Source organism: Leopardus geoffroyi, chromosome A1 (assembly GCF_018350155.1).
Source record: "Leopardus geoffroyi isolate Oge1 chromosome A1, O.geoffroyi_Oge1_pat1.0, whole genome shotgun sequence".
NCBI lineage: Eukaryota > Metazoa > Chordata > Mammalia > Carnivora > Felidae > Leopardus > Leopardus geoffroyi.
In genome coordinates, this window is record NC_059326.1 from 154,952,407 (window position 1) to 155,024,495 (window position 72,089).

Genomic DNA, 72,089 nt, shown 5'->3' on the forward strand with positions numbered 1-72,089 from the left:
AGATTTCAGCCTAAAGAAAATAGTACCATACACCAATTCACTGGCTGAAATGAAAGGGCTGGGCTGATATTACATTTCCTAAAATTATTCACCAAATGAAGTCCTCTATTATTTCTCTTCCCTTTCTCTATTTTCATTATTGAGAGCATGCACATCTTCTTCTTCCTTTTTTACTACAACAGGTATAATACTTCCTTTTATGTTCAATTTAATACTGACCTTTCTCTATGACTAACCCTACTCCACAGTGTCCTTTTAGAATTGAAGTATCACTTTTTATGTATGGTCTATACCACATTGATTCACACCAATATGTCTAGGAATATGCAAGAGCATTGTGGGTATATATGTATTTTGCATATTATTTAGATACATGCATATGTATATATATGTATACATATGTATATATATATGTATACATATATATATATATGCATGTGCCATCCCCACAAGAAAATGATATGCTTTATGCTAATGAGCACATTGCTTATAAAGCATGAAGCATTTTCGCAGAAAGAGTAGGAGCTGAGAAAAGTCTCCTACATTTGATTAAACTTTGATTCCACCATTCTACATCTGGCCTTTGAAATCTTTTGAGAACTTTGCTGCTTATTAAAATACACATGAGATTTAAGAGTGATAGGAATCAATAATTATCAATATCACATTTAAGCAAATCTGTGGTAATAAATGGAGTGAGAAATTGAACTAGTGTAGATTTTCCAGGTGATATAAGTACAGGTCCCAGGCGATATATTTTCTTCCCAATAATTCTTCCCCAGCACAAACCAAAATTATCGCCAATCATCACCCACTACCTATCACTACTATAACCAGCACAACCAAAGATGCTCGATTATTAAGTCTTTGGGCACTGAGGCCACATATTAATCATATCTCCATCCTTGAGCAAAGAGCACAGAGTGGTGCTCAAGAAATATCAGTTGGGGAATAAATGAAAATCTATATTGTTTTGCCTTCTTAAACTGATCCGGCTGTATCTGAGTCAGCACATCAGAGCTAGCATTGTAATTTCCATTTTTCCAGAAATTTTATCAGAAGTTGTGGGGTCATAATAATTACCTTGCCAAAGCTGTGAACATTACACAGGAAATCTCTTCCATGGTTCCGAGGCTACACAGCTCACTTTACTCATTCTTCTCAAGGGAAATTTAGCAAGAGGATATAGGTGGCTTTTCTTTTCAATCGTTGCTGTGGAAAAGATAAAACAATGCAATCATGAGTCACCTTCGTTTATGAAAATATTACATCAAGCCCAACTGGAACAAATGACCTTATTACTTAGAAAAAGAAGAGATGACTGTGACACACTGGAAAATGTGTGGGTCAAAATTTAAAAAAAAAAAAGGGAACATGCAAAATTTATAGTTTGTGGTAAAATATTAAGTCATTACAAAAATGCTCAGGATTACCAACAGTAAGTGGTTAGAAAATGGCCATAAGGTAGTTCAGAGAGTAAGACACTGTCATATGCTTCTTAAAATTTAGAACATCTTCTGAAATGTGGTAGCGTATATCTTACTTTGTGTTTAAGCTATATAAACATGTGGAATAGAGAATGCTATAGCTTGTGAGGCACGTTCTGATTATACAAAAATAAAGAGCCACTGAAATGAAAGGATACTTTTCATCCCTATTTCCAGTTCAAAACAAGAAGGTAACCTTCCATACCATCAGGTGGATTCTGGAAGATAATTATTTTGCATGCTCAGTTCAGGTTCTTAATTCCAACGCAGCAGGTTACTACAGGTTTTAGAGGAGAAAGGAGCCAAGATACATAAACTTTATTGTTATTGTTGCCCATTTGACAAGATACTGTCCCAAATGAATGGACATTGGCCATTCAGATGGAAAACAAAAGCCTGTTTATCAGCTGGTTAATTGCTCTCAGATATGAAATAAGATTCCCAGCAGTAAAGCTCCCTCACACTTCCATTCCTCACCTGAATTATAAGCTATCTGCGAACGGAACTGTTTCCAGCAACCAAGTGTTTATCAGGATGAAGCACATCTGCCACAGATGACTGCTGACCTTTCAACTTTGGTCAGCACTTTGGCAGCCGGCATAGTCATAGGAAAGGGGGATGGATGCAAGTTTCCTGGCATTCTCATTTTCATCTTCCCTTGTGTGGCTGAACTCTGAAATGAGGAGGTAACTAAGTCAAGCCAGCACACTGCAAATATCCCTTTCGCAAGATGAGTCTGGTGAATGCACTTACTTCCCATCACATTTTCTAGATTGGGGAGGACAGGGGTTTTTTGCAGTTAACTCATCTTATTAGTTTCTTTTATAACTTACTGTATTAGCTTATCACTGGGAAAGATTATTCATTGTATAATTCTTCAAAAGAATGGTTACTAATACTAATACAATACTTGACTGCTAGATCATCCAAAAATCACCACAGAGGCTCACCATAACAATGGAAAGAGATTTAAATATAGGGCTTTGTGGGGTGCCTGGGTGGCTCAGTTGGTTGAGCATCTGACTTCGGCTCAGGTCATGATCTCACAGTTCGTGGGTTCGAGCCCCCCATCGGGCTCTGTGCTGACAGCCTGTTTCCGATTCTGTGTCTCCCTCTCTCTCTGCCCCTCCCCCACTCACACTCTGTCTCTCTCTCTCCTTAAAAAATAAATAAACATTAAAAAATAATAAATAAATAAATAAATAAATAAATAAATAAATAAATATAGGGCTTTGTCTTTCCTCTGTGGAATTTTTGGACAAGCTGGATAATCAGTAAAGGGTAATTTTAAAAAGGTAAATGTAGGAACTCTTGCACTAGCAGAGAAGCCTTAACTCTGATAATAAACCACTATTAAAAATAATACCAATAACAACTAACTAAATCCCTTTAATAGATCCTGCACTGATAGTATTCTTATATCAATTTTCTGTTAACCTGTGGGTTTTCCCACTTTTGCATAACCTCAGTGCACATGGAACACAGGTCTTACAAGGTAGCCTTCTGGATGGGTCTGCTTACCTGGCTCTGACTTGTTTCAGCTACAGAATAATGACTGCATTCATGCGTACATGGAACCCAGGCATACAATTTTAATAAATATTAAATTATCTCTTCTTCCACCTGTCTCTTCCTTCCTATAAGCAAATACTTGGCCATCTACTGGCCAAGGCTTTAGTGGTCCTTTTAACAGATGATGCAGTATAAAGGCAATCCCCTGTGCTTCCAAAACTAATCATTGAATCAGAGGTTAGTAAAGAGATGGCTGCTCCCTAGTGACCCCTCAGTTTCCTTTTTGGAAATCCCCTCCCTTTCTTTGTGTGTGAATTCCATGCCACTCCCTCCCTTCTACAAAAGTGAGGGGAGTCCAATCATTCTTTTTCCTGGAACACCAGTAGACCAGGAGGTTCTATCTAACACCTTAATTCTGTCAATTAGATCTTCACTGCTAAGACATTGGGAGGAACTTGCATGACTCAAGAACAACTGTCCCCGTGATGACATTGTGACCACTTTATCTCAGCTGTTGGAAAGTTACTGTGGTAATCCTGTCCTTCCTGAGTTCTCTTGGATCACAGGCTGAAGCCTGGTCTACAAGCGTCCTGTTAATTGTGTGAGCCTCCAGCCTCACCTTCATATTCTTCCAATTAGTTCCCTTTCACTTTTGTTAACCAGAGTTGGTGTCTGTTACTTACAAGGAAGAACCATTACTGACATACAATGCATGTAATCATGAAAGACAGTTTATAAAGTAAGATAATAGACGTGATATTCGGGAATGGCATAGACAAAATCCCAATGTGTTTTAAGACAGGAAAGTGGCAGTGGCATCAGCTAATCAGGAACGGATAGTAGAGATAGTGACACAAGGTTTCAGCAGGTGTGGTCAGGTGGATGATAACCAGTGGGCAGGGGGAAGGGGCAAAATGTGCCTAAGGCACAATCAAGAGATAACTTAGATGAAATGGGGATTATCTCAGAGTATTCTTCCTGCCACAAACATTTCTTTAGTATTTTCTAGTGTGGGTGCTTGCTGGAACCCAGTGTTAAAGTCAGGTACCTGCCCCTGAGGAGCACAAAGTCCAGTCTCCCTTCAAGTAGAGAGGGACACTCTTGGAGTGGGCTAATAAAAGATTTTTGACTGCTGTCCCAAAGCTGTTCTCTGAGGAAGTAGTGTCTTCTCCAAAGTAAATCTTTGATGTCACCAAAGCATTATTTACAGGTGGAAAAGGGAAATAACTGCTAGATTTAAATAAATGCATTTAAAACTGTAATGAGCAGACGCTTGCAACCTTCAAGGGTAGCACTCCATGAAAATTGTGAGAATTTCTAGCTTCAATTGGTTTTCACTTTAACACTTGAAGTAAGTGTAAAAGCATTCATAAAAAAGATATATAACCTATATGTGAAGAAAAATTTAATTTTACCATTGTGATAGCTTTATATAGTTTTCTGAAAAATCCTTACTCATACGTCTGCTTCTTTCTGACAGATATTAGCCAGTTTTTATTATTTTTTTCTCTTCAGGACCCAGGTAAAGCAAAAGGGATTTCTATGGACCATCCTACTGTGAACACAGTTTATACCTTCTTTCTATATTTTGCTCTAATAATCAGTATTTACAATTTCGTTAAATGTAAAGAGCAACTTCCTACTTGGTAATCAAACCGAACCTTCCCACTGGAGGAACATGGGTGGCAAACAGCCATATGTACCGTAGTGGAACAGCTTCCCTATAGGGCACAGTTGAGGAGATACACGTGATTAATCATCTCATCTAGTACGAAGTGGGAATACCCACCACAGACTACCTGTGCACAATTCCAAGGGTTGCTGATGAAGAAAACTTCTCCACTTCACCCGAACTTGAAACAATTGTCAAGAGTGATGTTTTTTCATGGCTGGAATTACACAGTGATGGCCATCTGGATATAATATAATTTATTGAGTCAATCTTGTACAGTTCGCATTTAGGTTGATTCTATTTTAATGACCTGGATTATCTGACCATTTATTTTGGATAAATTCCAAGCAGTAGAATCGTTAGTATCTGTACATTTTCAAGGTTTTTGACCTATAGGGCATTTAATTTTTTTCCTTCAGAGAAATTATACCGATTTATACTCAACCAGCGCTGTGCGAGTCACTGCTCCATTGTCTTCCGAACTGCAGTCCTGGAGCGCAGGTGGAGGAAGAACACGGTTGCGTCATTCCAGTTGTTGCATGAATATCTAACCTGAGTTTCCATCCTCAGACAGAAAAGTGATAAAATTTAAATTGCTAGGTTTTCAAATCCCTCTTTCCCTATTTCTCAATATTTGTTATATTAAGATAAACATCTCCTTCGTAAGTTTTAAATGATATAAATTTTCGATTTATATTTTATTTCATTTTTCTATTTAATAAGCTTCACTAAAATATCACCACAGAGTTTCGCTTCCCAGTGTGAGTTTCTCCATTCAACACCTACCTATCTATCTATCTATCTATCTATCATCATCGTCATTTTTCTATTTATGCAAAGGGAAATTCAGAGTTTGGATATTTCCCACCTATACTCATCCTCACATCTGTGTCTGCTCATTTCATTTCTCTTCCAGAAAAGGCCCTTTCTCCTTTCCCAGACCTATTCTAAACCTCCTTCCCTTCAATCTAGAGTACAAGTCCCCGTGTCTGCCATGCCACTTCCCTGGCACCTGGCTCTCAGTAATTATTTGCTCAAATTCTCAGCCCTGACACTACATCATTATAAGCTACAGGATGAATATTGGCTAAAATACAGTGACTAATGCATTTAGGCTGAATAGATTTCAGAAGGAAAGCATTTATCACCTAATATTTAAGAATGACTGTCAGCTGGGTATTTTATCACTTGAACACCTTTCTCTTCATCATCAAAGAAACTAACAGTTTTCATAAGGATAAATAGCACAGAAAATAATCATCATATTCATAAAATAAGTGAACCATTCTTTCATGATGATGATAATCTACATAGATTTTTATATTTTTAAGACCCTGAGTTTTTTCCTTGAACTCTTAACCAGAAATTGTCAAGATAGGGCTGACCTATGGGTCACTATTTTTCAAAATAATTGGAATTCCTCAACTGTATAGTGGGTACCTTATTAAATATAAATGAAATGAAGAATTAAATATCTTCATTTTGAAAAGGCTCTAGTATGAAGTAGTTACTATTCACTACATAATTCTTTCTACTTTCTGACTATCATTAAGAAAAACTTTTCACACGGTTACTGAAGAGTAATCTTTAATTTTGGGTCATTTGAGCTCTCCCCGAGAAAAAACTAACTAACTAACTAAATAAATAAATAATAAACAAATAAGATAGAGATCTGTTCTTTTAACATGCACATATTTAATTTCATGTGTTAAAAGTTAAAAGTTGGCCTCTTGTTTCCTCTCACATTCAATCTTTGGCTCATATCAGTGTCCCACATAACTTCCATGCCCTAATAACCAAAAGCAATATTAGATTAATCTTGTATTCTAAAACAATTTTATCTGTGACTTTCAAGTTTCATAGCTATAAACCTATCGGTATCAATTATGACAGGAAGGTTTTTAAATGTATTGTTTACCTTAGGAGATTTTTCATGAAGACCATTATCAAAGGCAGTAGAAATATAATCACTATAAATAAAGACCATACAAAAATACTCTTCAGGTGTTGGATATAATCATTTCTGCTCAACCTTCTAGAATAAATATGCAAATGCTGCAGTTTAAGGTATACCTGCTATATGTAAAAAATGAAAACAGAATTCAACAATCTTGTTCACTTATTTGTGTAAACATAGATTTCATATGCAACTGAGGAAAACTCTCATATGATCAGTTTGTTAAATAGCCTACACATAGGTTGCTTGAAGACTGACTTGAAGTCTACATAAGACGAGTGTCTCCTGTCAAGTACTCTGCATTTCTGAACTTAAAAGTAAAACAAAAGATGGTTCATATTTCATTGTGAAATATACAGCATTCTTTCATGTTCAACCTTTTAAGATTTTTTTTTCCTTCATAGCAGGCAAAAGATAAAAGATGTAACAAGGAAATTAACTTTCTCCTGTTTTTCTTGTTTTATTTCACTTGCACTCTCTTCCTTCTCTCTTCATCTCTCTCTAAAGATTGGAAATGTGTAGTAACACCTGCTGGGGCGGTAACAGCAGTTGAGCTTTGCCTGAATAATGCCCTGTGAGTGCTTAGAGGGACACAGATCACTGTCTCCATACTCCTTCCGCTCATCGCATGGTTACACCTGGCATCAGAAGGTTGGCCACAATGAACTGTCTTCATGCCCACCATGGCAAGACCTCGAAACTTGGAGCTCTGGGCAGTGGTGTCCCTTCCGTAGCCCAGCGGAACTGAGAATAGAATCTTTGTCCTTCCACCACAGATGGTCAACCGACTGGAGTGTGCCAGTAATCTGAGAAGGAGGCCAAGCTTATTTTAATTACAAATTACCCCGTCACTTCACGTTTGTTATCTCTCTGTACCTGTAGTTCATGCAGCAGACAACTTAATACACTTTATTTAAATAATCATCAAAACCTTCTCTGTTTCGGCACTTTCCACCTTTCTCTGGAAAGCCTGCACGTTTGTAGGGATTTATAACTGCAAGTGCCTGAAGTCAAGTTTCAGTTCTAGCAAATGTGGGGTAGATGCGACTTTAAAACAAACTGATCAGACATTGGAACAACAAAGACTGGAGGATTAAGGCAGTCTCTGAAGATGAAAGTGTAAAGAGATCTTGGGGGAAAATCGCTTGAGAGAAGCCTTTTAAAAATCAAACAGAAAAACTCTCATCAGTGGGCTCCTGCTCCTTTTTTAGAATTTTAGCAACATGTGCAAGGGGTTTTATTTATCAAGTCAGATCTCCCATTCTTTAAATAAAAAAAAAAAAAAATTTTAAGTGAAAGCCAGGTTCATAACCCTTCAGCAGTTTCCCCAAAGTTACTTAGCACTATTGTCACTAGAAAAACATCTCATAATTTCAGAACATTTTCCAGCAAAAAATACACGGAACTGAAGAGAAACCCATGTGCCCATGTGGAAATACTTAGCTGCTTCTCCTATACTGAACTGTGCGCATTCACAGAGAACACATGACATATTTCCTTGTTATGTATACACTCTTTTTTGTTCAACAATGCCAAAAAGTGATAACTTGGAGACTGAGAATTATACTGACAGTCACCTGTCATTCATTGTCCTTTATTCTGACAACCTCAGGCATTCAGGCATGGATTTATGGGTTTTGCCCCCTTTTCCTTTATTTTTAAAGGAGTTGGGGGATGGGGGAGAATATCAGAGGATTCAGTTCTGAATAGACTTTTGTTTTGCTCTTTCTTTTACCTCTTGACTGTGTCAAATGCAGTGTGTCCCTCATGCAGTTTCTCTCTTTAGAGAGCCTCGGCTGGGCCAGCTAGTTAGTATTCAGAGACAAGGCAAAGAGGATAAAATTCTTCTCTCTGCTTGCTGAGACTGCAAATAAGCAATTAGACTAAAAGCAATGTATTAGAGAAAGAAGGCCATCGCAGACATCATTGTTGACTGGAACCTGCCAATATAACTTTAAAATTGTAAAAACTTCAGAGCAAGGAGAAATAGTCACTTAGAGGCACATAAGTTGGTTAAGACACTAAGTCCGTATTCGCTACAGACATTTCTGCTGTGTAATGTACTCTGTGAACTGTAAGGTTTTCCATTTAATCTTGTTTACTTATTGTAATGAGAAACAAATGGTTGAAATTAGCAATGGTGATAGAAAATTCAACCTTTTATAGTATTGCGTGTTATGAAAACATTTTCCAGATTGGCATGTTACTCCCATTTTCATTTGAGCACACTTTAAAGGACTGTAATGGAGGTCTGAAGGTTACAAACTGTTTTATGTCTAACCGAGTAATATCATAGATCTCTGCTGAAGAGTTAGATGAGAGGTTTAAAACAATATATGCCAGCCTTTTGCTAGGTATCAATGATAGCATATGAGGTAGTGCTTAAGAATCTTCTTCCTCCCTTTAATATAGAGATTGCATGCTGGGTTCTAGCGATTGATGCATTTCCTGTGCAAATGCTCAAATGCAGCTACTCTGTTAATTACATTGGGATTGCCTAATTCCATTTTGTCATAGACCAATCTCCAGTGAGCCTTCACGATTGTCCAAATGATGGGAGGTAGCAAGTAGACCTTCCTGATTCGATATATTTAATCCATCTCTTTTTCCTTTTTCCTCCCTCATCCTTCCAAACCACATTTCCCGAAAGTTGAGAAATGCTAGCCTGATGAATTTATTTTTACATTTTCTAAGCCAGGAAAAAGAAAGGAATCTGGATTATTGACATTCTTTACCGGAACTACAGTAGACTAGAGTTAGCAGAAAAAACTGCTAATCATCACAGTTTTCGTGTTGGAAGCAATTTGCCTATAATTAGTAAGTTGATAAATACCAACAAAATGGGTGCTAAAACGAACAACTCTTGTGCTGAGAGACATTTGACTCTACATTACACTTTGCATTTTTATATATGCAGCATTACATTTTGTTACAAAGAGCGACAACTTTAGTGGCAGCTGAAATGCTCTAATCTGTCTTCTGAAGGAAAGCAGACATACATCTTAATATAACGACTTCTTTTATAAAACGTATCTTTTTTGGAGGAGTAAGCAATGCAAGGATGAGGAAAGAAGTTGGTGTTTTATTTATTTTATATAAAATGGTAGCAGAAGACAGAAGACTTGTTTTGCTAGAAAATGAAATGCCATAGCATGGAAGATTAAACGGTACCATTGACTTCAGGTGTATTCTTCATTGGTAATACCAAATGCATACTTGTGTGTAGATATTTCTTTACTACATTTCATGTTAAATGATCATCGTATGAAATGTTTCAACCGCATTTAGAATCAAGCACATGGTCATTCTTGTTCGATCCAAACAAGGAAAAGTGTGTGGTGTACTAATATGTGAGACAAATGTTTAATTCAAATAAGCAAGACATGGCATATTATATCTTTAAAATCAAATATCTTTATATGTCTGAAATGTTTTAATAAAATGCTGGCTTTTCAAAGGTCTAAATCACAATAGGTATGTTATATGTAATGAATAAAAGAATATGATAGCTTTATCCGTGGTATGCTGAAATTCTGACTCGCATTGTTATCAGAAAACATAATACCACAAAATATTCAATCTATGTGATCTGATAGAACAAAAGAGATTATCCTAAACAAATTGTGAGGGTGTAAATTGAAAAAAAAAAATTTTCTTTATGTGAACGGGATTGGGAAAAAAACTACACCTTGTTAGTGCTTTTTAAAAGTCTGGTGTTTACTGGGGTGCCTGAGTGGCTCAGTTGGTTGAGCGTCCAACTTCGGCTCAGGTCATGATCTCATGGTTTGTGAGTTCGAGGCCCGAGAAGGGCTCTGTGCTGTCAGCTCGGAGCCTGGAGCCTGCTTCGGATTCTGTGTCTCCTTCTCTCTCTGTCCCTCCCCCACTTGTGCTGTCTCTCTCTCTCTCAAAAATAAATAAATGTAATAAAAATTTTAAAAATAAATAAATAATAAAAAAAAATAAAATAAAAGTCTGGTGTTTACAGACCTAATTTTAAGAGTATCCTTATCTACAGCTAATTAACTTGATTAGCACACGAGATTCTCTGAGATCTTGCAGAATCTTTATACTAACAGACCATGTGGTAAATGGATTGATTTCTAGTTATCAAGCATCTTCTAATATATCCCTTATATTCTTGCATTTAAATACATTTGACTAAGTTTGCTCCTCATTTCCTTTTAACAGTATACTTTTTGTACTCCTACATACTGAATGAGACAGTAAGAAATGACCACCGGCAAAACAAATACACGTTTTCCTTCCCCTCTTCAGAACATTCTATGGTGGGTGGTAAAATATTTAAGCCATTTCAAAGTCATGTGAACTATCCCAAATATGTCAGGAAAGAAGAGGCTGCAATTCATTATTTTTCTGCAATGAATCCACATGAAAGAAAATAATTTTAAAGGCCTAAGTAGCTTTGTTTTCATTTACAGTTCATGTCATTAATTTCACACCATGAGCATTTTGCTTATTTGAGGTACAGCATACCTTTGATCAGTAGCAGATTGATCATTATGCAATAAAAAGGCAGAGATTTTGAGGAACTGTGTATTGCAGTTATTTGTGAAGTACATGTTCCATCTCATTTATTATTATTGATATCATTATTACTTTTATTATCATTATTGTTTTCCTTCATATCCATCCCGGTTGAAGCCTGGGCTTGAATTCGTTGGGCACATATGGTTTTAATGATGATTTATTATACGATGGGCTCAAAATTAATTTTGCAAATGTAAATTTTTCATGGTATGTTATTGGATAAAAAAGGTAAATATTTTCATATTTAAATTTAACTTTATAACTTCTTTTTAAAAGCCTTTCTCTTACCTATTTTCCAAATTCAAGAGCAAGAGAGTTCGAGATTAAAGAGTGAAGCTATGCAGTTTGGATCTGGTTAATTTTGCTGCCATTTTCTCTTCACCAATATTATTTGATTCATTGTAGGTCCTCTTCCTTCCACATACGACTCCGTTTAAGAGACAGCAAGTGCTGTTTAGCCTATCTTGGTGGAGTATTTACTCCTTTCTAAAACAAAGTTACCTATAGTGAGCTGCAAGTGTCTTTCTTTGTGCTTGGTTTATTCCCAACCTTTTTTTGCCATTCAAAAACAATGCTGACACATGCATGAAATGACAAATAGCATTAGTGTAATAAAGGAGTTAAACCAAACCCAAAGCACGGTCATATATTAAATTGTTTTTAAAAATACTGACCTAAGCACCTCTATGAGATGTTATTAGTAAAATGTGAAGAAGAAGAAAAAAGACATTTGGAAGTGAGATGTGCTCTCCTTTGTCGCCTGTATAATTGCTGATTTGCCATCATGTTTGCTTGCGATGCCTTTGTCAGATATTATTTCATGTCTCTTTGTCAAAGGAGAGGTTTTGAAGCCTTTTTTCTGCATCTGGGCAACTGCTGTTCAGGGCTCAGACCAAGCCTCCCAGGGTTACAGCAATGTGTCCAAAAAGCTTTGGGTAAAAAAATCTTTTAAGCAGCCCCTCATTTCCACTCACCAGGCCAATGCATATGTTTTACCAAAAGAAAACTTCTAACATTTCCACATTGGCTTCAAACACCGTAAGTGCAACGCAGTGTCGAATTTTCATTAAGACCTAGTGTTGAATAATAACTTGCTCACCCCCCTACCGAAGGAACGCAATCGAATGCAACTGTTATGTCATCTTCCCTGGTAAGTGGTGATTTTCGAGAATTTGATGATTTATAAGGCTTTTCTAAAAATACTTCGCATTTGTAAGTAGATACTTCCCAACACATAGTAAGTCCATACAGAGTCAGATGGAGTCAAAAGAAGTTTCTTTTTCACCCATTTACTTCATCCTGGGGAGTTCAGCAAAAAAAAAAAAAAAAAAAAAAAAAAAAAAAAACGCTATGGTAAAGCTTTTCATATCAGCAAGCAAAAACAGGAAACGAAATAATTGTGGAATATACAATAATAGGACTATTTTCTGCACAAATCCAACTAGGAGGAGAACTATTCAATTAGGCCTCACGGTTACTTTTAATGAGGGTTGTTGTGGAATAAGTGGAAACATCTGTTACCATGAACCACCACAGTGGCTACACAAGAGAAAAACAGTTCTCTTTTCTATTGATTGGGACTGGTCTTCACGGAACATTCTTATTAGTATGCTTAGAACAACCATGCAAATCTCTAAACCAAATTAATTATTCTTGGCATTCCCAAGAGATAATCCCACGGTCATTTTTTACCAAAGTCAGGGAGCAGGGGAACCCTTTTTCTGTACATATTTTACTATGGTTAGTGATGCCTAATTGTCCTACTGTATGCTGCCTTATTTTACCAGCTACAGACTGAATTCATTCCCATTCTCTCCTTAAAAGTTTGAAACCCCCTAGTGACAGGAATATTAATGTGCCAACACTGTCATATCTATTTCAGCTCATACATATGCAATGTCTTTGTTTTCAAAGATTTATGTCAGACTTTGCTGAAGTGAGGTATTCTACCATTTTAGATAATAGCATGCCAAAGTGATGTTATCAGCCACATTCAGCACTCACTCAAGCAAACGGGAGGAGCATCCATTCCTTCATGGCTTAAACTCATAGAAACTGTTATTTATCCTTATTTGATGAGAAAGTCTTTCAGGGGGAAATGGTGTATTTTTAGAAGAAGATTATGGCCATCCTGTGGATTATCTTTTAATTAAGAATGGATGATTTGTGCCCACTCTGCTGTAGCAAACGTCTTGCTGCTAATGAAGTTTAAAAAGACTTACTTTATTTAATTACAGCTAATCACCAGGGTAAAATGTGGAATTTTCTTTGATCCTACATGTATTGTGGTAATCCCTTTGGCAGATAGCATCTCCTCAAAATATTTTTGAGTTTTTTTGGCGGTCACATCTTAGCAGAAGGTGGAACCACCTTACACTGAAGAATTTCTTTCATTCCCCTCTGTAGTCGCCTACCCTGGCATAAAAATTCCATGAAATTTTCTTACAAGTAGAGATGGTCCTTTAGACAGAGAGTGTGGAAGTCTTCACGTATTTGAATCCTTTACTTTGTCTGATATCCAGAATGGGGTTCTTCTCTCTTGTTCAATGATTTAATTCAACTCACATCATTGGCCAGTGTTAATGTGCCCAACACTGGGCCAAGCACTGGGACTAGAAACATACAGAGAACACAGACCGACAATAAGCCAACCTTTACAGATGAACCGTGTTCACTTTCTGCTGCATCCATTCCATGTGGACATAAATATGTAAATGTGCTGTAAACCCAGGGGTGGCTTTGTCTTTGGTTTAAAACCAGGAATGGCTTTGTCTTTGGTTTGGTTTGTTTCTAATCACCAGAATACCATTATTTTGCGTACTTGAAACTTCTAAGATAAAGCAGGGCTCTACCTTTTATTTTCCTCCTCTATCACTACCCTCTGGAATCAAGTATGGCATATACGTTAACCCCCTTTATTCCTTCCTGAATCTCAAAGAAAATTCTTTTCAAGAATATTTCTTAAGCCAGTTCTGATTCTGGGTGATAGCTGTCCCTGATTTTTCATCTTTATAAACACCAGGCTTAATCACTCGCACTAAAAGTAAAAATAAAATCTTGGGTATGCTTCTTACATTTACTCTTTTGATTATAAATTACTTTTTTTTTTTTAAAGTGCAAGCCCATCCCCAAAAAACTAATAAGCATGGTTTATGTTTTTAATCTCAAAGATGTCATCCTATTTTTTCAAAAAATTACCTTTTTCTCCTTTTTCTGTGTTTTTATTCTGTAATCTTCCGTCCTTTTGATCCAGACAATGTAGGCTTGTTTGGCATAAAGGCCCTGAAGGGCAAGGTTGGCTCCCTGAGGAAGAGAAGAAAAACTGCCAGTGGGTGGCAGAACAGGGTACCAACCTGCCCTACTCCACCCCAACCGCCCACACTCACTTAGAGATGGGGTCAAAAACAGCATCTGAACAGAATAAATGGACTGTTTTTTTTTTTTTTTTTAAACTTTCCTGGAAAATGACTATATCTAAACTAATCAAAATGAAAGAAATATAGGTCTTGGTACAACTTTTTCATGACTTGACTTTTGGCTGGTTTCGAGAATATAAAAAAAGGATACCCAGCATTCCCCCAAACAGAATTCACACCAAGGCAAATAATTTCTTTCGAAATAGTGTAAAATAATCTATTAAATCATTACTCTATCATTTTTAACTTCAGAAGAAGAAGTCATCTGGGCAGAACTATTTGCTACGCATCTCCAAATATTTTCTGCTCTGTTTAACAAATGTGAGTTTCTATGAATTCTTTTGGTTTGCCAGGACTCCAGCAGATTTAAAGCAGGTTTGTTGTGAAATAGTGCGAGGTCTCTATCTCACACCTAGGGTTCCACTATCACACAACCATGAGAACTCTCTCCTCATGCCTGCATATGAGGACTTACACAAATCCCTCCAGGCATCCTTCACACTGCCCCGCACCCAGGGAGGGGGAATCTCTGGACCACTTCACCCAGAACTCGCCTCATCCTAGCAGTGGGCATTTAGACTTACGAAGTAATTAAGTTGAGAGGAAGTTCTTCCAAAGTGCAATTCACGTCGTAAAAAAATTAAACATTATAAAGTTGGAGAAGCAAAACAGAATTTGTGGTTAGTTCCTGTAATATATTAAACATCTGCAGTTTTGTCTCCTTATCAGGATGTGGGGTTGTGCTGAAGTCACATCCTGATAACATCTGCACATTACGGATAGTTTTCGCTTTATTCTTTGTGGTCCGTTGATGAGAGATTCTTTAACATCCCTTCAGTCATCAAGACCCCAGTTGAATTTCTTTGCTTGTGACAGCCTTAAAGGTGGTCTCATTTACATTTGCGAAAATGTCACAATATAGAAAGATATTTTCAGTTTGATGTTTCATCCCTTCCTTTTTTTATCCGGATGCTAGTTTTAGCTTTTCAAATGAATGTCGATCTCAAAATAGATTTTCCATGAAATATATTTTGTCTGATTTTTGAAACACCATGTCTACAGCAGAAGATTTTTTTTTCCCAAAAAAGTTTCAGCGATGGATGGCGCCTCTGCTTCTGCTTTGCGCTGTGGGAACAGCTGCGCGCCACGTAAGGGCTGGCTGGTGTGAGGCCCAGTAACACAGCGTGCACCCTTTATTGGAAAAGGTCAGGTATTGACCGGATCCCTAATGACCCCAATTACATCTGAGCTGAGTAAACAGTCAATAAACAATGACATTAACATCTGTAGAAAAAGCATTTACTTTAAATTTCCACGATGATTGGCAACACCCTCTGCAGCTCCAGGAAGTCTTTGAGATTCTAGAGGTTTTAAAAGAAGATGGAACCATGGAAAGTTACAGCATCTATCTCAATAATCTTAAGATAGCTAAAAGGCTCGTTCATAATGCTGAACACATCTTTTTTGATGCAGCCAGCCTAGGGTTAATGGCAAAGACAACCTTAGGGAGCCCTATTACTTACACATTTTAAAAGGATTATTTGCTTTTGAGTGGTCATTTTTCTTGATCAATTTAGTGGATACTTTTCTTTACCTACCTGGAATTCAGAGAGTTGGATAAGTTGTTTTCCCGGCACTCTTTTTAAGGGTTGAGATCATATTCATAAAGCATATCCTTTTTTAAATTTCCAAATATTTGGAGATTTTTCTCTATATTATTGACTTCTAATATAAATCTGTTGTGGTTAGAGAATATACTCTGTGCAATTTCCCTTTTTGTAAAAATAAATCATTTATTTTTTTCACCTGTGCTATTGTCTGTCTTGGTCAACTTCCCATATGTACTTGAAAAGAATGTGTATTCTGCCGTGTTGGGTGGAATGTTCTATAAAATACTGTTTGGGCCAAGAGTTTTGACAGAACTGTCCAAATTTTCTATATCTTTACTGATATATTTTGTCTATATGTTCTATCAGTTACTGAGAGTGGAGTATTAAAAATGTCCAGCTGTGATTGTGGATTTAAGTGCATCTTCTTTGCTTCACAGATTTTGAGACTCTTTTATTAGACGAATACACATTTAAGATGTCTTCTTGATAAACTGACCCTTTTATCATTATGAAATGCCCTCTTTATTTCTGGCAATACTCCTTCTCTTGAAGTCACTTAGTCTGATATTAATATAACCACACAGCTAGGAAACACAGATTTTATTTTTAAGCGTCTGGCTACATTTGTGGGTCAGATATTTAGAAAGAGTGCATCAGCTTACCTGTCACCTTGCATTCCCATAAATATCAACCACAGGGGCGAATTTATCCTTTCTCATTGGTTAAGACATAGCCTTCTGAGACAGGAGCAACTAGAGAAGGAGAAATTAAACTAAATGAAAAATGAGTGAGAATATGATACAAAATAAATCCAAATAAAATCTTCATTACTTAGAAAACTTCAATCTGTAATTTTCATAGTTATTTTAACATTCTCTAAAATTTTTAACTCAATTATGAGCTGCTGTGGGTTGACTAGTACCCACCCCCCAAATTCATATCCATTCAGAGCCTCAGAATGTGACCTTCTTTGGAAAGGGGGCATATATATACCTGGTTTTTCCCTACCCCCTTACATAACATTCTTCTTGCCTTTAAGCTCACGCAGAGAAATATTTTTATGAATTTAAAAAAAAATACTACTATGCAGTGTGTTCATACTCTGATAGTAATTCCACTTTAAGTTTGGCCAAAGAAGTATATTAAATGTCAAGTGACCTTGCTACATGTAAGAGAGAAATCATAAAACTGTAATATTGACAATACTAATAAAATGCAAGCCACTTCTAGGGATCTCCCAATTTTGTAGGGGAAATCTCTTCAAAGTAGATTATCAAGGTAATATATCCAGAATATGTAGAACACAAGTTCCCAAATCTCCGGAGAATCCCCTGGCCCAATTCTCCAGTTTCTAGAAAATTCTGGTTTTTCATGTGTAATTAAGGGACATAGCAACCTTCTCGATATAACTTTGCCTTGTCAATTTTTCATTGCACCTAGTGGGAAACAGAAAGGCCAGAGTTGCCCTATTAATGCCGCTGCTGCAGTGTGGATTCTAGCTGCTCAGCATGGCATAACCCCCTGAATGATGAGAAAGCTGACGAAGCCTGCCGTCCAGTTTCCTTCCAAATCCATTTTCTGTCACAACCCTTATCAAATAAAGCTCACACTTCAGTTATGAGTATGTGTCTGTGTTAGGTATGTCGCCCACATGTCTTTCACTTTGTAATCACTCGGATTAACTCTTGGATTTTGCTCTCATGTGAGTAATTGAGATCTCCTAATACCAGAACTTGCCAACTACAATCACCATTCCTGGACTTGATTTTGAGGTACTGGGAAAATTCTTTCAAAGACTCAGAATCTACAGCCTATATTTGTGTTTTTTGTCAAGACAGTCTAAATGCAATCCCCTAGAGTTTAATTGGGGTTCTAAACAAACCTACAGATATTCTGGAAGATAAATTACTTGTGTGTTCCCAATTCTTCTATGAGAACATGTACGTCATATGCTCTTTTACTGTGTTCTGTGGCGATGTGTTCTAATCTAAATACTAATTTTTCCCCTTTAGGTTACTTGTTTCAAACACAATACACACAGATTTTGATTGCAAATTCTCCATCTCTATTGACAATGTCCTATTTGGCATTTTCTCTTTCCCAGGTTCCTATCACCCCATCCGTAGTCTCCTGATCTCTTCCCACTTCTTTGATTACTCTTGATTCTTTCTCTGCATTTCCTTTTTTTCCCTTTTCTCTAAGATTAGGTTTCCTCTCATAGATCTCTCTAGGCTATTTTCTCCCTTTTATAGTTTTTACAGTGACTTTGGGGACACCTCAATGCAGATGACTCTCAAATCTATACAACAGTCAAAAACTCAACTGTTCTTCCTCATAAATCTTTTCTATTTGTGCTTCATATTTCTCCAAAGTATATATATTTCAACAAGCCTCAAAACCTCATACATCTCTTTACCACTGCTCATTCCCTTCCCTGTAGCTTTCACATTGTGTAACGTATCCTCCAAATACTTTTTGAAAGCATTCTTTTCTCCTCATTTTTACTGCTAAGGTCATATTGCCAGCAGTGTACAATATGTCATTCACCCCCTCCAAAAAATGTGTGTATATATAGATAGATATAAATATAGATATAGATATAGTTAGATAGATGCAAGAAAAATACATAAATTTAATATAAATGTTATTAATATAAAAGGTGTGTAGCACACAATTTAAAAATTATAATAAAATATATATTATTCTTTGCTGTAAATTTCACAGATCCAATTCATTCTCACACGATACATTTGTTGATCTTCACCAAACTCTCATACCTACAGTCAATCAACCCATGGTTGCAATTGATGAACACATGAAGTTCTGATGTAAAGATCCTAAAAAAATAAAGGCGTAAGTTGAAACTTTACTCATTCAGTAATCACATGGGCACCTTTGGATAATTCTATTTTATTGGAAAAAATATTCCACGGGGGTGCCTGGGTTGTTTAGGTGTCTGACTCTTGATTTTGGCTCAGGTCATGATCTCATGGTTCATGGAATGAGGCCCTCCATCGGGTTCTGCACTGACAGTGCGGAGCCTACTTGGGATTCTCTCTCTCTCCCTCTCTCTCTGCCCCTCACCCACTTGTGCTTTCTCTCTCTCAAAATAAATAAATCTTTAAAAAAAAAAAGAAAAAAATGTTCTATGAATTTTTGTGGTATTCACAATGGAACTACTATAGACATAATTTTAAGTTCAATCTGCATTATTATAATCGTCTTCATTACTTTCTTAAATCTAGACAATAAACACGCCAAACACTCAAGTCATGATTGCAGCATCTGCCAATTACTGTAGTGTAAATGCTCTGTCATGACTAATTTCAAGCTACTACCGTAATGTCATTAAAATTGAGTTGGGAAGAGATAGGCAATAGTACATAATTTTATCTCATGTGCACAATGTAGATACGTGTAAACCTCAAATGCATAGATAATAGTAAACTAAGTATGAAGTGAATAATTTTGAGTATTTAGTACTTTACTTTTAATATAAATTGTTTTAATTGTAAGTTTACATAATTTACCCTTTAATATAATGATTGTATATAAAAACTGCCTCACAAAATTCCTGAAAACAGCAACTGGCTCTCACTAGCAGGTACAAGCAGGCTCCAGAATAGCACTACTTATGGTTCATCTAGCCTATGCAATGATTGCCTAACTAGTTTTCTTTTCCTTCTATGAAGCCTTCTCACATATAGTTTTCAGACGACGTGTAGCTATAGATGCATGATTCCTATTCAAACACTCAGAGTATTTCCCATTCTTAAGAGAATAAATCCTGAACTTTAGACTGACATCGGGAATCTAGATCCGGACCTTGCAAATATCCCTCACCACTCAACTTCCTGTTCTAATTCACTCTACCCACACTAAATTCTCACTGTGTCCAAGATTCTTTTTATATTCTTCAGTTGTGCTTTGTGCCTGCAATTGTTTTCTCTCCATCTTTGCATGTGCAAATCCTATACATACCACAAGATCAATTAAAACTTCAGATTCTGTGTGCATTTTCCCCTCTTTCTATCTGGAAATAACTTATCCCTTTGCCCTCTCATTACAACACTCATTTTTCTACCTTGTATTCACTTTTACTGCATTTTTTATGTGTAGGGGAGTGTTTTCATTACTGGGAATATTAAAGGAAATACAGTCTCTCTGTTTTAATGAAACTCAGTTTACAAAGGAAGAGAGAAAATCCACAATTACAATAGATTATGTGTGCTGTTGTGGTAAAGGAATGTACCTTAGGCTAAGAGCCAAGCAGAAAGAAGGGAAAAAGATTGTAAGAGGCTCGACAAATTTTGTCTGTCTCATGTCCTGAAGGAATACAGTATATTTGATGCACAGATGTGGAAGGAATAAAGAGTACATGGAGGTAAGAGGCAAGAAGTGAAATAGGAAAGCGAGGCATAAACCTTCTATGACAACAAGCTTGAACTTCATTCTGTAGGAAACTGAGAAGTTTCAAATGATTTTAAGTAACTATCACTTTGACAACAGTATGGAGGATGGATTGAAATGATGAAAGATCGGGAAGGGAAGACCAGACAGAAGTCTTTTGAAGAAATTTGGGAGAGAAACATGAAAGCACTGAATTCAGATAGTGACAGAGAAGTGGGAACTTAGTTTAAAATATGATTATTTAATGACTGGATGTTTGAGTGAGAAGGAAGAGTCAAATGACCTCCCGGTTTATGTCTTTGTTCAACGGATAGGCAGGGATCCCTTTTATTTAAAAGGTAGGATAATCATATAATTGATCATCCACACCAGGATAGATTTAAGAGCTGAAGAGGGTGCTGAAAATAGTGGAAGTTGTAGAATTTTAAAATTATTTTGCTTTGGCCAACTAACTGTTCTTGTTTTATTGGTGGTACTATGTAGTAGATCTACTCGAAAAAATACATTTCTGAAATAAAATGATTTCTAAAACAATAATACTTCTATTTTGATGTGTAGAATACATCAGTTTGTTTGGAAATAGCTATGAGCTATATGTGTGCCATGACCAAATCTGCATATATTTCCGCTTCATAACTTTCTTAGTTTGTTAAAAACATTGTTTTTAGTATGATTGCACACTACTCCAAAATTTCTTATGATCAATGTAAGAAAAAACAATTTTATCCTCAGTGTTGCCCTTTGTAAAGAATTTACAATTCCACTTCCAGGAATGTCATGCATTTCATCTATGACAAAATACACTTTCAAAAGTTTTACTTTGATTCTGTAAATTAGATGGGAAAAAAATTAAACCACTTTTAGAATTAATTTTCTACTTGAAATATCTGATGACATTGATGTAACATTGACATCATCTAACACTTCATGGAGTTTCTTTTTTCCTACTAATGGGTCAAAAATAAAAGCAATAACCTCATTTTTGTATGTAAAAGAAATCTTGGAATCAAAATAAGTGAAATTAACTGAGATGAGCTGTCATCTGATCTAAATGAAAACTCATGTCTCAAAGAGTGATATATAAACACACTGACTATATATGCGTGTTAAATAGTTTACTTTGGACTCAGCCTCCAAAAGACATTTCTTTTGTAGTATATATTGATGGTGCTTAGCAAATTGTCACCTTCTATTTACACGTACAGCTATGTCCCCTGAGGATAGGGGATAGTAAATGTCACCTAACCTCTTGTGCAGGTTATATAGTCAATGTCAAAATATATTTGAGGTATGGTAAACCAATATTTAATTGTTCAACAAGCATGCACTTTTGTTTTTCAGTTTATTTTTTTGCTTAAAAGGAAATATATTAGGAAACATAAGGGTATTACCAAAAATAAAACTATTGAATAGTTAGAGATTTGCACCATATAATAAATACCAAAATCATTCTAGCAAGACTGTTTAAATTATTCTTTGTGTTTCCCATGGCAGGCTATGCTCAACCTTTACTAACTGCTTATGTTTCATGTATACACAACCTGTCATTTCCCATTTTCTCATCGAATTCACTGATTGACAACTCTGTGCATCTCACAGACCACTCTATGGACCCTGGCACAACTGGTTAGTATATCAAGTACCATCACGGGCATCAGAGGAGAATACCCCTCCCATTACCCCATGGGTACCACATGGAGTTAGCTTCTTTGGATGAAATGAGAAGTTAGACACACTGTGCCTGGACAAAACTAGGAATAGTGATAGAATATAAATTCTGTTCACCTTACATATGACTCACACATTACTGGATGAGAACATGACAGAAGCTAGTGGAGTTCTACTAAGTTCATGTAAGACTAGTTTAATTCAACTGTTAATAATATGAATATCAAATATAATATAATTATTACAATATATAATAATATAAAAAATAAAACAATGGAAACAAATATAAAACAAGACAGGATGCTGGGTGAAGAGGAAAAAATTGTAACTGTTCCAGGAAAACTGGGATATAGAGTCACCCTAATACTAAGCCTTCCTCCGATAGCCAAATAAACTGATTTGAATTCCCAAGTTACATCTTGTTTTCAGACTATGTGTGGGCAAACATTTTATTAATGTGTGATATTGCTGGCAGCTTTCGGATTTTAATTTTCTATTCCAAATTCCAAGATGTCCTTTTTGTATCCATGTTTTTGACTCTAATGACGCCAATTTGCCAATATTCACCATAGCCTTTACTGTGTATTTGAAAAAAAAACCACCTTTACATGTTAAAGAATACTGAAAGAGGTACAGATTTTGGAGGGAAGACGATTTCAGTTTTGAGCATACCAAAGTGAAGTGTCTGAGAGACAACCATGGAAAATTAAGTAAGAAGACAGATATATGGATCTGGAGCTCAGGAAAGAGCTGTATGCTAAAAATATAGATTTTGGAATCAAACTTATAGGAGGTTATTTGAAAACACAGGTGTAAGTAGCCTGTTTCCAGGGAGACTGAATGGAGATGGCTCAATGTAGAACACTGAGAAACAATATACATTTATATACATATTGAAAGGCCCTATTACTGCAGGATCCAGTTTTGGCTTCGTTAGTTACCAATTCTGCAATAAAAATCACTCAGAACTATTCTCTTTAGGTGCGCCCCCTGAACATGTTTTACCACACAATTTCAGTCCTGGTCATGAGGACAAAGCCACCTCTTGGGACGAAGCATCTATTTTGATCCAGTTAGAATCACGTACAGTTAATAAGTGTAATTGGATTGTAATATCTACACTCCAGGATGGTGGACCAGCAACATTCTCTGTCAAGTGAGCAGAGAGAACACAAGTGCAAAGGCAAAGACATAACACATGGAAATTGACAATTTTCTGGGTTTCCTGCTACAGTATCTTCTACTTTTTTGATTGGTCTTCAATCAAGTATCTTCTACAATTGTTAATCAAGCACTATTAGTCATGTGCCAGGTACTGAGATGGCAGTCATGGCCCCAGGAATAAAGGAATACGTTCCATGGCCTCCTGAATCATCTTTCCCTGAGGTTTGGTATCCTCGCTGGCTTAGAATTCCATATCTCCTTATAATAAATCTCCCCTGGATTCAATGTTAACTTTAGCTGGTTTCTATCAACAGAAACCCATAAGCGTTTATATGGCTAATATTTGTTTCGTCATCAGAACAAATCATGGTATCTTATACTACATCTCTCATTGATCCTCAATAAATGTGCAATTAGTTACTGAATTAATTAATTAATTGCTATCTATTTTTAAGAACTCCCTAATGCCACCATAACTCTAGTGTTAGCTTCTAGGAGGAAGGAGCAAGGCATCCTTTGACAAAAATATTGCTTCCCCCAGCATCCTATCAGGTGTCTGGCCTCCTTTTTTATTTTTTTCTTTTTTGAGAGAGAGAAAGAGAGAGAGTGCGCTCACATGAAGTGGAGGGGCAGAGGGAGAGAGAGAATCCCAGGCAGGCTCCATGCTTTCAAGTGCTGTCAGCACAGGGCCTGACTCAGGGATCCATCTCATAACTGTGAGATCATGACCTGAGCCAAAATCGAGTCAGACACTCAACCAACTGAGCCACCCAAGCACTCCAGCCTACTTCTAATCAGAGCCTTCTAGCTTGTTTACTTTAGGAAGAACTAAATCCTTTAAGCCAAGAAATCCTGAAAAACAGATTGACATCAAACTTGTTTGCAAGTTCCAAAGTAGGCATTTCAAGTGGGTGGTTCTGCTTTTCCTATGGGAAAGTCATATTCTGTTTCTTACTATATTAATTTATTGCTAACTATCTTTGAGGATAGCTTTGTACGACAGTCCCAATCCTGTGCTTTGATTTGAGATTTACCCTGGACTCCACACAACATGAGAAGCTGCTTCGTATCTGTGCATTCAGGTGTCAAAATGTAAATTGAAGATAGCTATTATCTCTTCTCTGCAGAATCTGTAGTGTAATACTTTGTTCTTCAAACATAATCACATCACTGATTAATCATTTGTAGATTATATTCTTTGAATCCAATTCCAGTGGAATTGAATCAAGACTGAATTCTACATTCCATCTGGCAATGAGAAGGTAATTGAATCCACGAAATTTTCAATGCTGCCTTCTAGGTTCCCAACCTTCTGTTCATTTCCTCTTTCCCCATCTCAATGGTAAGTCCATCCACATTGCAGAAGCACTGAGTTTTCTAAGTTTCTTTCTACTATCTTTCCCACCACATACACTCATCAAAAAGGAAGAGATCTAATATCTGCCATTTATAGATGTTAACTGATTGATTGATGACACTTGAGTGTGAATGCGTTTCTGTAAATGCCTAACCATAGTCAGCCTTGTGTATTTTAAGCCTTTTGTCGCTAATTATGGAATGAGAGACTGTATTCCCATTAAAGCAATTTCAGGCATTTGCAAGAAGAAAGGCTAGGATGCTTCTGCAAGGTAGGGCCTACACTAAAGGTAAATCTGCTTGACTCCCTTTAAGATAATTGTACATACATTCAAAAAGAACATGAGGCCCACCTTGAAATGGTCTCTTAATCACTTAACAAGAATGGCTGTAAGATGTTTGTTCCTGGGTGACTGGTAGCAACTGTCTTCTGACTTCTCTACAAGCCTGCAGCCATCCTGCCCAGGACAAGTGCGTATGTTGGCATTTCTTCTATAGGAGCTTCGCTTGATTCCAAATCAGGTAAGACAATGAGGCTAGAAGGTAAGCCTACTAGAGCACAACAGGTAATCAGAAAAAGGAGCCAGAGGTAGCCTATGATGTGAGTTAAGACCAGCAGTCAGCCCCATGATCGTACCCAAAACAATCTTCCAATTATAAAATAAATAAGGCCCAGGGATTAAAAGTACAGCACAGGGAATGTAGTGAATAATATTGTAATAACGCTGTATGGTAACAGATGGTGACACTTATCATGGTGAGCACTGAGAAATGTATAGAATTGTCAAATTGCTATATTGTATACCTAAAACTAATATAACACTGTATGTCAACCATACTTTAATAATACATTTTTTAAAAGGATGCTGAGTGGAGATTTCAACTCTCTGGATTCATAAGATGCTCAAGAATCTTGGAGCAAACATCAGGCAGAAATCCAAGTCATCAGCAGAAGGAAGTGAAGGTATTATCTTAAAGATCAGAGTGCCAGGCAAAACTGTGGTCTTTGGGAAGAACAGGGCAAATGAAACTGCTGGTTTGGGAACCAAGACTAGATGAATCACCAAGATTCTAGTTCCAAGAAATAGTTATTACCCTTGGACTAACAAGAAAAGTTCCCCCACTCTGACTCCTGTACTTTAGAGAACACTTCTGGGGCCTTTCTCCAGCCATGCTACTTCCTATGGAACAGTACACAATGCTAAGAAGACATGCCCATCTAAAGTCTGCGCCCAACCTTCTAAACTCTGCTCAAATGACCCTGAGCTTGCTTCTAAGACCTGAATAGGCCCTTTCCGTATTCATTTCTTGGTAACTAACAGCACCAACTATGAGACTACAAGGTAGCTCCGGGGAAAGATGGACATAACTGGTATTTGAACGTGTGGCTATAACACCTGCATAGGTGTGCACAAGACCCCCTGCAGGTACAGAATGAAGCTGGAAGTGAAAAGAGAAGGGAAATGGCCAGGGGACTTCCATTTGTACAAGGAGCTTGGTGCTCCTTGAACCACCCTGACCAAAGAAAGAATTGACCCCAAAGCATGAGTTCTCTTTGAACTCATTCAAAGAATTAAGAGGTTATAGTTCACAAGGTGAGTGGACTCCAAAGGTAAAACATTCAATAAATCATTCCATTACTCTTCCTATCAGAGCTGAAGAATAAATCCTCTACTCTACTTTTTTTCTAATCATAGCCCTTTTCTAATCATAGCCCTTTTTTTCCACTTTTTTTCTAATCATAGCCCTTTCTTAAACAAATAGCCATAATTCTCAAATGTATAGGGTTTTATTTAATTAGTGCTGGATGTGTTTGAAAAATTCCAGTTTGGAGTTTACAAATTCAAATACCTTAGGGCTCAGGAGTGGGATGAGCCTGTGGTAGCTTCAGGGTATGGGAATTACCCCATGGCATTTACATTTTGAAGACAAAAATAAAAGACAATTTGAAGACAGAAAAAAAATTTTTTTTCAGTGAATAGGAAGAATTTAGGCCGACTAATTTGCTACCTCTAGATAAAACTTCCCCTTCTTGACTTCCTAAAATATAGTTAGTTCTATGCTTTCTTTGGTACTTCTAGAAATAAACTGTCTGTCCAAAAAAAAAGAGTGTTATTAGAACATTTATTTCTATTAATTAGCATAATGTATGATATGTGTTCCTAGTTTACTGTGCTTCTCATTACTAAATCTACCAGAAAGAGAATATATGTTTAACAAAAATGTTCCCAATCTTATATCTATTCATGAGATACTATGTTCTATATGTCCTAGAATTAGTCTGGATAAAACATACACACACACACACACACACACACACACCTCCTTGCTTTGATATAAATGGTTTTCCCCACAAGTAGATGGGTATTTTGAAATCACACCAGATATATTTAATATATAAGATTAGTCACTTAGCAAGTTGGTTCTTAGAGAAAATATAAGAAACACAATCATTAAATAATAAAACCAAAATTTAAAATCCCAACAATACAAAATTAGTGCTGCCAATTTCAAATTAATCATTTTAGGAGGACATTTAATCCACCGCTGAGAATATTTTTGGAAATCCTCTTTTGGGAATTTTTGGGTACCTTTGGTACAAATCCTTTGAAATATCCTTAGTGATGGTGAATTTTCACCAATTGAGGTCAGATTTTATTTTTAGAGAGAGCAAAAAGTCAATCAAAGCCAAGTCTGCTGTATGAAATAAGTGATCAAGCTGAGTTGTTCCACTTCTAATCAAAATCAAAGTATGCTTATAAATCTCAGAGCAGTGTGTTTATGTGGCTTTATAAGTGTCTACTGGCATTGAAAATAATTTTAGATAAAAGTTACAAATATGTTTAGAGTATCATTAGAATATGTGATTAGGATGTATAGCTTTTAATATATGTGTTTTTTAAAAGTAGAAAGACATTTTTCCTCACACGAAACATCAAAATGAATTCTAGGTGAATTAAAAATGTGCTTTTTAAATTAAACCATAAAAATCTAGGAGAAATTATAGGTGATCAGCTGACATCATAGTAACAAAATATGAACCTATAAGGAATATATTGATATAATTGATGGTTGAAAAACTAATACATTCAAAAAGAAAAGAAAAAAGAAAAACTAATACATTCAAAAAAATAGTGTAAAAAGACAACAAATGGAAATGGAATAAAGACACTTAGCAAATTCACACTTTTAGAAAATGGGTTCTTTCTTCACATTAGAAAAAAAACTTACATTGCTATACTAACTGAAAAGAGAAAAGCACTCTCCCAGGCTTTGGGAGCACAGAGTGGCACAACTTTGCTGTAGGGAAAATTGGTCATACGTAAAAAATGCCTGAAAAACAAGTATACTCTTTGACCTAACAAGTTAATTTGTAAGAATTTATCTTAAGAAAATTGTTATAAATCTGCATAAAGTTTATATCCAAGTAAATTCTCTGTACTAGTGAAAGAGAAGAAAATAATCTGATATCTACTTAAAAGAAGATTAAATTAGTAAATTTGGATATTTCTGTATAATAGAACAAAAATGACAAGAAAATGTTTATAACATACAGGTTGTCAAACAATGACACATCGAAAGCCATTTTACTTCTTTAGACATTTACTCTATTTTCCAATAATCTTAATTCAATCATTTAATGAGGAACAGACCATTGGCTCTGTGTGTGTGTGTGTGTGTGTGTGTGTGTGTGTGTGTCACAGATTTCTGATTTTGAAACACTCCTATGCTGGCTATTTTGTAAGCTCTTCATTTCTGGGGAAAATGTCATCTCTGTTCATGGAGTTTTTCTTACCAGCTATGCCATACACTTTACGCCATGTTGGAACAAAGATGCATGAGAACATTGTTTGCTGCTCACACAGATCTACTCTCTTTCATAGGCACATTGTGTTGTTTCACTTTTTCCTTTTATGAGATGGGGTTTTTGCTTTCTGAGACACTCAGAGTGTGTGATTTAAAGCTTGGGTTTATCACTTCAGGATTGTTTTTAATGACAATTTAAATCATAGAGAACACCACTGAATCTACTCATAACTTTTCTATACCAGATGACCACTTAAACCCTGTCTTTCTACAGATCTTTGCACCTTTTCACATGTGTTTTCTTTTAGTTAAATCTAAGAATATGATTTTGATTATTCATTTATTTTTGTATGTTAAAGCTCAAGCTCCTTCATCATATTTCAGGCTTGTTAAATAGCTTATAGAGATTAAAATATCTTCAGTGAAATAACTAATCCTGGATTCAGCTACATAACAGAGGGTATTTTCTGAGTTCTTGAGAAGAAAATCCCCCAGAGAGTACCTTTTAGAAATGTTGGTATGTCTCATTTGGGAAAAACATGGATTTGTGAAGCTAAAAAGAGGCTACTGAAAAAGGGATGATACTGAAATATTGGGGATTTTTTTAAGTTCTATTTAAAAAAAACACATTTTAAATGATTTTTCAAAAATACTGATAAAATGATTGTTTTCAAAGATAAAATAATTTTAATAACTATATTTATATTGTGGACTCAAGAGGAGTTAAAATACATGCGCGCTTGATTTACTTACTAAAGCTCTAGAAAATTAAAGAAATTATTTTGAATTTTGTTAATATGCTATAGGTATAATACAGTTATATTTTCACTTTAGTGAAAAGTGATTTCAGAGGAGAAGTATAGAACGAACATTGGAGCCATGGTTTTACCACACACTATCTGTGTTACATCAGGCAAACTGTTCTGTTTCTTCCCATGTACAAAGGTATAGTGATACATATCCTGAAAGTTAATTAAAAGATAAATGAAATAAAATAGAAAAGCCTCTGTAGAGTTCTTGGCTCATATGAAGCACTAAGTTCATGGTGATTATTGTTTCTACTACTAATACCAGTTAGTATTAGTTTCTAATACCAATTTTAACACTCGCTAAATATCACAGTGGTCTCTTCTCCTGAGCTGCTCCCTCACTAAGTTATGTCTTCTCTCCAAGATCCGTTCAGTTCTAACTTTTTCCTAAGTCTTCCTTGACTCTTCTGGCTTTCATTGATTTAATTGCTTCATAAGTGACTCTTACCCATTAACCCAGATGAATTTCAAACTCATAGAGATCAGGACAACGTCTTCTATTGTTTCTGAATTGCTTAAATTTTATTTATTGTATCCTTGTTCTGGTTATTTATTGCTGTATAATAAACGCCAAAACTAAGTGAATTAAAACAACAATCTTATGATGTCTTGTGATTTTTCTGGGTCAAATATTTGGATGGTGTTTGGCCATGTGTTTCTTCTAGTTCATGGCATGTTGACAGTCACTCTGTGGTATTCAGCTGGTAAGGATTGGTATGTAGGATCAAAGATGACTTTGCTCCTATTTTGGTGCTTTGGCGGGGCTAATGGGAAGATTGGGCCCAGCAGGACTGTTAAAAGGAATGTCAATACATGTGGAGTATGCACGTTGTCTTTTACATGTTGGTCTCATGGTAATTGTTGGGCTTCTCATATGTCAGCCGAGGTCACCAAGTGCATGAACATATAGGGATAAAAAGTCTTGTGGCATCACCATTATTGGCTGAAACAGTCACAAGCCTACCCAGATTACTGGGAAGGGGTCACATATCCCAAATTTTGAAGAGAAGAGTGTCAAAGAATTTGCAGCCATGGTTTAAAACTGCCACAATCTCCTTTGACACAAGAGTTCTCTAAGAATACATTCTATGTTCTGGTCATATTTATATCATCAGTGATGTCTTATAGGTCAGGATATATTCAGTAAAGAAAAGGAACAGGGTGCCTGGGTGGCTCAGTCGGTTGAGCGTCTAACTTCAGCTCAGGTCATGATCTCACGATTCGTGGGTTTGAGCCCCACGTCAGGCTCTGTGCTGACAGCTCAGAGCCTGGAGTCTGCTTCAGATTCTGTGTCTTCCTCTCTCTTTCTGCCCTTCCCCTGCTCACACTCTGTCAATCTCTCTCTCTCAAAAAATAAATAAACATTAAAAAAAATTTTTTTTTAAAGAAAAGCAACTACAGGAAATAAACTTTAAAAAAATGATTGAAAACTTAGCCTTTGCTCATATTTTCTATAGTTAAGAAAAATCAAAGTAATTATTTTGAAGTTTTTCATACCAGAAGCTAAATATTACTGAAATTTACTATATTTTAACACCATGAAATGATTTAAAGTCAGAAGATGCGATGTTACCCACTAACAACTCTGTGTAAGCCACTTCTTTTCTTCAGAGCCATAGTTTTGCTTTTGTAAGAATAATGATGATGACAACAGTAACATTAAAGTAGACACTACTTAAGATTTCGTATACCTCTAGAACCCTGCAACTGTTGGTTTGCTATTTTTATAACAATAACAGAAGAGAGGCAGAGAGTGGTAGAAAGATGGCTGGTATGGAGACAATAGGACATAGACCTGCCATCTGCTACTGGTGTACACTTGGAGGATAATAGTTTCTCTAATAAGTTTTCAAGGTCATGGTGAATTTGGTAGGACCATGTAATGAAAAATCCTGAGAAACTATCAAGAGTTGCAGGGTTGGGAAACATTTCTCAGCCTTCCTAAGTGGATAGAGTGAAAGAAGCAGGTCGTACCAGATTTTGGATAGGTTCTGTCCTTACACTAAACAGTTTGGAGCATGTCTATGAACAGGCAGCTATACTGGAATATCTCCAGCTCCAGAATCTGCAACTAAGTGCAGCCCGTGTAAATATGCACCCCCTTTTCTTACTTGGGAGGCTGCATTTCTAATCATTGAAAACATGCATATTGCCAAGGGAAAGTCACTGATAATTCAGCCGCTGAGCCAGTATAGAGAAGTTATTCATTACTGGGTTCAATCCAAGGTCAAAAACATCAAACTCCAACCATTAAGCAAAATGGTGACAGGCATGGTAGTGATGACCCAGAGTGAATATATTGCCCAGAGGAAGCAAGGTCAGGAATACAGCAGGCCTGAAAAAGGTTGCCGAGTCAAAGTCAGGAACAACCAGCCTACAGTCCAGAGGTTCATGGGACGCAGCATGTTCCAGCTGGAGTACCGGAGGGCAGCAAAGGGTAGGCCAGCCACCAACAGGACAGGCTAGGACGTCTTCAACATCTAACTACATTTACAAGTTTTGTTTCTGAGCTTCAAATCGCCCTCTCCCCCCATTTAGATCTCACTTTGACAAATCTGGTGAAGATAAGGAGAGAGGTGCTTACTATCTTTCCTGTTGCAGACTGCCGTTTGTTTGGGCCTCCAAGGCTCAAAGCAGGGCCTGGGCTTCTCAAAATCTATCTCCTCAATCAGCCTCAGCCTCACTACTGTTTAGACAGATTGTACTTTAACATTCCCTTTAGAAGAATGCTGAATCTAGTAGTTCTAAGCACTGTTGAAGTTTTTAGAAGTTAGTGTTTGTGTTCTCAGCAATGACAATTGTTTCCTAACTTGTTTCTTTGCCTAGGCTTAACAAAAAAAGCATCACTTGTATCAGGGCAGTATCTAAAACGCAAAGCTCTGTGTCTAGTGCCTACTCTGAATAGAACTGGAATGGTTTTGGTTGTGGGGCTACGATGTGCCACAAAGCATGAAAATGCAGAAAGGAGTGGCTGACTTCTGCATCCTACTCTCCATGGAGGTGGCTACAGACACCCACCCAGATATGAAAGTCAAGAAAGGGTCATGCTCCGCCTTGCCTTTGTTTAAGACAACTTCTTGAAGCCCAGTTCTTGCTGGCCACTGCAGAGAACTGCCCCACAGCTCTGGGTGTCTGGGAAATGCCTGTTTCATTAAGGCTCCTGAACCCTATCATGTTACACTTCAGAAGTAGTGACCAGCTTACTTAAAACAAAGACGCTTTGACCTTTCTCCCCTTCTGAAACCAAAAACAGATGAAGTTAAAGTGACTCATTTCCGGCTTTAAATATGCTCTAAAAAACATTTTTTCAAGTAGTTTTTGGCCTCAGGGTTTGGGGGTTTTTGGGGTGGGGGGGGGGAGGGAGGTTGTTTTTTTGTCTTATTTTTACATAAATATATCTCATATCCTTCTTGTCAAGGTCAACACATTTATTATTTATATTCATGGTGTAGTCCACCATACTTTTTTCCGTTTAGCTTTCTTACTTTCTTCCTTTTTTTTTTTTTTTTTTTAATCTGCGTTGTTTATAACCATGACCCTTGATCCTCTAAGTCTTAAAACAGCTTGGCTTTCAGCAGCTAAATCTGACAAGGTCAGCATTTTTCTGTTTATTCTGAGAATACTATTTACCCTCTGGGGTTTTTAAAAGCAATTCTGTAAAACATCACTTGGAAAAAGTTTGTAGCATTCATAGAGACTTCCATAAAGTCAGATGACCATAAATGACAACTTCTTGCTCTGATTTTTGAACTCTGGGGCAATCATCACTATCTATTTGGTGCCTAAGTAGCTTCACTAACCAAATTTTTAAAAACAAAATGATGGATTTAAAATAATCTCAGTATAATTTATTTCACTTGAGGCACTTGCCACCTTGAATCAAAAACTACTCAAATAATTCTTGTGTTTTGCTCTTTAGAAAAATATTTTCCATTAGGAATCAATGATACATTATATTATTTTAAGTTATAAATTAGGATAAAGAGAGGAAGAAGACTTTTTCAGTAGTCAAGCTATAGAACAAATCTACTTTTGATCCGAAGGTAAATTGTGAAGCAGTTGGGGATCATAACTTGTGCTTAAGGAGACAAAAGCTATTTCTGAACTGGGAAAATTGAAAATGTTATTTGAAAAGAGACTAGCATATTTGTCCAAGGTTCAAAGATAATCCATCAGGCCTGGATACAGTTTTTTATTCACTAGAGCTACGGCAGATCCCTTTGCTTCACCATGAGCCCATCAGATCCCAACAGCTCTCAGGATCAAGCTGCAAATACAACTTCTTAGCTATGAAGTTTCAGTAAAGAACACATCTCTGCTGCACACGGACCTCCCCACCAAAAGGCTTGATGGTAAAACCAAAGTATGTAATACATTCAGATCTCATTAAGAAGTTTATTCACTAGACTGTGAGAAGAAACATTTAACTCTAGCAAATATACTGCTAGTTACAATGCACTGCGCTAGCAAAAAGACCTCTTTTTGGTGGTAGATGAGCATTGGAAGGGGGTGAGAGGGCACTCATGCCATTGGGAATGTTTTGTGGTTTCTTCAGGAAGAGTAAGGATGCTTGAATCTCTGGCTCAGAATAATCAAGGAGCAGGTGGTGCCTGGGAGGATAAACAGTGCTAAGTCTGCATTTATTCCTTTAGCCTTAACTGTACATTAATTCAATAAGATGGTCTAATAAAATAATGCAGTTTTCAAAATGCTTAGCTGGCATTTCGGGCGGGGTGGGCAATTTTTATTATTTACCAAGGAATGCATCTTGAAGGAACTGGTGAATAAAGCAAGTTCGCGCTGTAGGCTGCTCTGGCCTCCAGGGGTCACCCTTCCCTTTAATGACTATACAACAATAGTCTGAGACCCCACCCTGAGGGACTTTGGTCTTTTAGCAATTTCTTGTGCCCTAGTAACTCTGAGAATCCCAGAGATTGCTTTTATGTTCAAGAATGTGTGCTGGTTGTCACTTTCGCCCTCAGCCAGCCATCTGTCTCTGTCTGCTGCCACACCCTTCTGCCTGCAACCTCTTGCTGCCTGAATCTGACTTCTGCCATTTCTGCTCCCCTCATGCCATTTTGTGCCAAGTGTAGACATGGGCTTATCTCGTTTTTCCCCAGAGCACAGTCAATAGCAAGCTGAGATATTTAGCAAAACTTCGCTGAAGGCTTAGGGATAACAGAAGGAAAGAAATTACAAGGAAAAAAGAAAAAGAAAAAGAAGAAATATAGGATACTAGATTTGTATGACTTTCCCCAGAATGTGCATACCTCCACAGGGATTCCCTACCAAAGGCTCTTTTTTAACATACACACACACACACACACACACACACACACACACCCTTCTTACTTCATGTTGCTATGGCTAGCTTACTTCTCTCTCATCTGGAATTGAGACCCTCAAATCCTCTGTGATTGCCACAGAGAGGAATATTTATTTTCCTAAAAGGAAACTTGATGTGATCTTCAAAGCATATAATCCTTTATATTATCATATATGCCAGCTTCTCTCTGAACATTCTCATACTTTCCAATGGCTCATACTTTCTCAGAATAAAATCTTTGCTTTATCTTATTTTATTTATTTCAGTCAAGAAGTGGGGGGCAGAGAGTTGTATGTTTAAAAGGCAGGATGTTTCTGGATTCTACGCATTCATTTTCAATCAAATACTGGCACCCACCGGGAGACCCTGTTATACCTGTTCCACCAGGGACTTAGCAACTAAAATGAAGCACCCAGTGTGATTTAAGGAGAAGTCCTGGTGTCTTGAGATCACCCAGAATCAAAAGAAGAGTCACAAGTATAAGGGGATAAGCAACAACTGGATTCTGGAGGCTGACAGATTAATCAGTCAAGACCTTAGACTGTATAGACTGAGGAACTGTTAGGAATTAGAAAGACGGTGACAGTTCTGGGGGGAAAGTGAAGACTACAGGGATTGTGTACTGAGAGGCCAGGGATGGAAAAGAAAACTGTAAAATTAACCTCAAACTAGGATTTTGAATGTACTGTATCTCCTCAGTGAAATGGACATCCTTGTTAAATTTAGGCTAGAGAGTGATTAGAAAACCCAGGATGAGTAACTCTGGGCTAGCCATGGGCAAAGACCAGAGACATGAAATAAAAATTCCTCTGAGGTCTGCCACTGTGCTTTCACCTGCCCTCTTCGCCAGGGACTTGAATCAGGCGTGTGGGCAGGGAGATCATTTGGTGCCCCCTGCAAACCAATATAGCTAAAATATTTGTTCACATTTATTCAAAGGAGGATCTCACGAGGGAAAGATTAATAAGGAGGATTCCTACTGGTGGCAGCTTTCACCTCTGACCCTAATTTGAATACTTCACTCAGTAAATCAAAGACATTTCTGAGAAGATATTCTGGTGACTACCTATTGCTATTTGACTAGCTCATCCCCACTCCAAGTCGCCTTTCAAAGGATTTCTCCCAACAGTACGTAACTTTTCTGGGAACTTTTCTAATAAACTGAATTCTTCCATCTTGTTAATTTCTCAGTGTCCTTTAGAGACAGGGGCCCTGGGTACCATCTAGCTGGTCCAACTCTCAATATAAATTGTCATGGCACTGCCACCTGGAGCTACTGACGTCAGCACCACTGAACACATGACTCATTCCCTGCTTATCCACATGACAGAAAACTGACAGTGCATTTCAGAGCACGAGATCTTTCTTCATGAGGATTCCCACTAGATGCTGTTAAATTGAAATGAATGGAAGTGGTGGGTATCAGGGCACAAAGAACAGTAGAAATGGAGGCCAAAATGTAGAAGATATAAATACAAAATGCTCAGCGTCAGTAATCTGGGTGTGATATGTCAAATGAAGTTTGGAGCCACTTCTTTGTCATAAGAAAACATTTAAGAAATTTTCCTGAGAAACATGGTCCATCGTAGCTTATACAGGAAATAGAACTTTGGACTTCTCAACCTTGCCATTTCATTAACATGTTTTGCATGTAAACTTCCAATTGGCTTCTTTATATTCACTTTTAAAATGAATATATTCTTCTGCATTAACATTTTATATAAAATCATGATCTAGACATGTACATGTACTGCTAAAATTAAATCATCAATAATCACTATCTAAAATGAATTACATTCCAAAAGCTCTGGCTAATGATTTATCTCTTCTTCATGGAACCGATCTCTATCAGATTGATTTATGTAGCAGCCAATCATGTTTCAGTAAACTGCAGCATGCACATGCATCTTTAAGTGATGATAAGCTGTGACTGTCCATTTATTTGTACAACACCAGCAACAAAAAAAAAAAAAAAAAAAGAAGGAGAAAGAAAGTCCCAACCTCTTTCAAAAGCTTCACATGATGACCAAATCCTCTAAGTGATAATAGCGAATTCTGTATAAGATTTCAGAATAACTGACACAGTAACAAGCATATATAAAAATATTCACAAAAATAGTCAACATTAAAATGGTGACATTTGATATAGAGAATTCTTAGCTTTTGCATGTTTACATTATTTGCTTTGATAGCAAGGTACCTTTTTGCACATTTACATTATTTGCTTTGATAGTAGATGCTTTTGTTAGTTGTTGAAGTGATTGACAACCTCATGCTGTTCTATTTAATTGCCTTTTCTGCAATGCAAGGTTCTGTGTTTAGAAGACGCTGTTTCATAAATAAATCCAAAGTGTGTGTGTGTGTGTGTGTGTGTGTGTGTGTGTGTGTGTGTTTGTGTCTACTACAGAGGTTTCATTTCTCAAGCCAATTCTGTAACTATTCAGCTACAGCTGTCGCCATATTTATCTGTATTTACATTAAGGTTCATTCTCATCCTTCATGTTTTTTGCCTTTTCTATGGTTATGGAGATTAATGGATCTCCTTAAGAGAATAAAAACCTTTTCATATAGCTCTTCACATTTAAGGGAAGAGTGAGGTATTAGACATAGAATGCTTTAGCAAAATATGCAAAAAGTTCAAACTTCCAAGGCTTAAATAATTATTTCCCATAAGACTATTTGAAATATTTAAAACCTGTAGGAATTTTGCATTCTGCCTGAATTTACATTCTAGCCCTTGCATTTGTTCTCTCAATTAGTAAAGTCCAAGTAGCAAACTTTTTCCAGTTAATAAAATCTAATATGGAAATTCTACTGATAAAAGGTTTGTTACATGATGATTTCAAAAATCTTCTCTCATTGAAAGTTTGCTTGATATTGTTGTGGTAGGCAATATATATGTAGCTCAGTATTGTAAAATCTTAAGCACTTTTCTTACTTAACCTGAAAATTAAGTTCAAACAATTCTTAAAAGTAAGTTATTACTATTATAATATCTTGGTAGATATATATTATCTTAAAGACATATTTCAAGATAGTCTTTTTTTTTATTTAGTCATTCTTTATTATTTGTTATTTGTCATAGGTCTAGATGATTTTTAACAAAGTTGATAAGTTCTACAGGGATTCTACAGGTCAATACAGATGAGTATAAATACTATGATGACTTTCCCCAATCTTCTGTTGTAAGCATAAGTCAAAGAGACAGTAATTTTAGAGGCAAAGACATGGAAAAATGAAGCTCAGACTAATGCTTTCAGCTGGCCTGAGAAATAAAAGCTGGATGAAGTGATTGTTTCAATTGTTCAATGAGGCAGAGTGATATAGAGAAAATGCTCAGATTTGCTCAGATTTAAATCCTGACACAACCACTTGTAGCTGCGTAATTGTGTAAATCTCTTAACCATTCTGAGTTGTTTCTTCATCTGTAAAATGGAAATATACAGTATCCATTTTACAAGAAACAGCCAACACTGGATGACCTGGAAGAGAGGCAGACAGGGGAGACATCTCCCTACTATTTGAGTCTCACCTCTCATTGGCCAAACCCAACCCAAACCCAGAGAGCAGGAAGCCCAATGATTCAGTTCACAATGCAAGTCTCCAGGGCAGAGAATGGTCGACAATGGTGAAAAGTAAATTATGAGAGATAAATGGAAATATCAGTATAGATATGAAAGAAAAGAATATGGCCTTAAAATAAAAGAGAACTCAGAGAGAATCATATTTTGATGAGATAGAGCAAGACTGCAAAGAAGATAACACATAGATGGAACTCTAAAGAATGAGAAGTAGCTAACCATATAAAAAAAGATAGGCAGAGAGAATTCTTGGCAGAAAAAAATAGTATTGGCAATAGCCCTAAGGCAGGAAAGAGCTCAATGTATTATGTGATTTGAAAAACCCTTGTGGCTTCATAAGTCAAGGTTAGGAATTTAGACCTAATTGGCTGTGCAATGGATTTTAAACAGGAGAGTGACATTTAGAAGGATCCTTCTGGATGGCGTGTGAAGAATAAATTGAACAAGAAAAATGGAGGGGGGAAGGTGGAAATAAAGAAAAAAAGGAAAAAGAACAATTAAAAAAAGAAACTAAACATACAATAGATTAGATGTCACACGGCAAAACCAAATGATTAAAAACGAAGTCATACAGACTCCAAAGCTCATATGTGTTCAGAAAAAGGACAGCGCTTTTCAACTTGAGTTACTAATGAAGGTGTTATGGAAGACAGGGCTTAAGCTATAAAGGTTTAATACAGCTATTAAAGGCTAATATAGAATTAGAACAAACAGAGAGAAAAGAGGTATCAGTTCTAGAATAGGAAGGAATGGAAGTCAAGTAGTTACAGGAATATTTAGGAAGGAATGAAGGAGGCATTTTGAGAGGAGCAGAGGGAGATGGGACTGGATACAGGAATGAAGAGAATGTACATGTTTCTGGGCATTAGTGAATTAATTTTCTGCTCTTCCAAGATAAGATTTGAATCCTTAACCAGGTCTTTTGATAAGTTTGGTGATATTTTCAGGTACTTCGAAAACAAATACTTTTGGATTTGTCCCCTGAAGTTGTATCACATAACTAAGAAACCAGCTACTGATCTAAATTATGCAAGGCTGGTTCGGATGAATAATTTCCCCTTGAATCAGAAATACCTGAATTAAAATGTACTTAAAAGGAGGTTTGCCAAGCTAGTGACATAAGCATTGCTTACATTACCTACTATTTTAAAGTATCCACATCATTGCTTCGTTGATGCAGAAATTGAGAAAGAACGTTATATTTATTTGTTCTATTTTTTAACTAGGAACTCTGATATTGTTCATGATGGAAAATGAGTTACCTTATTTTACCTTGAAAAATACCAGGAAAAGTAGAAATGGCTTTTATACAAGTTTCTACGAATATAATTTTAGTTTTAAAAGAAGATTATTGAGAGCTGTTATGGGGGACCTCATTCTTGTAGTGTGCATGCATATTTCATATTGAACTGTTTGGTTATTTTTTTCCCTAGAAAATGGCAAAGAATTCTCAAATTGTTGTGGTTTCTAATTCCAGAATACATTTATTTCTCTTAGTGTAAGGGAGGTAATTGGGAGTATACTTAATTCTATAAACAATTTGCAATCTATTATATCCAATATATATATCAAATAATCAATGGTATAAATATGACATAGTCACATGTGGATTTGAAGAACCAGAGCATCTAAAATATTTTCTCAAGGTCACCTAACAAGTAAAAGGTACAACCGAAACTTGAATTGAGAAACAACTAGGGAAAATCATTTTCTCACATCTCTTCTTTGCAATACTTTGAACCTCCCTCTGAGGGCATCAGAGTCATTAATAAAACGCACGATAGTCTTAATTCCCCTATGAGGAATCTGAAGAGTTGTGCATATGTTAGTTTTTCACAATAATTCTAGTAATAACCGAGTTAAATTCAAGCAAATATAAAGTAAACTGGAAACCTTTATCAAGACTCATGTTACAAAGTGGCTAACTCCTAGGACCCAAACATTCTTCATAGCTTGTAATGCTACTGTCTCTGTGATTGATTGTTCGATGCGTGGCTCTTTCAGCAAATTATAAGAAAATGAATGATTGGATATTAGTAATGCAAACCGATCCGTCCTTGAAATGCTCTTGGCTCCTTTTATATCTATCTGAAACCCACACTTTATTTAAGGCTATGCTAAATATCCACCTATTCCACGCAGGCTTCTTCACTCTAGATATCATTATCTATCCCCTTTTGTTGACCACATTCCATATTATTCTTGGGCAGAAATTTTCCCCAAATGAGTGCAGTCTTAGGGTGATAAAATCAGGTGCTTATCTTACCTCTAAGAGGTAGAAGGAGTTTTGGCTCCTTCTGTCAAAACTTTGCTCTCACCACCATACTGCAGCTCTCCACTTAAGTCTTGCCAACTGGATTCTCTCTTCCAGGACTTTCAGTCTTGAGCAGAGTAATACAAGAACAGAACACAAGAATGGAAGACTAGATGAAATCATTTTAAAAGACCACCTCAGAAGCGTGTATAGGAATTCAATCAATATCTACCGAATTAACTTGAATGAGCAGAGTACATAAGAAAATAATCATTGAATAAGAAAACTATTCATTGAGTTAGGCTCTCTTAATAAAATCTGAAGACATCAAAACGCAGACTATTCATTAACCACAAAATCTTCTATAAAGTGAAGTCTCATTCATGTTGAAATTCTACCACTTTGTGTTAAACACTAGACTGAAGACTTTTATCTCATTGTTAAAGTTCATTAATAAGACCAACAGAAGAAAGAGGAATTTGGAGTTAATAGTCAAAGGACAGTGAAATAATAAAATAGAATTCACTATGTCCCATGGCCTTTTCTGCAATATTTTAGTGCATTCCTTTGATAAGCAAATACCAAGATCACATTGCATTCATAACACACTAGGAACTTGCACAAATAGAGATTGATTTCATTTTTTATTATTCAGAAATTCTAAATGATTCCCTCAGATTGCTTGTGAACAGCATAGCTTGTGGTATGATTTTCAATGATTTTCACAAATAAAAGAATACATAAAATGCAGAAAGCAGTGTATGGGGGTATAAATAAACCATAGAAGTAATAATAATAATACAGCTTACTGATATAGAACTTTACTGTTTAAAAGCACTTTAATGACTGTGGTTGGAATGATTTATATTATATGAAAGGAGCTACATGGAAGAATTAAATAAATGGTGTTTAAATACCACTCACACATACAACATTCAGAGACACAATACTTTTAGAAAAATATTCACCTTATTCACAATATGCAGTATATAATATATATATATATAATATACAAACAGAATATATTACATATGTATAAAAGCTTTTTACAATAACCTTGGCATAAGGACATATTTCATTTTTCCCAGAGTAGGTAAATAGTGGCTTTTTATACACAAAGGAGGCTAAGGATAATGCTGAATTATTTCTTTTCATAGGAATGCTTAAAGCATGTGACTTTCCTAAATAATTCGTGTAATTTTTCCTCTGTTAATACCCATTTGTATAACTGTATATGATGAAAGTTAAGAAGTGCCCCATCAGGAGGGGATGAAAGGCTGGCAACACTTGAAAAATTATAAACTAAACAGAAGTGATGATTATAGTCCCCCTTTCACATAAAAAATCATAAAGTATTTCCTGTTCTGTCCCATTTCTCAGTTGGAACATACTCTCACAGAGGGAACATGAATAGATTAAAATCTCACTTTTTTCTTCTTTAAGAAAACATAAGCATAATCACTTTTGATTTCTTTTAAGTTGGTTCAATAAACAATGAGTACTATTTTAAAACTAGAGGCATTCCATGGGAATCTCTCTGGAAAGAAATAACTTATATTGAATGTCATTTTATGAGTTAAGTTTATGGAAAGCTATAATCTTTTTGCAATATACAGTAGAGTAAAAACTAATTCACACATATCCTTTTTCATCCAGTATATACAGGAGACCCAAATTATATCTGTTGAAAATGACCTAAGGTGATTTTTTTTCTGTAAGAAATGAAGGGATATTAAAATTGCAGGTATTTGTAAGAAGTTTCCCCAATTGACAAAGGATCTGCTCGATGCTGAACACACTGGTTGTCTTAGTTTTGTCCTAACAGGATTCTCAGATCATCATCCAAAATGAGAAGGTTTCATACCACAGACAAAAAGGGTAAGGGGACAGGGATTGGAGAGGAAACAGGAAGTTACTCAAACTGAGTTCTTCAAGAACTGGAAAACTTTTACCAAAATCTTAGGAAGTCCTACCCAGAGATAAAGATATAAAATGCCAAGGCTATTAAAACATTCCCAGTACCTTGTAAAGTTAAAAGAGAATGAGATATTGTGAAGGGCTGGACACAATGAAAAATTGTGAAAGGCTAGACACACATACATTTCAGTATACTCCAGGGCCAGATATGTCAAAAATACACTGTTGTATCTCGAGAATTAGTAACTTCTCTAACGTGCTATTTTTGTTCTTGGTGTTTATTTCCAGGTAGCTCTTAGCAATAAAACCCTAAAAAGAAAGGGGTTATGGGTATTTGTTTCAGGACTATGTAGGAAGAGAACTAGGGAGGCTATATCATAGCTGGAGGTATGGCGGGGGAGAAGCTAGAGATCTAAATGTGTTGGGGAAGCTAGAGAAAATAAAGATGAATGATCTTTGTGATCTTCCAGAAGAAGTAATAAAGGGGAAGAGAGTAAAAAGCACAGAGTGGATACTCTTCCTTTATCTATAATATTTATTAACATCTGTTTTATTCTATCTCTACCTTTCTAGGATTCTAGCGTTCATAATGAATTCTTAGACTATATGGACAATAAGCAATTAATAATTTCATGCTGAAATAGTATTTTGCTTTTGTACTGCACACTTTTGTACATGTCAGTTTATTTGATATTCATATTCATCAACCACATTTTATGAGTAATAAAAATGGGTCTTAGACATACTAGTTTATAGACATGCATCGTAGAAACAAAGACTAGAAACCGAGTTTCTAATTCTCTATTTTACTTTGAATGGTATAAATGTGTTTGCATTTAACTCTTTTCTTCTGAATAGAGAACAGAATTGATTTCCAAAACCAATGCCAAATCTGAAATATTATAGTCAGTATGTATTACATTATGGATATTTTAGCATAAATAATTATGGCTGCCGTGTAGTGACCTGCTTTTGCTCATCCAATACAGCAATCAAAACTCCTTAAAAAATAATGTTGACATGTATTTTGTTTTTTTTAATAACAAAGGGGGTGCACATATGTAGGTGTTGCTTCACCCTAAAAATATTGCCAAGATCTCTCTATCTCTCTGTCTCTCTCTCATTTTTACCCTTCAGCACCATATTGCTCCTCCCTTGACTTCCTCCTTCTAGACCCTTGTTGCTCATACCCTACCCTCCTACGACCCCGCTTTTCCTATAGGCTATCCTCTCTGCTTTTCATGTCTTTCAGAAATTATACCCTCATTCTGCACTCTAAGCTCTTTCAGCTTTGGGAAAATGTCCCCAGAACTCTGGTGGATAAAATTCCCCTCCTCATTATATATACTATGAAACTTCTATTTTTTTAATCCCTAATCAATCTTAAGGGTGTAGTACATTCTTTTTTTTTTTGGGGGGGGGGGGGCAGGTGCATGATTCATGATGGTTCTCCCTTTCCAAAAAGAGTTTCTTGATTCATGGTTATAAATCAATCTCTTCCTTTAGAATATAAATTATTGGTTCAGGAGAGGTGATTGATTCAAGGGTAGCTGATTCAGCTTCTCCTTTCCAGAAACTTGAAACATAAACTCTAGAGACAGATTGTGACTACTCTTATCATGATGAGCACTGAGTAATGTATAGAATTGTCAAATCACCATGTTGTATACCTGAAACTAATAGATCATGGTATGTCAACTACATTTCAGTAATTAACAAAAATACTGAAATAAAATAAAATCTAGAGACACAGACTTAAATGTGCTAGTGCTCACATGAGCAAGGATGAAGTGAGAATAATCACACACCAAACTTCTGCTTCTGAGCTTTCCTGCTTCCTTCTTTTCCAGCATCATGATTCAACTCATCATTGGATTCAATGATATACCCCGTATTATTCTAGTATATCTGCTAGGCATAGTCAGCTTTTGTTACGGGAGAAATCTGTTTTCCAAAAGAAGGTAAACCAAGAAATAGTTGGTTAATTGAAAAAGCTGTTCAAGTGAGAAATCATAAATGTGATGGATAATTTAACTTGAAATATATAAAAAATGTATATACCTTCTCCTAATTATTTTATACCTTTACTTGGAGTCTCTACTATTATTCTTATATAAACCACAGCTGAAAAATAATAACCATGATTTCTAATTGAATCTTCTTCAAAGTGAAATAGATTTTTAAGCCAAACATAAAGCAATCCAGGTACAGAAATCTTCCAAATTTTAAAGATATTTTTTTCTGGATTCATAGTTGTCTTACTCATACCTGATTCTTGAACAATATTTTTAAAAATGTTTACTTTAATTCCAGTTTGCTAACATATAGTGTTATATTAGTTCAGTAATTGAACACTTCCATGCATTACCCTGTGTGAGCAATAGTGTTTTAATGATTTGCCCTTACCAAATTTTCCTAAGTATTGCTTTTGATTTCAACTGACAACTACTCTCTCCTTTCCACACTAATTCATCAGAACACAGGTAATAAATTAAATTGCATAATTATAATACTACAATAAACATAAACAAGTTTGGAAGCAAACGTAGTTTAGTCCTAAAAGCATTCAGCTTACTTGTAGAAAAAAGGATGCATAAAAATGATAGAGAATAACTTATATCTGCATTTGAGAGGCTGTGGGCTTTGGTGCATTTTATAGGGGAAAGAGAAGGCATCTATCAACCTAGAGAATTAGTTAAGTGAAGGTAACTTGGTTAAATGAGTAGCCACTGGACTTAAAACCAAGAGTCCTGACTCATGTAAGTAAGGCATTTCATAACAGGTGAAAGGAAAAACTTCAAGTAGATGAGAATACTGCATATTTAGCCTTCTTCACAATCTTACCTATGTCAATAGTTTGATACTAAAGACATGGCATGGCTCATTGAAATAAATCAAAAGTTGGCATTTGGGGCTAACATATCTTAGCAGACAAAACAAATTCATGTCAGGCACCAAACAACTACTAACTTCATCCACTTCATTGAGTTGAGGTAGAAAAAAGTTGAGGTAGATTCTCTGGAAAATTGTATAGTGCTAATCTTTAAAATTGAAGACTACACTTTCTAGCAATAATCCTTATCTGTTTCTCATTATGACTGAAAATAGCTTTAATCAGTAAGTGGTCATTGGGAATTACAGAATGAGATTTTAATTTAAAGAAAGAATATATATATAATATATGTGTAAATATATATAAACATATATATTATATACAATGGCAAAGAAATTATATATAATATATAAATATCTAATATATTGATACATTATATTAAACATATTGATATATTTCTAAATAATAAGTATTATAGTATTGGCTGAAATTTATATATATATATATATATATATATATATATATATATACACACACACACACACACATATATAGCCAATGTTACTAGACACTCTGGCTATTAGTGGTTTCCTGTTGCTGACTTAGATTTAGTGTGACCCCTAAGTTTGATGTCGAAATGACACTAGAAAGTGAAGTATGCCATTACTTGGCTGTTGTAGAAGATGTGATAAAGAAGGTGGAAATGCCGCTTGAAAATTTATCAGATGATCTTTCATAGCATTAGGTTGTGATTTTTCTAAAGTTCTATGGCCATCAATATATATTAGTTAATCCCCAGAAACAGAAGATCAGCAATTATGGATTATTTGTGAAGTTTACATGGGGCTGTTCATCATAAATCCAAAGGAGATAATATATCATGCATATGCAGCAGAGGAGAAACACATATTCAGAATACCTATACACAATTCAGAGCTAATGAGATCCTTTCAAAAGATGTATTGACACACAGGGTACCAAACTACTAACTCCTCACAAATGGAATCACCCCAAATTTCTTGACTGAACCAGCCCTGCCGAGAATGGCACTACCAAGTCACTTAGTTCAGGATCTTAGTTCAGGATCTCTTGTGTTTATTTTGTCAGTAATGGCTGTGTAACATCAAATGACAAGAAGGGGTCACCAGCACTGAGTTCCTACTCTGCAAGCCAACTGGCATCAAAGCCAAGCCTACTGCCACCAAGGACTGCTGAGCTGAGAGTGTGAGGAGAACCAACAGAGACAGATGTTAAAGCAACAGAGGAAAGGGGAGCTAAAGCCATTGATCACAAGTGAGAGGGATGCTGTGAGTCACCACCAGAGGTAATGTGGAAAAGCTGTCATTTTCTGGGTAGCAACAGGAGTGCATGCTGGCATGTAGCATTCAGATGGGGTGGCTCGCACTAGAGGAATAATGTCACACTGGCCAAGAGTAAATGCACAAGTGGGATGCTAACAGCAAAAGGATTGCCCGCCAGCAGCTCCTAGGATAGGAAAGGACTAAGTCATTCATGCTGTGCCTATGGAACTGTCTGCAGGGCTCCATTGATCTTATGGTCTGCACTCATGCACATGGCTTGAAATACCTTGAGCTCTGTCATCTATAAACACAAGCAAAGATCACTCCCTCTCTCTGTTTTAAGAAGGATGGTGACAATGACTGCATAGTTGGGGCAGTAATTAAACATTGTCTTTTGCTTATCTCTCTTCCACCCTATGAGATATTTCAGGGATGGAAACGTGAAACCATAATTTTAGAATGCATCGGGATAAAGAGGGGATATTTCAATCTGATCAAGTCTCTGTACATGTGATATAAATTTTCAGTGGCTATCTTGAATGATCCATTCACTAATGCCCACCCTAAAATATAAGATGCCTATCTTTGAATCCTTCCTTGTGCTTTATAGGTGTTTCTTTCATAATAATTACCTTACTCTACTTTGATATATAATAGAGTAAAACCTCAAATTTGAGGAACTTGTTCTGTGAATGTTCTGCAAGATGAGCAAACATTTCTAATAAATTTTAACTGGATAAACAAGCGATATCTTGCAATACAAGTAGTATGTGACACTGACCGTCACATGATCACAACTGAGACAATGGTTCTTCTCTCTCTCTCTCTCTCTCTCTCTCTCTCACTGCACCGTTGTGTGTGATTGTCTTCCATGCTTGGATGCTCAGTCTCAGGCTGTGGTGTTTGGCAGCAGTCAGTGATCTTTCAGAACGTGGGAAGGTGCCCACAACTGGCACTAGTGTATTTTTTGTCACTTCAAAGCACCTCTGGGCAGTCCGTTGCTTTTCCATAGAAGAGTAAGCTTAGGAATGCTTTGCTTCATTCTAGGTCAGGCTGCCTGCAGATAAAGACCCTTTCCTCTGCTTCCAGTTACATTAAATACAGTATTTGACAAGAGTTTATTAATATTGTACTGTAGTCAACATCCGTCCGAGTGAATATAATGGCCCCCATGCAGAAAAAGATTCCACTAAGCCAACAGAGAGCAGTGATTCCATTAGTGGGAGACAAAGTCGTCTTACATAATAACCCTCCTCTCTCTTGTCTCCCTCGCACCAGCCATGAAGGTTTTGAAAGGTAACTGCAGGTTGTTTATTTTTCTTTATATTTTGTATTTTCTTTAGTATCTTTAGTATTTTGTATTATATTACAGTATTATAATCATTCTTACATGAATATTTTTGGGTTGTAGAATGAATCATCTGAATTTCCATTATTTCTTACAGGGAAATCTGCTTTGATATACAAGTGCTTTGGATGACAAGCATGTTTCCAGAACGAATTATGCTTGCAAACCAAGGTTTTACTGTATTTTGGTCATCTACTTATTCAACCATTCAGCAAGCATTTTCTGAACAGCTATAATGTGTCAGTCACTGTGCTAGGTGTTATCTTGTTAATAAACAAGACAGAAAAAGTCCTTGCCTTTATGGAGTCACAGCTCATGATGATAGACATTTTAAAAATTAAACAAATTATTGTGAAAATCACAATTCAGGTAAGTGTTAGGAAGAGATGTCAGTTGCCTAGGTTTTAGTCCCCCTGTCTAGACGGGCTTTTCTAGTCTATGTATGTCCAGGAGTTATCAGGACCATGCCTGGCACAGAGCAAATGCAAATAACAATAGTTCATTACATTGAGCTAATGAGTATAAGAACAATTTCTGGTAAGGTTGTAAGAACAATTTGATCTGTGAAATTTTAGAAGTAATATATTTTCTTTCACATCAGCATATTTGCTTTTCATTCCCTAAATAAATAGTAATGGAAAGTTTTTAAAAAGCATTTCTGATACAGGCTATTTTTAATGTGCTAGATTTTCAGATTTGAGCTATATTTTTGGAAATTGAGAGCAAACATTTGGTGTAGTTTACTGTAACATTTGAACCTGATTCAGAGGTTTCACCCTTTTTGATGCATAGGCTAAAATCCTATCCTACTTCCCTCATTTTAGGTGAGTGCTTATGAAACCTGCATTAGCTATTTAAAACTTTCAAATATACCTTTGAATAGGGTATAGGAGAAAATGAGAGTGAAAATGAGAGTGAAAAATGAGGATGCCTGTTGACCAGCCCTGACATCCGTAAGATTTTACTGGCCTGAACGGGCGAGTGACATATCACAAGACTCAATCATAGGGAAATTGGCCCTCCAACATAAGCTAAGTACTGTATCTCTATGCTTTCTTGAAGTTAGCCTCTGCTCATTGTTAAAGAGTTAATGTCTAGCATAGTAGGGGACCCTGAACTCTGTTCCAGCACTAAAGACAATATGCAGTCCATATGCAACTATGATTGTAAAATATTTGAAATATTGTACCCATGGATAAATCTGAAATATCTTAATGCAATCCTAGAAACATTGAAGAATAATACACATTTTTATTAGATGTTTTCCTTCATGAGTGACTCAGGTTTACACATGCATTGTTATGTGAAAGTCCTCTTCTGGTTGTGTGTATTTCACTTTCTTGTTGCTTACGACCTTCAGAGATAGACGATCTCTGGAAAAAGTAAGGGCCAGAAAGAGATGGTGAATGGTTTCCTAATAAATATTTAAATCTATATTAAATCTGTAATTGCCCCCTTTATTCTTCACAAAGGGATGGGATTCAATCTACTGAGGTTTACTCTACTCTGGGGATGCAAATATATATTGCACTTAGACGCTCAAGGAGTTCACATTTCAGTGAGAAGAAACACATATTAGGAGGGCACAGAGGATAAAAACTGGGGGCGTGGGATTTGAAGGCAGAGAGATAAGCCCAGCATCGGTAGGCAGGGATGCCCAGTACTGAACTCTGTAAGTTGTGATACCAGAATGAAAGGATGGAGTAAAAGCACTGAAGAGACAGAATCACACATGACGTGTGCACACAGGTGGGGGCAGCAATGAGATAGAGCCCGGATGGCATGAGGCTCTGCAGCAGACACAAAGTTCATCCGCTAGATGTATCTAACCTTTGTAAAGCTGTATCTGCAGGGATTATTTATTTAGTTTAGGTTTGGGACATTATCCTTGTGAGAATCCAGATGCTTTGGTATGTTTTATCTTCAGAATTTAACAGAAAAGTCTATCCTTGCCTAGGGTAGCATTTGCTGCTATAAATCATGACACGCTGGGTTTTAGCTGCGGCTGTAAGCTGAATTATGTCTTTTTTTAACTTCTACTCAGTGGTCCCAGTTCTGCCCTCAGGAACTAACACAGATTAAGTTGAATCCCTCTCTTGTGTGGCAGCCCTGGAACTGTCATCAGCAGGGTCTCCTTTTCTTCACTTGCCCAGGTCCTAAGCAGCTTCAGCCATTCACAGTGATAGGGACTCTGCTCCCGATGTCATCCCGATCACCTTCCTGTGCACATACTCAAATCCACGGCATTCCTTGCAGGATAGGAAACCTGACCATGACCCGTTTCCAGAGCTGTCACAGCTAAGAGTACACAGGGCCCACGGCCCTACTCCTCCTGTGCACTCGATGTTTATGAAGACACCCCCAAATTGCTATCAGCCTTTTAAAGGAACCCCTCCTACTGCTGGTGCCTTCTGATGTACCCACACTTGGAGATTTTATTTTATCGCACGGACTTTGTAAATCTATCGGTTCCCATACAACTTCCTCCTATTTAAACGCGGGGTCAAAGTTTACATTCCTCAAAACAGTAGCAACAGAGATGTCTATCACACTTTGTGGGGAAAAGGAGCATTTATTAGTGCCTTTATGAAAACAGCTGGCATCTATTGAGCTATCATTATGTGCCAGATAATGTTAATATTTCTAATGAATTATATCCTTAAAAAATTAAACTATGGGTTTTATCGTAAAAATAATATGAACAGACAGCAAGACTTCAAACACTCTGAAAGGACATAATATGAAAACGAAATCTTTTGCTGGTATCTTACCTTATTACAGATTTCCACGCTTTGTATACCCTACCCAAAGTTTTCTGCGCATGTATATTTTATATCATGTTTTTACATAATTGGTATAATACTCTGAGCTTAAATGTTTTAAATTTGAAGAGTTCTGGGTAACCATTTTGTAAAATCACATACAGGGCCATCTAAATCTTTCCAATAGCTACGTGTATTACATTGTGTGGAAGTAGCAGACCTGGCATCTCATTTAATTCTAAGAACAATCGATGCATTGAGTCTCACTATCTTCCATAAACATACAGAAAACCGAGGCTGGAAGAATCAGCTACCTTGCCTGATGCTACACATTGGAAAAGTAACCCAGTAAGGGTTCAAACGCCTATCTGCCTGACTACTGGGTTTGACCCTTTAAAAAACAATCTTCACAGGTTGGTTTGATAATACTTCACAAACAGATTTTTTAAGTGCCTAACAGGTTTTCTTTTATAATTTGCAGTTGGTACAAGAAGATTTAAAATGCGGCTGAAGCATTTCATTATGGCCAGAAATGTTAAAATAGTTCAGACTGTCCTGACCTACTTCATCCTCCAGTTCATGGACACTAACGGTGATTTGTCAGATTTTAACTGTAGAAATGAAATGATAAGAGTCCATATTCATGAGCATTGTTAACTTCTCTACAATTTCAAATATTTGTTACAGGTGCCTTTTGTTTTGTTTCTTTTTAACAGAAATTGTTACTGCATCCAGAAATATCTCAAGTCATGTATTTAAAAGCTGTGTTTTATTTGCTGAGATTTTAATATTTTGATTTACCTCGTTTTGGAAAGCCATAGTTGGTCCTCTCTCCTGGACTCATATGCCATCGTTGCCTCTTGAATAAAGCTGCTAATTGCATGCAGGAAATATTAAAACATGATTATGATTTTGCTAAAAGAATAAACATGTCAAGTGTCAACAAAATATCATAAGTCTGTTGTGAGTCAAAATAGATTGCTTAAATTGGTTCCTTGCCGTGCCTGTTTGAGAAAGTGAAGAAGATACACCTGTTATATTAACACATTCACCGTGCACCAAGGCTGTTCATCTTTACCACAAACAAATAAAGGTTTTGGGTCCTCTTGCAATTCTCAGGGCAATCTGACTGACTCTGGCACCTCTCTAATCAAATATATCCACATGATATTATAAGCTGCATTAGAGTACATTAATAGCATGTAAAGTAAAATTGATGCAGCATGATGGACTGTATTCCTGAAGCAGTGACAAACTTATCAATGATAGATGCACTAATGGATATGTTGAATTGCAATAAATATAAACGCAGAACAGCAATTGTAGAGCATTAAAAATGTCATCTTGTGAGTTTAGGTATTTATGAGGCTGAGCCAGCTGGAAACACGAGTGGTGCATTCCTACCATGCACTGCAACTCTGAGGTTCCAAGGAAAGCAGAGACCCTTTCATCAAATAGGTCAGGCCGCCGGCAAATTGTTGTCACAGCTGTGCCATTGTCAATTAGGCCTCCAATGACTCAGCCCTTTGTTTTTTCCTGCTTGCACATCTCACCCCACCTTCTCTCCGGGCTTGGGTGCTTCACTCCTGCAACCTTTCCAGCACATTTCCCCTCGGTGACTCTCCTCACATGTTCTGATTCATCTCCCAGGCATTGATCTAAAACTCAGAGCAGTGACATCAGGGAAGCATCTCAGCTACTTCAAAAGGCACTGCTATTCCTTGTGGGCTATTTTGGCATGTCAAACCCAACAGGCCAAGCAGAAATGCTCCACAGTGTTACACATTTGCCTCTGATGTGTCTGCCCAACCTTCCTGAACCCTAAAGATTTTGTTTGATGTCAGCAGAATCCAGCAGGACAGTGGTGTCCAGCGTGCAGTGGGGAACAGGGCTCCTCACATGGTTTTCCATCACGCTCAAGCAAGAACCACAGCACGAGGACCGAGTCACAGACACACTGTGTGTTACAGGCAGAAAGGAAGTGGACTTAGAGGTATGTTTCTTGAGAGCTAGTGGTTGACGATAGAATTTTTTCAAACATACTGGTGTGGTGGATGAAGGAGATGGTGATATTTTTGTAGGTGCCAATCTCAATTTCAGGTCTGATCGTGGAATGTGTTATAGTTACCCAAATATGCTCCTTTCATTTCCTGGGCTTTCATCTGCACCAAATGTTTTCATCAATTGGTGCAGATTTGTTGTCAGCATATTTAAGTAAATTACTCAATACTTTTTGGAATCAGGTGTCACAACATACTCCTGATGTGAATAGAAGATTGTCCAACTGAGGTTATGTTAGAAGATTGCTAGATTTGCAAAACAAATTAAAAAATATTTAACAATTATAATTCAGCTTAATATGAGGATAACTTGGTTGGTTATTATCGATCCTGTTTATCATCACAAAACCACGATAACTAAACTCTGTATTACATTTTAGCAGCACGTCTCTGTCATTGGTTATTCAACAAAGGTAAACAACACCAGTGACAACACTAATTAGAAAAGCAATATACAACATGACAAAATAAAAGTAATGCCATGACATTTTTAATCTGAACATGATATCCCTCATCTAAAAGCCTAGACACATCAAAAAGGAATCTTAGAAACCTGACCCTTCCATGTATCTCTGGTTGGTGGCTTAATCAATTGTGAAATATGCAGAAATCATGTCAGCCTTTAAATCAAACTTCAATACAATGCTAAAACTCACTAAAACTTGTATGAATAATTTTGATTTTTTATAAATAGCTAAGACAAAAAATCAAGGCCATTTCACACCAAATTGGCAAATGGAAGGGAAGTGCAAAAGAAAATTGTGAGAGTTAAATAGTTTTATTGGAATTCCTCCCACTATTACTAATCTTCAAATGCAGTTAAACAAGTCTTTATTAAACATAAGTTAAAATCCAAGCAACTTTTTAACGATAAAAAAGTCATCATCCACTGCGTGAATATTCATTCATTGGATATCTATTATGCGGCAACCGAGGGATGGAAAGAGAACAAGCAAGAACCTGTACTCATAGGATCTTATGCTATGCCAAGGTAACGGAGAAGAGAAAAAAAAAACATTTTTAACGTAAACAATAAAAAATATTAGCTATTGGTGAGTACAATGCAATGCAAAGAATTAAAATAGAGTCATGTCAGGTGAGTAATGAGTTGCCTTCTTTACTGTGGTCGGGAAAAGCCTCTCTGAGGAAGTTGATATATAAGTTGAAAATTACAAATGATGACAAGAAGTCAGTCATGTGAAAATAGAGGGAGAGCATTTCAAGTAGCAGAATAGTTGGTGCAAAGGTCTTGAGGTAAAGACAAGTATGTCAAAAAGAAGGCCAATTTGACAGAACCATCGATTCTTGGAGTCAAAATAGTTTTACTCTAATTATGCCATTTTTCTTTAAAGAACTTAGTTCTTTATCAAAGATGAATAAGTCACTGCCATAGTATGTCTCAATCTCTTCATAAATGGTGTGTGAGTGTGTGTGTGTGTGTGTGTGTGTGTGTGTGTGTGTGTTGCTTTTCCTTCAGCGGCTATCTGTCAAAGTCTTAGTCACTGTCTCTTATACTTGTCTCTGTTTTTTTTCCTCTTGAATCGCCTTGAGTCTTGAGGCGCATTGGGAGCTGACTCTACTCAAAGGCCAGTTCTCAGCCTTAAGGACACCTAGAAGGATAAACAGCCGTAAGGGCATCTAGATAGGTTAACTTGGGAATATAGAAACCTGATTCAGAATAGACAAGCCAGGATGCTCTGGGCATACTGGCTCCCTAAAAAAAGAGGAAATCCTGAAGTCTGTCTTTTCCTGGTCAATTTCTGTAGCTTGAGCTAGCTGAGACAAGAAGCAGCCTTCACTTAGGGGTACACTAGAATGCATTTACAACATCAGAATTGTCATCAAGGGCATGACAGGAGATATGATCCGCATGTTCTTTGAATACAGTTCTGTTCCTTGGAAAGAATTTGTAGCTTGATGAATTCCTTGTTTGAAATCTGATAAGTAAATCTCTGTTAACTTAGTGATAGTATTGCTGCCTTTTATATATCCCTAGATTTTAATGAAGTCATTAAATTCATTTTTAAAGGAAGATAAAGCCAGCTACCAACCCTGACCTTGAGTGCCTCATTGACAACCACTTTTCATATAATAGAAAACATAACTTTGAATGACAATTTTAGTTAATTTTTTCCCTGGGAAAAAAAAACAATAAGTTAACTTCAATATGACTTAGAGACAGTCTTTCAAAAGTGACAGTTTGGGAGATCCCACAGTGGGGCCTAAAGGCTCTTTCCTGTGAGGATCCTCCCACTGAAATGTGTCAGAGAAAGCAAATGACCAGAGGATGGTCTCTCCATTATTTTCTGAAGCCAGTTCATTTTTCTTCCTAAAAATGAAATAGAACCTATACAACCTTCTCCAAGTTGCCTACATATACCACGTGGTCTAATTTGTTTAGTATATTCAAGTATTCACAAAGATTAAGCCTCTACTATGTCTCAAGGATTATCCCAGTTCCTGAAGTCATAAAGCAGTAATTCACTACGTAGCTTCATTTCCCCAAAGAGTATACTTTGAATTCAAAATATTGGTATATAGTAGACCTTCAGTCAATTTTGTTAAAAATAAAAATAAACAATCCTTAGTACCTATATGAGTAGATCATAAAGAATAAAGGAGAGAAGGAAAACTAGTACTTTTATCGGAAGGTTGTGTAGTTTTGGGGCACCTGGGTGACTCAGTCAGTTAAGCGTCCAACTTCAGCTCAGGTCATGATCTGGTGGTCCGTGTTCGAGCCCCGGATAGGGCTCTGTGCTGACAGCTCAGAGCCCGGAACCTACTAAGGATTCAATGTCTCGCTCTCTCTCTGCCCTTCCCCCACTCATGCTCTGTCTCTTTCTCTCTCTCAAAAATAAATAAACATTAAAAAATTTTTTTAAAGGTGGTAGTTTTATTCTAATTTATTCTTATTCTGGTATAACTCACAGCCATAGCAGTTTACTTCAGGGTTGTGATATTTTCAACCCCAACTTGTGACACAACTGTTTTTCATAGTAAGTATAGGACCAGCAAGGAAAACCGCTGGCAGTAACACAGCTGCCTGACAAGTTGAGGGCTAAAACAAGACTTAGGAAACTAACAGCGCAGAATCTTGGTTCGCTGTGCTGTGCTGAGGATACAGAACCTGAAAAGTGAGGCTCTGAGCAGCCTCACATCTACATGGCTGGCAAGAGAAAGCAGGGGCCAATGAACGGCAGCTAGCCCAGAATGAGCAAAGCAGCAGCGAGCGCAGGCCTGTAATGAGCTGTTTTTCCTCTTCTGTGGTTCTAGTTGTGAGAGCAGGAGCAGAGCCCCTGACGAGTGCCAGAGAGAGGAGAGGGCAGGAAAGAACCTGGAGACAGAGGCCCTTGCTGTAGTTGGCAAACAGTTTTCTTTTTTTTTCCCCCAAGGTACAGAAAATTCAAAACTGGAGCTTCTAGAAGCACCAATGGTGCAAAAGGGATCTTACTGTCCTCCGCATTTGCTTATTCAAAATTATGCAAACCACATTAAATCCCAATTCATATTCAAAATGTCAGAGTAATGTGAGAATGTTAAGGAGAGTCTTGTAAGGCAGCTTAATTATTTCCATAAACATTTTCAATTCCTTCATAACAACACTAATTGCCTAATAAAATATTTTGTGTAGTAATCTGATATCCTAAGACCGCATCTTCACATTCGGACTGATATAATCATTCTAAAGACCATTATAATCTTGACTTCTAAGCACAAGTTCCAATATAACCTCTAAGAGAAGAGCAAATGGCGAAGATCCAGAAGTTTCTTATCACCACCTCAGTAATTCCTCAGGCCAACTAGTATGATAAAAAACTTCAACAAAAATAATCCATTTCTTCACTGCCAACGAGCGCTTTTTAAGAATGATGTTTAAAATTAAAAACACTACAGCTGGTTCGCTTACTTCAGCTCAATGGCATAAAAGATAAAATAAGAATGGCCATGCTTACCTTACCTTTCCTGGGTTCTTGTGTTTATGTCAGTACCTCTGCGTGGCATCAGTACCCAGAAGACAAACACATTCACAAAAGGAGAAGAATCACTGCTCCCTGCCTGCTCCCCAGAACATTCATTCAACCTATTAACATTTTTTATGCGCCTTCTAGGTGACAGAAATTATACTAAATTCTGAGTTAATGAAAAAAAGATATAGCCCCTGTTTTCAAATAGTTCACAGTCTTTTGAAGGAAATGACAAGCTGACAGACTGGAAAACTAGAGCCAAGGCAGACCTATGCACAGTCCTGAGTCTGCAGAGGGGGTGAAGGTGGGATCAGAAAAGTCTTCCTGACAGCTTGAGCTAAGTGTTGAAGGTTAAGTTGGAATTAGCCAGGTGGGGAAAAAAGAGGAAGGGTTTTAGGCAGAGGAACAAACTTGTGCCAAGATTCAGAGGTGTGAAAAACTGTGAGGAGGGTGAGAGAGGAGACTTGTGGTCCCTGGTAGGAAATGTGGGTCTTCAGCCAAAGGTAATGGAGTGTCACTTTGGGAAAGTAATGAGATCAGATTTCCACTTTCTAAAAGGTGCTTCTGGTGGCCTGCATGGGATGCAATAAAGATGCCCCAAACTGGACAAGCAAGAATCCAGATAAAGCCCTGGAAAAGGCTGAATTTCTGCAGACATTTGTCATCATCGTCATCATTGCCATCACCATCACTAACATTTGTGAGGGTTTGCAATATGATAAGTACCATATATACATTATCTTACTTGATTCACACAATAATAATAGTGCCATTATTATGTCCATTTATGCCCTAAGGAAAGTGGGTAAGAGACTTGCCCTCACAAAGCAGTAATTGGCAAAGTTATGACTGAAACCAAGGAGGTTTGATATTAGCATCCCATGCTTAACTACAACCCCACATTGCTGCCCGTGATTTACTGAATCTGAACAGTAGTTGAGTTACCAAGTTTTGGGTAGAGATCTATCACTTTTTTTGGATATAAAGCACTCAGGTTCTAGGTAGGCAGGGAGGGGGTTGTGTCCACTCTTAATAATCAGAGAACCTCAAAAATCATGTGTCCTCCATCCCTATATACTCAAGAGACAAAAAAAAAAAAAGGAAAAAAATATTCAAAACCATGTAGTACAAGAACATGTTTTGTGACCAATACATGAAGGTTAAACACATCGGACTCCCAACTAGAAACCTAATAAAGATTTTATCTGAAAGGAAAACAAAAAAAAGGCAAGAATAATCAGTTGCTCTCTTTCCTCACAGACCTCTGAACTACTATTTTAATGACCCAGATTTTATTCCTAATAGTTGTATGTTTCTTTAATTCCAACTTGTTCCCTCTGACTAACCCATTCCCTATGAAAAGAATGTTATATTCATACTCTTGTGCATATGTTACCTTATCAAAATATTGACTATTGAACTTAGTATTTTATTATTTTGAAAAGATATGATGATAGTGCTCTATAATAAGCACATTTTATTTGAAGTGACAGTTTCCAGACCCATTCATCCAAGCAAGAACTTCATTATTTCTGGCAAAGATCCCAGAGAGAATCTCCATAACTCAAAAACTTGAATATCACTTTTGTTGGGGACCAACCATTGTAATAGTGCCAAAAGTGCTAGAAATACACATACTCCCAAATCAATTTTAGGAACAGCAATGGATATAGCAGGTAAGAATCTAATTTCTTATTTCAAATACACTTTGTTTAGAGATATATCCTTATAGTCAGGAATAAGACTTTGATCACAAACAAAACGCAGTATTTGTAGATCTCCAATAGAATTTAAGTCTACATTTTATGGCATAGAAATTCTTTGTCCTTTTCTACACCTAAAATTAATCTATTCCGTGTTTTTTAAAGAACCACAAACCTATTTAATGAAAACACCGGAGTAGAGTAAATAATGCTCATTTCAGCCCTTGCTAAATTAAACAAAATTTTCAGATACTAAAGTACAAATAAAATCAATGTACTAAGAGTCCTTAATTATAATATTAACACGATACTCCCTATTGCTATTACTTGACTTTGTTAAACTTAAATTCATATTGGTGAAATAATATTTAAGTTTTGTTTTTCAAATTATTTTGAAGCCGAAGGGATAAGTTAGATGCCATGTAATGGACTGTAAGCCCTTTGAGAACAGGGACCATGTACATTGATTATTTCATGGCTAGCCCAATAATGCCTTCCAGCTAAACAGTGCTTACTAAATATTGGTTGAATGAACAAGTGAATGGAAAAATTAATGAAATAATGAAATAAAAAGAATTTAAACAATATCTTGATAAATCAGACAAAATTGGTTTTTTGTTTTGTTTCATTTTGTTTCGTTGCAGGGCAGGAAGGAAGATTCAAAAGCCTGGGTTATTGAACTTAATTGTCCATTATAATTGAATTCATAGAATAACTTGACTTAAATTCACAAGATAATTTCTTTCCAATTACAGACACAATCATCTGATATGGGCACAGTGCCAGCATGAACACTGGATCACTGTGATCACTCAGAACTAGCTCTGTTTTATTTGATTTCCTATTCTTTCCCAGCAGATAAAATTATTTCTTGTTTAGAATTGATATGTATGACTCCTCATCTCCAATTCTCCAAGCAATCAATGGGTTAAACAAAATGTCTTTATTTTGATCAAGACAAAATAAAATTGAATTAAACTATGTTTAATCCAATTTCTGATCAACAATTTCTTATCACTGTCATAGGTTTAAAAATATTTGCTAACTTGGGATGAAACATACCTTCTTACATGTTTATTTTCCTGACATTTAAAGAGACAACTCTCTTTCTGACTTAAAAAATCTGAAAGAAAAAATGTGTAATGTTTATCTTGTAGTCTAGGTAATTAATCTGTGATCATTTTTAATCTGTGATATTTTTATTCTACCTTTATAATCAACATTTTTCTCTTAAGAAGGGAAAAAATAAGCCAATCACAAAGGAAATGAGGAATAATTACTGTTAATAAACACAAAGTGGTACTATATAGGAACATAGGTCAAGGAATAAACTAATATCTACTTAGAATATTAAAAATTAAATTATCTTTTCCTGACATGATTCCAGGAACTTCATGAAATATTTGTCCCTGTCACTAACTCTTGCAACTTTCATGATTGTGTGGTTGTTAATTAGTTCACAGCATAGCGTGAACTTAATTCTCTACAGGCAGATACTCATGAGTCCATCTTGATCACTTTTTACCCAGCATTTATTTGGAAGAAATAAGTAAAAACAGTGCATTAATAGATTTCCTATAAATAAATATCTTGGGTATTTTCACCAACTCCAAATATTAAAGTTTTCAAAAAAACTTTCCAAAAAACGTAAATTACGTCATTGTCTTTGAATTACGGAAAATTCTCAGAATTCAATGCAACAAAGTTTAACTTACCTTAAAGAGATTTGTTTTCACAAACTCTTTTTCCCCTGACCTCGGTTCTCCAGCTGAAGGCAATGCAGAGACTTCCTCTCTTCTCTTCCTCTTCCCTGAGACTCAGTGGGTTGAAGGGTCCCTCTCTGTCTGTGATAAGCGCTGCGGAAGACTCTCCGAGTTTGTCTTCACTCCTGATGCCACACACCTTTTCTTGGCACTTCATCTGGTCCCAAGGGAAAATTCCTGCAGAAATTTCCTTCTCCATAATCTCTTGACAGATGGCTGTGCTGGCAAGAGCCTTAACTCTTAGGAGCACTTTAATAGGCTTTTATTCTCCCGCACTGCCTCCTCACAGGTTTTATTTTTTAATGGCACATTGGTTGATGCCTCAATGTCCCAAAGGGCCAGAGCATCACTGTCCCCTTGTAGGACTTTCAGCTACTCTGCTTTTCTGTTCTTGATTTCCATAAATTTGCAAAGCTAGTCTCCTTTTAATATTTCATTATTTTTCTGCCTCTATACCTTGAGGCAATGGGAAAAAAGACTCAATTGTTTAAAGTGAAAACTGAGTAAATATTGAGCTGTTTAAATACAAATAAAGTGATTTTGCATGGGCATTGATAAGGTTGTAAACCAGAAAAAACAAAATCGTCCAATTATCAGTGTTCTTGACATGACACATATTCCTCCGATAAATGCCTTTCATGTGTAATTTCTCTCTCCCTCTCTCTGACTCTCTCTCTCTCTCTCTCTCCCTCCCTCCTTCCTTCCCTCCCTCCATTTTTTTCTCTCTTCAGTCTTTCTGGGGAAATAAAAAAGAAACATACTCTGAAATTAGAAGGTCAGTTGTCACCTAGAGGATGTCATGTAAGATAGTAAACAGAATACTTATTTCTCAATTCTATCATCCTTACCCTTGAACATGATGAAAATAGAGATGATTCAAAATAGGATAGCAGACTAAAATGCCTGTAACTTTAGGCAAGGAATTTGAGCTAGGTATAAGATAAGGAAGGAGTGGTGTGGACTGTCGCAAACTGGAGCAAGTGTGTCCATTTCCAAAGGACAGTGGCCACTCATCTCCAGCCAGTCACTGTCTGGTGGGAACTTGAACTGCATTATGAGAGTTATCTGTTTTTCAAGAGAATCCCCATATCTGGATTTTTATGTGGAAAACCTCATGCTTTTTAAATGTTACAGGATACAACGGGAACTAACCCCCACAACTGTGGCCCAGCCACAGCGTGAGTATTGCCATATAATGTCTTCTGATGTAGAATAAACTGAAATGAAATACAATGCGTTTTGCAAAGCACTGCCCTTTATTAATTATGAACTCTTTTCTCATATGTGAAAGTGATGATAACAATGTAGACTAATTCAAGCAAGAAAGAACCCTATAATTATCTTTATTAAAGACCTTAGGAAGGACAATTAGCCAAAGAACCAATAAGTGGTGTGGGCAAAAAGTAGCTCAAATCTGGATGAGAAGGACAAGGTTTACTAAAAATAATAATAAAAAGTAATTTAATGAAGACAGAGTGAGAAATTTGACTTTATTCTGTTTTATCTGGATCTCTTTCTCATTACCTAGTACTAATATGTGTAATAATTTTTTTTTCTAATTGTACAATTCATGTCAATGAAAGCTCAAGCAGAAAAAAGAGGTTTTTTTTTAATTCTTGCAGTTCTATCACTAGTAAAATATTAGTTTAAACCTTCCAGAAATTGTCTATATATACACATATACATATTCATGTGTACAGATTTTATATACATGTATTTCTGCCTTACATATATATTTGCCTCTCTTTATAAAAATTACATATTGACTATATTATTTGCTACATACTAACAATATACTAATATATTATCAGTCTGTTTTTTCATGTAATACTAAATATAGTATTGACTTTTCCCTGTTTTGATAAATAATCTTCTACAGTGTGATATTTAACTGGCTACATTGTCTGGATATAACATAACTTGGCTTACCCCCTATTATGAGGTAAATTTTCTGATTTTTTCTTTACAATAAAGTATCTCTAATTAACAACTGTTCCCTTAACTTTGTGTGTATCTATTATATCTTATCATGTCAAAATATATGCATATTTCCCTCCCAAAGGTTGTACCAATTTACAATCCTACAACTAGGATAAGTGAATTCTTTTTCCCTCCTCATCAAAATTGGGTATAATCTATTTTAGGCAGAAAATAGATCACATAATATTCTAAAACTTATAAAAGAAGTCTTAATTTCAGATATACCAGCTGAATTACTATTTTCCTTAATGTTTTTTCTTGTGATTAACTGGAACAATAAATGTATCCAGAGCTCCACAGAGTCAGAAAAAACTAACACAAGGCAATGGGAACCAACCAGAAAGATGTCTGTGGCCTGATAGCTAAAGTACTTGGACACCTGCCAGCAGCAAAGGGCCTCTCCCTTTTTGGGTCTCTGGTACCTGGTGATAAACGATGCTTCATGCATTGGCACTTGGGAGGGTTAATTTCATGTGTCAATTTGACTGGGTCACTGGGTGCCCAGATATTTAATTAAACATTATTTCTGGGTGTGTTTGTGAGGGTGTGGCCCAAAGAGACTAGCATTTGACTCAATAGACTGAGTAAAGCAGCTTGTCTTCCCCAGTGTGGGTGGGTATCAGCCAATCCACCAAAAGCCAGAATAGAACAAAAAGGAAGAGGAAGGGAGAATTCATTCTTTGTGCCTAACTGTTGAGCTGGAACATCAGTCTTCTCCTGTCCTTGGACTAGACCTTCAGTCTTGGACTGGAACTATACTATTGGCTTGTAGCTACAGGTGGCAGACTGTGGGACTTCTCAGTCTCCACAGTCATGTAGTCATTTGCTCATGCTAAATAAATCTATCCATCTCTGTCCCTGCAGATGGACGATGATAGAAATCCTATTGGATACCTGACCAATACAGTATTGATTAAATTGGGAAAGTGGGGGAGTTTGTGAGCTGTTAAACCCTTTTCAATAAATAGACTTTTAAAATCAAGGACTGATTGTGACATACATATGTCTGGGAAGACAAATGTAATGCTAACACTAGCAGGCTTTGCAGCTTTATTCAGAGTGCAAGAAACATAGAATAAAACATTCTAGATATTCTAGATAGAAACATCCTTTTATAGGATGTGATTTTGGAAGGACCTACTTGACTCAGTAGTTGCCATGCACTGGGTCCTTTATAACTGTTCTCAGGAGCTCATCTATCCCTGCTCTGAGAGAGCTCAATCATCCCTCTGTGAGACATGATTCCTCTCAGTGGACCCAAAATCACTGAGTGGCACTGGGCAAATAACCTCCTGTACTTCAGTTTCCAATCTGTAAGATGAGAATGATAATTGTAGGACTCACTTCATACTTGTTATCATAAAGATTAAATATAAAATACTTAGATGATTGTCTGGCACAGATAGGACCTTATAATTTTTTCTTACCATTACTGTACTTTGTACTGTAGTTTGTCACTGTACTTTGTGGTTTTTTCTTTTGTTTTTTTAAGTACATTTATTTATTTTGAGAGAGAAAGAGAGTGAGTGCACTCACATAAATGGAATAGAAGCAGAGAGAGAGAGAGGGAGAGAGAATCCCAAGCAGGCTCCACACTATCAGCACAGAGCCCAAAGCAGGGTTCGAGATCACAAAATGTGAGATCATGACCAGAGCTGAAATTAAGAGTTCGACGCTTACCCACTGAGGCACCCAAGCACCCCACCTCTGTACTTTGTAATATGTTTGTCTAGTTTTACAAACCCAAGTATATTAAAATAATTTATATCTTTGATGTATTCCCAAAAGGTAAATTCCTTGAGATGGAGGTCTGTTTTCCTTCATTTTACGCTACCAAAATTAATACTTTGTCTAGAAAATATTAGGCCCTGAATAAATATTTCTTTAATGGTGGGTAGGGAAGTAAATGGAAAAACAAATGAATACGTTTGTGGCCAAAACATCAGGTTGGATATTTCCTATTATAGTTCCTCTTTCTGGCTCCTAGCTTCATTCTTTAATTAGTTGTAATGTCTTTAAGAAGTATATACACTCGAGTTAAATTAGAACCAACCAAGATTATACCTCGGGTCAACAAAAAATATATTGAAACCCAATCACAAACAAGGCTCTTATTATTTCAGGGCAGTTTCCTCATTAATGACATGTTTGTCACAGAAGACCTAAAGCATGGAAACTGATGCTATAATTAGGACAGGCAGAATATTGGTCTTAACCTTAAGGGGGAATATATTTAGTTTTGTGTGAAGGATCATGATTTAGTGTCTAAGTAAGAGCATTATCAAAATGTGATCACTAGGGACGAAAGCCGCTGTCTCTAAAACAGGTTATCAGTGCGAAGGTGGAAGCACATGACCTAAACAATTTAGCTGTTGTGCTTCTGAGACCTGTGGAAATGCCAAAGGCTAAGGGAATTCTCATATGTGATCCAGATTAATTTCAGAGCGGTTTTTAAAGTTTACGAAGAAATTACCTTTTCTTGTTTCCTCCTTTTAATCAAGCTATGGACTGTTTATACCACCGATTAATAGTTCTGACTTACTATACAGGTGTCATTAATGTGAAAAACAGTTCCTTCTGCATGATTCTGAAGGTGACAAATGCAATCTCAATAGTGAACTTTCACAAAGTTCAACCGCTTTCAATTGAAATAAACATTGAAAATTACATCTTCCATATAAGCAGGGAGAAGAATTTAGGATAACTGTACGCTCATTGCAGAAAGGCTATAGTGATATTTCAGCATGCAATTAAATGCTAAATATACAGAGAAAGACAATGTATTTTATGTAATCATTGCTTGATTTTCTATTCAAATTAAAGGACAAAAAAAAAAGATTTTAGTCAGATAGTCTTTAAACATGGTTGTGTGTGTGGGAAAAAAATGAGTACAGAATTATCAAGGATGGTTTATAGGCCCAGAAGTTGGTCATACTTTTTCTTTACCTACACACCCTAAAAGATGAATTGAATTTTACTCAATCTTCTATTAAAGTGTCAGGCAAAATAAGTTTTCATATTGTTATTTAAATAAAAGTAGAGAATGCTAGATCTTAAAGAGATCTTATAGCTCATCAATTCAATTCCCTTCTTTTTACTGAAAAGGAAGGGGGGATGAAATCAGTTATTAATAGATTTCCCCAAAATTATAGTTAATAACTGGTACAAAAAACCTCAATCCCAAGTTCAGTGCCTTTGAAATATAAAACTTTCTTCTGCAGACAAAGGTAGGCTTTGATTACCATAGAGTTGAGCACTTCAGTTTAAATAGATCTAACCTTGACGTGAACACATTTCACTAGGAACCACCATGGGAAATCATAGGCCATCCCAATACTCCCCTCTGTGAGTCACACTGTATAAAATGGAAAGGGATGGCAATACCTGAATAAAAATAAATCAACTGTGAGCACGCTCTCACCTAAGACTAACATGTATCCACCTATTAAAGTATGAGAATAATTCCATACTAACTTAGGTCCCTCATGTGCACACCCTGATGCCCTCCACTGGGACCTCAGCCTCCCAATAATTCAGCAACCAAGGTATTAAGTACTAGCATGATAGGAATCTCTAAGACCCAACTCTGAAACTGGCTTCCATTCGTTCATTGGTGTTCACAGTTGTTAAATATGTTAGGATTACCCCTGATCCACCTCCTCCCTCTCCCTTCTGTATGTGTAAAATGGCAGCCTTCAATTCAGGTATCCCAATACGTCCCTATTTACCTGAAGATAAACTAGGCATAATAAGTAAGTGCTATTCAACGCATTAGTAAGAATCAGATGTTTCAATGTCTAATGTTCCATTGAAAAGTCTGCTAACGTGTTACTCTGAAAAAGTCTAGGATAACTGTTGAAAGATTAAAAGACACTTACATTGGGAAATAAGACTCAAAGCAGATAGTCTAAGGCTTCCACCACAAATTATTTTCTTGTGGTATGACACTGTGCCCTGAAGCAGTGCTATCAACGTACATTGTTCCTGCTTCAATCCAATAGCATCGTGGACAAGTTAAGAGTCTTCAAAGGTAGAGGAAAAGTCTAATTCCTACCTCCAGGATTGCCCCTAAATCCTTTGAAAACTTAGACCATCAAACTGATGAAACATTTATTTTAAAAATTATTCAAAAATCTGTAGGGGAAAGTAGTCAATGAATATCTCCCTCTGTAAAAAAGAAAGATAACCGTGGAACCAAGTTGGGGCTTGAAATAAAACAGAAAGAGGAAATGAGGACTATAACACAATATTACATAAAAGGCAAACCAGCACAGAAGAGAGAAAATAATGTGTAACAGGGAGTGATCCAAACCAATGTAAACAACTGCAAAGGGTCTTACTGGCAGATTGTCAGACATAGAATTTGAGAATGACAGAAATATTTAATTGTAGAGTAATACTTAAATGATGTTTTACCTCAAGAAAATCATCCCAGTGAAGAATGTGAAAATGGTTGGGCAGCTGTGTCCACCCCTTCTAACAAAAGCCCAGCTGCAGGAAGAAAAGCCAGAAACAGAGAGGAGACAAAGAATAATGAATGAGAGGATGAAATCTAGAAAGAAAGAGAGAAATTAAAATGAGACAGTGAAAAATTAAGCTGCAACTCAGAAAGATAGGCCAGAAAAAAAGCTTTAAACAAACTGTAGTAAATGTAATTTAGAATGTTTTTAAACTCAACTATTGAAAATAAGTCTTTCTGGAAACTAATTTGTAAGACTGGCAAATACTTGGAATTCTTGTCCCACTGTAGAATAACCGAAAGATGGCCCCATGCACAAACCATGTGGGCCCTGGGTCCACAAGGGCTATTTATGAAGTGCCTGTAACTGAGAAAATGGGTGAATGTTTGGATGTGTTTCTCTGGTTATCTGACTGAAACAAAATCCAAAGAATCCATAGTTCTCTGATATACGAGAAAGGAAAATACAACTCCATATAGAAATTATGGTAATGGTCCAGAGTCTTACAATTTGATAGTAAACAAATGTAGACTAAGAGGGACGACTCAGCACAGTGGATGGGCCCAGCAAGCAGACTACCTATATTTGAAATCTGTTCTACCTACTTCCTAGTTTTGCATCCTTACAAAGTTCCTTAACCCTTTTCAGCTTCAGGATCCTTGCAGCTAAAATGGGAATAATACTGATGCCTAACTGACAGGTTTATGGTGAAGATTACATGAGCTAATCATTAGTACTGTGTTTGCCAAACTCCCAATAAATGATAACTCTCATTATTTTGTGTATTCTGCATGCCGTCTTGGTATACTCCAAAAAGGTCTGCTTTGTTGTTGCTGTTTTTTTCTTAAATGTTTATTTATTTTTTGAGAGACAGAGAGAGAGAGAAAGAGAGACAGCATGCGCACGAGTGGGGGAGGGCGGAAAGAGGAAGACCCAGAATCCAAAGCAGGCTCCAGACTCTGGGCTGTCAGCACAGAGCCCGAGGTGGGGGTCCAACTCACAAACCACGAGAACATGACCTGAGCCAAAGTCGGATGCTCAACTGACTGAGCCACCCAGGTACCCCTGCTTTGGTTTGTTTTATATTTAGTGCCTTGTTTTTTACACATAAAATACAAAAATCAGTAACTATTAAACTGCCTAATATGCCTACAATGAGTTAATAAATAAATGTGTGTTGAGCACTTTTGGTAATCTCACAGTGCAGTGGATAATCAAATAGAAAAAGTATGGACCCTGCCCAAATTTGCTTATTAAGTGACCTATTCCACAGAGTACATCTTAGCGTTGTGGTAGGTAGGACAAAAATCTAAGTTGGATAGATATTAGAATGCAGGGTAAATCAGTGGGAACCAGGGTAGTTGGAGAAGGCTCTGGGGAGAAAGTAGAGACAAAGTAAGCTTCAGAGGATGTACATGATCAAGACAGGCATAAAGCAAAAAATGTGCTTCCTACTAAGAAAAATAATATTAGCAGTATTATGAGTGATTATGGAATACAGTTAACCCTTGAAGGATGTGGAGGTAGGGGGACTGACTCATTGCAGAGTTGAAAATCTGCATACAATATTTGATACCCCCAATATTTTGATATAATATTCCATACCCAGTATGCTACGAATTGCCTACTGTTGACCAGAAGTCTTTCCAATAACATAAAGAGTCAATTAACACAGAGTTTGTATGTTATATGTATTATATGCTGTTTTTTTAATAAAGTCAGCTAGAGAAAAAGAAAATATTATTAAGAAAATCATAAGTAAGAGAAAATACATTTATGGTATGTACTGTATTTATCAAAAAGATCCACGTATAAGTAACTCAGGCAGTTCAAACCCAAGTTGTTCAAGTGTCAACGGTATACTGGAGACTGGCTGGACTAAAGTGAATGGAGATTTCTGAATGGAGAAAAAAAGGGGCGCTGGGTTATTTTATAGAGTTGGGGTAGACCATGGAGGGCTTGAAGAGCAAGAGGAATTTTCACTTGAGATAGTAGAAGATAAGGATTGAATGTTGTAAAGCAAAGTGGTAAAAACAGTGTTTCATAAAGATGGGTCTTGTTAAGTTATGCAGGCAGATCAAAATCAGGAGAGACAGGTGTAAGAAGGCTCAGATGATAGTGCAGTTATCTAGGTGCGACCCGATGCCACACTGACTCAGGTTGGACAGAGAGAAATGGAGGTTTTACTGCGAGTGAAATGGCAGTCACTGGAGGGCTTTGAGCAAAGGAGTGAAATTATATGATTGTTCTTTTAGTACATCTCTCTGTTCAGTTTAGAATACATTGGAAGGGTCAAGAGGGGGAACAGGAACACCTGATTGGACCCCATTTAAATAGTTCAGGGGGAAAAAATCCTGGTGGCTTGGATCTCGTATAAGTGCAAGAGGTGAGTAGTTACAATCATTATATTGTGAACAGGTTCCATAGGCATGTATCCTAGGCAATCATGAAGGACTCTATCTCTGATTTAATGCTCTACTGCCATAGTCTTGAAATTCTTAATAAGTTTTTAATAAATGGCCCTATATGTTCATTTGCACCAGGCACTACAAAGTATGTAGATAGTCCTGATTGTGAGTTTAAAGATAAGAGGATTTACTGATGTATTGGAGTTGGGAGTATATGAGAAAGAAAGAAATCAATGATTACTCTGAGGTGTTTGGCCTGAATATTTGGAAGAATGGATTTTGTGAGATGGAAAAGACCGCGGAAAGCATACAATTATTGAGGAAGGATCAGCAGCTTAGTATTGGACATACATAAGGTTTTAGATGTTTATTAAGCATCCAAGTACATATATCTGGGGTTAAAAGAGGTGTTTCAGGAAGAAGATGTAAGTCTGAAGTGATCAATAGCATTTGGAAGTCATTAACCTGAAAGAGAACATCTGTGTAAGGAGGAGAAATATGGAAGAGAAGTCTAAGTGCTGAGCTAGAAAGCAGTCCAAATGGCAGGTGATGAGGCACCAGCAAAGGTGAGTAGGCATGATTAGTCATAAAGATATCAGAACAGTCAGATGATTGTGTTATACTGGAAACCAAAGAAAGAAAATATATCCAGAAAAAGCTGATGGTAATTCAAGTAAAAAGAGAGTTGGGATATGAGCAGTGACTTTAATGAACAACATGGAAGTCATCAGTGATAAGAGTTGTTTCCATGGAGAGGTGGAGGCAAAAAAAGCCTGAGTAGGTTGTATTCAAGAGAGTAAGAGAGGAGAGGACTTGTCATCTATAAGTATAAACAACTCTGAAGAATTTTGCTATAAGCAATGCAAGAGGCAGCTGGAAAGGAAGGTAGAGGTTGGAACCATGGAGAGGGAAGGAAGTCTGGATGATCCAGGTCAAAAAATGAAATGTGATTTTAGATTAACAGCTCAATTTTAGGTGCATGGAGTCTGAGATTGTGGTGAGCCAAATGGAAATGTCCAGTTGGCATCTAGAAATGTAAGGATAAATATAGTCTGAGGAAACAGAATTGAAATTATCCATAGTTTAAATTTTTTTCACACATAAGTGCATTTGGGGCTATAAAAATACATTTGCCTGGAATAAAACTATATAGAGAACAATAGAGAATTGAAGATACCAATATTCTGAGTAAAGTAATAAAACAAAGTCAAAAGCACTGGGCTACTTTCCCAACTTTAACTCCATTTAGGTGTAGATGTATTTCCAGTGGCAAATTAAGGCAATTATCTGAATAATTAAATACTGACACAAAAGCTTTAGTCCAAATTAGCTAGATATTTTACATAAAAACAGTCTCTATTATATATGAGAAAGTCTATTATTGGATTCACTTTTTTCTGCTTTGCTCAGTCTACATAGAGAGGTTACAGGTGATTTACATTCTGTAAGGAATATTGTTTAAAAATGAAACAAGTGGCAGGGGGCACTTAGGCGACTCAGTTGAGGGTCTAACTTCGGCTCAGGTCATGATATCACAGTTTGTGACTTCAAGTGTGGTGTCCAGCTCTCTGCTGACAGCTCCGAGCCTGGAGCCTGCTTCAGATTCTGTGTCTCCCTCGTTCTCTGCCCCTCCCCCCACTCTTTCTCTCTCTCTCTCTCTCTCTCTCTCTCTCAAAAAATAAACATTTAAAAACAATTAAAAAATAAAAATAAAACAAGTAGGGAACCTGGGTGGCTCAATGGGTTAAGGGACTGACTTCAGCTCCATGGTTCATGATTTCGAGCCCTGTGGTGAGCCCCACATCCAGCCTGGCATGGAGCCTGGCATTGAGCCCCACATGGGGTTCTTCGCTGATAGCACAGACCTTGCTTGGGATTCTCTGTCTCCCTCTCTATCTCTGCCCCTCCCCTACACGTATGCTCTCTCCCTCTCTCTCTCTCAAAAATAAACATTTAAAAAATAAAAAAAAAAATAAAGTAAAACAAGCTAAAACTCACTACCTGCTAAATGACATCAAGGACCTCATCATCTACTTGGATTACCATATCCCTAAATATCGGACTTCTAGAATGAGATGAAGGACTAAACCAGACAACATAATTGGGGCTAACACATACTATTTGTCAAAATGTGTGTAAGTATCAATGAAGGAAACTGAGCAGCAATGATTGCTTTTCACTAAGGATTCAGCAAAATCCTCACGTTTCTGGCCTAATGCGCCTTGTAACCTTTAAAAACAAATCAAAGGGGTAATACTTTTCCAAGCAAAAACACCACACACATGTGCACACACGCAAAAGAAAATGAAGGCCAGGCAGACAGCCCTAGAAGCGGAAGGGAAATTTGGGCCTTGTTCATAGCGGGAGCAAAGTCAGTCACGTTACTCACTGAAATGACACTGATGGCACCTACTCACACCTCAGCAGGTGCACACTGCTTAGAGCAAACGCAACAGTTCAGATCTGGGGTGTTGGAGGCTCATGTTTCTCTTTGTTTTCCAAGATGATCCCGCTGACAATGATTACTGTCTACGGATTGTAATCTAAGAAGCATTATATGGAAACATAAGAAATGTCACATTGGAACTGACAAACGAGCCTTCTTATGGCTCTGACAGTGGCACCAAGGGACGCTTTGTGGCAGAGCGTGAATGTTACTCTAGCAACCAAAAGAATATTATTACTTTTTTACCTCAAACAAGTTCTCCCCCCACTTTTTAAGGCATTTCAATAAAGAGCTCAAGAAGAGGAACCTGGGAAGCCAGCCAGAAGAATGTGCTCGGCATAGCCCTCTTTCTCTGGGCCCCAGAAGGTGGCAATAACAGCTTCCCTTCCACGCCTTGGGGGAATGCCTTGGGAAACAGGGAATTTTCACCAGGAAAAACCAGCACATCATAGTTCTTCTATGCACAGTGTTCTCTCTAATGTCATCCGCTAAGCATACGTGATAGCTATAGTTTTTCAGATATCCAACAAAAGATTCCCCCAAAACCTTATTTCTGCTCACCTCTG

General features: G+C 36.7%; 2 long non-coding RNA genes across 2 annotated transcripts; both read right to left on the reverse strand.

The window, feature by feature from the left end:
* Positions 1-10,511: 10,511 nt before the first annotated feature.
* Positions 10,512-16,975, reverse strand: LOC123608259. Its single transcript, XR_006717153.1, has 5 exons — positions 16,865-16,975; positions 15,177-15,953; positions 14,375-14,479; positions 13,623-13,788; positions 10,512-12,475 (listed from the first exon to the last, which is right to left on the reverse strand). It is a non-coding gene; the product is annotated as an uncharacterized LOC123608259 (long non-coding RNA).
* A 1,965-nt stretch (positions 16,976-18,940) lies between these two features.
* On the reverse strand, positions 18,941-53,636 carry LOC123608265. Its single transcript, XR_006717154.1, has 4 exons — positions 51,540-53,636; positions 44,303-44,438; positions 40,590-40,704; positions 18,941-19,039 (listed from the first exon to the last, which is right to left on the reverse strand). It is a non-coding gene; the product is annotated as an uncharacterized LOC123608265 (long non-coding RNA).
* Positions 53,637-72,089: the final 18,453 nt, after the last annotated feature.